Raw genomic sequence first — 70,953 nt, 5'->3', positions numbered from 1 at the left:
CGACCTTTTCTAAGGAGGTCGGTGGGCGGTGAAGGCCAATCTTTGGAATGGGCCTTTTGATGTATTTGGACCCGGGCCATAGTGTTGGGGCAGGGTATGAACAGTGCCCCTACTTGAGTCCGATCTCTTTTATTTATAAGTTAGATTCGAGTATTTGAACTCGGGTGCGTAGCCGACGTGATTTTTAAAACCGACGTGATTTAAATTACTCAACCGTCGTGTCAAATCAAACGTCACGTTCGTTGGGGTTTTCGTATTTACACGTGGAAGCAGTTACATTGATAACGATGCGTTTCTTTAATGATTGCGTCGATTTACTCTTATGCCCCTGGCATGTTATAAATACTTTTCCCTCTTTTTTCTTTGTTTTCTTTTGTCTTCCGAAGCTTCTTGCCTACAATCCGTATTCTTTCCAAAGAGAAACTCTTCTTCCTTCTTGGAGTGCTTTGTTGCTGCTGTACCTGCTCCTCTTTGCTTTTGCAACCAAAGGTTAGTCTTTTCCTTCTCCTATCGTTTACGTTGTCATTTTTCTCTGTATGTTGGAGGAGGTTTACATGCTTTTTGTGATGCTTAATTCCTTAGTGAGTTTGTTCGTTGGTATAGTGATTCTGTTTTAAGCTTTTGAGAGAGGCTGTTTTGGTCTTTTAGGAGTCCTATTTTTGATCTTTTTCATTTTTCTTTATAGGTCTCATTGCCCTTTCTCCTACTTCTTTTTACTGGAAAGATGTCTTCTCATATTCCTGAGTCCCTGTCGAAGTGGGTAGATGATACTGTCCTTGAGGAGGAACCCTTAGTAGATACCGACTACCTTTCTGAACTTCGTGTTCATCATAGGATTTGTGTCTTAGAGGAGGATGAGCCCAAATACGAATTGTTGGCCCCGGGTCCTGAAGACCGGGTTTGTTTTGGCAGGGTTACTGCCTTTGATCCTCATTTCTTCTTCATGTACGATTGCTTACCGGTCTGGAGGTTTCTTTACCTTTTTCTGATTTTGAAATGGGAGTGTTATCCCATTGCCGAGTTGCTCCCACTCAGCTCCACCCCAACTCTTGGAGTTTCATGAAAATTTACCAATTCGTTAGCCGAGAGCTAGACTTCCAGACTTTCATAAAGATATTTTTCTATCTTTTACACCTGATCAAGTCCTTTAGTAGGCAAAACAATAAGCAGCAATGGATTTCTTTCTGGGCCATTCAAGGTCAGAAAGTTTTCTCCATTTTTGACGATTTTTTCCATGACTTTAAAAACTTTTCTTCAAAGTCCGAGCCATAGAGGGTCACCATCCTTTTTTTCTTGACGAGAACTCCAACCCCCGATTTCCTTTTTACTGGTTAGAGGCTTCTACTGTAGAAAAATATGGATTGGAGGATTTGGACGAGGTTGAGGAGACTGTGGTGGGGTTCTTCCTGGAAGTTTGGAAAAGAGCCCCCAATTTGGACACAAAGAAGTTTCTTCTGGGTTCTCCTAATTTCGTACAGACCCAGCTAGGTAGTCTTTTGTTTTGTAGTCGTTTCTGCACTTTTGTAGTTGTTTCTGGAGATTCCGATTTATTATGCTTTTTCCGACTTGTTAACACAATTGTTTATTTCTTCTTTTCAGAAATGGTGAAGAGTGGGTCCAGCGTCGCTCCAGGGAGAATTGATATTCTGGACAAAACTCCCCTTAGTTCTTTGGACTCTTCCCAAAAGGTTGAGGAGTTGGAGGGGAGAATTGTCCTCTATCAAGAGGAGGAGAAGCGGCTCCAGGGAGAGGTTACTTGGTTGAAGGAGGAGAGGGCCCGGCTTCAAGAGAGGGAGAAGAAGTTGATGGGCCAGTGTGCCATGGCGGAGGGCCTCAAGGAGAAGGCGGAGCAAAATTATGTTAGGCTATTCTCTAAAAACGTTGATCTCCAACGAGAGCTGGAGAAAGGTCGGGAGGCCTATCAGGACTTGGAGGATTCCGTTGCGGAGAGCTCGGATGAGGCCTGGAGGATTTTTAAGGAGCAGGTCGGAGTTATTGCTCCTGACTTGGACCTTTCTCCCTTCCATCCTGACAAGATAGTCGTTGATGGAGCTATCGTCTATCCTCTTCATCCTGAGACGGACTCTGAGCTGAAAACTCGGGGGCAAAAGCTTATTGAATCTCCTCTTCGCGAGGAACAACCGGAGGGACCCTTGCCGAGTTCGTCAGAGGCTCCGACTTTAGCTGTCGAAGAGACTGCTCCGTCCTCCCCTGCTGCAAATCCGACCTCCCTTCCTACTGGTGATTCCAATCCTTCCTCTTAGTTGATTTCAGCTATTTGGGACCCGGCTTGTGGGCCCCTTTTGAACAATTTATCTTTTTATTGTTATTGTGGTTTGTTCTTGACTCTTCTAGCTTTCTGGCCATTAACAAAAAAATTGATCTTTAATTTGCCCTTTTTTGGACAAGGGCTTTTAAGGAATAGTTCGTGTGTGAATGCTTTATGAGTTTTCCATGAAAGCCTTTTTGATCTTCTTTGGAAAAAATCTTTTTAGGCAGGTTGTTTTTTGTCTAAGTTACTTGTAATTTTTTTGAAGACTTGGAACAGCTTGTCTTTGTTTTTGATGGATTTCCTTATCTCTTTTTGGATTCCTCTCGTATTCTATTTTCGTCTATTGAATTATTTCGTAACTTAGGTTATTTTTGCGATGCATTTCGATATTCTCGGGATTTCCGACTAGTAGGTCGAGATATTCTTGAGTTATTATGATCATCTTTTTATAACCCCTTTACACCGACTTGTACCTCCTCGTTTTATCCTGCCGACCACTTAGGTCGGGCATGGAATTTTCACGTTTTTTCGAGTTTAAGTCGGCACATTTCGTAGAATAATGATGACAATGCAACAATTTATAAAGAGATGTAAAAAGATCTTTATTTATTTGATGAAGGTACCTTTTGCGACTAGGGGAATTTTATGTTCCCTTAGCCTCCACTTTGATGCCTCGTTAAAACCCTCTTCAGGAAAACCCTTCTTTGGGAAAAACTATGAAGTTAGGAAAAAGAGTACACTAAGGAGTGGAGTTCGCTTTTAACTGTAGTATCTTTTCATATTACAAGTATGCCACGACCTCGGTAGCTCGGTACCGCTCAAGTCGGTTACTTTGTAGTATCCCTTTCCTAAGACTTCGCTTATCTTATACAGCCCTTTCCAATTAGCAGTGAGCTTTCCATCCCCTGACTTGTTAACACCGATGTCATTTCTGATAAAGACCAAGTCGTCCGGAGTGAAGCTTCTTCGAATGACTTTCTTGTTGTATCTGTTTGTCATCCTTTGCTTCAACACTGCTTCCCTTATCTAGGTTTGTTCTCGGATTTCAGGGAGTAGCTCGAGTTCTTCTTTGTACCCCTGAATGTTGCCAACCTTGTCGTAGAAGTTCACCCTTGGACTTTGCTCGTTGATTTCAACTGGTATCATGGCTTCTATGCCATAAGCAAGTCGGAAGGGTGTTTCTCCTATGGCCGACTGAGGTGTAGTCCGATATGCCCATAGTACCTGAGGAAGTTCCTCGGCCCAAGCTCCCTTTGCATCTTGCAACCTTTTCATCAACCCAGCTAGTATAACCTTGTTAGCTGCCTCAGCTTGCCCATTTGCTTGTGGGTGCTCTACTAAGGTGAACTGATACTTGATCTGCATGTTGGCTACCAGGTTTCTGTAGTAGAGTCAGTGAACTGAGTTCTATTAGCAGTGGTGATGGAGTGGGGAACTCTGTAAGGTCCCACATCAATTGGGGACGGGAATGAAGCATGCCTTATAAGGGTGTGGATACCTCTCCCTAGCATGACGCGTTTTGACGAGTGAGTATGAGGGACTTCGGCTATCATCCCTATCGTCAAAGGCAAAACCGTGAGGCCTTGTGTGCCAAAGCGAACAATATCGTGCTAGCGGATGGTCTGGGCTGTTACAGATAGTATCAGAGTCAGGGCCCGAATCGATGTGCCAGTGAGAGCGCTGGGCTCCCTTAGTGGGGGTGGATTGTAAGGTCCCACATTGGTTGGGGAAGGGAACGAAGCATACCTTATAAGGATGTGGATACCTCTCCCTAGCATGACGCGTTTTGACGAGTGAGTGTGTGGGGCTTTGGCTATCATCCCTATCGTCAAAGACAAAATCATAAGGCCTTGTGTGCCAAAGCGGATAATATCGTGCTAGCGGGTGGTCTGAGTTGTTATAGACTCCATATCTTGTGATCATGTTCTTGTAGAGGAATTTTTGACTTCTCTGGGATGTGATGGTGGCTAATGGTTCTGCTTCGATCCACTTCGTGAAGTAGTCTACTCCCACTATTAGATACTTTACTTGTCCAGGCGCTTGGGGGAAGGGTCTTAATAGGTCCAATCCCCATTTTGCAAAAGGCCATGGAGAAGTTATGCTAATGAGCTCCTCGGGGGAGCGACGTGGAAGTTTGCATGCATTTGGTATGGCTGGCACTTCTTTACGAACTCAGTGGCATCTTTCTGCAAGGTCGGCCAGTAGAACCCGGCTCGTATGACTTTTCTAGCCAAAGACCTTGCTCCGATATAATTCCCGCAGATTCCATTGTGCACCTCTTCTAGGACCTCTGTTGTCCTTGAGGTCGGGACGCACTTTAATAGTGGTGTAGATATTCCTCTTTTATAGAGGATATTTTTCACCAAGGTATAGTTCTGTGCTTTTCTCCAGATTTTCTTGGCCTCTTTTTCCTCTTTCGGTAGGATATCGAATTTCATGTATTCGATTAATGGGTTCATCCATCCGAGGTCCAATCCGGATACTTCAAAGACATCCTGTCTAGCCTCTATTTTTGTGACAGAGGGTTCTTGGAGAGTTTCTTGGATCAGGCTTCTATTATTCCCTCCTGGTTTAGTACTTGCTAACTTTGAAAGGGCATATTTTTTGCTATTGAGATCCCGAGTTATGTGTTTGACCTCGGTCTCCGAGTACTGCCTAAGATGTTTCAGAGTTACGTTTAAGTACCTCTTCATATTGGGATCTTTAGCCTGGTACTCTCCATTGATTTGAGAGGTCACCACCTAAGATTCGCTAAAGACCACTATTTTGGCTACACCAACTTCCTTTGCCAGCTTCAACCCGACGATCAAGGCTTCATATTCTGCCTGGTTGTTAGAAGCTGGGAATTCAAACTTGAGGGAAACTTCTATTTGTGTTCCCTCTTTGTTGACTAGTATTATGCTTGCACCGCTTCCGACCTTGTTAGAAAAGCCATCCACGTATACCTCTCATGCTATGGAGGCTTCCTCTTGACCTCCTGCATACTCCGCTACGAAGTTAGTGAGGCATTGGGCTTTAATTGCAGTCCGAGTTTTGTACTTAAGGTCAAACTCGGATAGTTCTATGGCCCATTGAACCATTCTGCCCACAATATCTGTTTTTTGAAGAATTTGCTTCATGGGCTGGTTCGTTTGAACTCTTATTGTGTGAGCTTGGAAATAAGGTCGTAGCCTTCGAGAGGCCACTATTAAGGCATACTCAAACTTTTCGAGTTTTTGATACCTTAACTCAGGGCCTTGTAGGACCTTGCTGGTGAAGTACACAGGATGCTACCCGATCTCATCTTCCCGTATTAGAGTTGATGCTACAGATTTGTCGGCTATAGACAGGTACAAGACGAGTTCCTCCCCGATTTTAGGTCGGGTCAGAATTGGAGGTTGGCTTAAAAACCTTTTGAACTCCTGGAACGCTTCTTCGCATTCAGGAGTCCATTTGAACTGGCATCCTTTTCTTAGTAGGGAGAAGAGTGGTAGGGATCTTAATGCTGATCCCGCCAAGAACCTAGATAGGGCTGCAAGTCGGCCATTTAATTGCTGGACCTCCTTTAAGCAAGTCAGACTTTTCATTTCTAGGATTGCTCTACACTTGTCGGGGTTGGCTTCAATCCCCTTTTGTGTTAGCATAAATCCCAAAATTTTTTCAGCCTTTACCGCGAAGGTGCACTTTGCGGGATTCAACCTCATCCCATGTATCCTAATGGTGTTGAAGACTTGCGAGAGGTCAGTCAAGAGGTCGGCCTCGTCTTTAGTTTTTACTAACATGTCGTCCACGTATACTTCCATTAGATTCCCAAGGTGAGGTGCAAACACCTTATTCATCAGCCTTTTGATATATGGCTCCTGCATTTTTTAGTCCAAAAGGCATAACCACATAGCAATAATTTTCTCTTAGCGTGATGAAAGATGTTTTTTCTTGATTCGGCTTGTACATCCAAATTTGGTTATATCCCGAGTATGCATCCATGAACGACAAGTATTGATACCCCGAGCTGGAGTCTACTAAAGTATCAATATTTGGAAGTGGATATGGGTCTTTAGGGCATGCCTTGTTCAGGTCGGTGTAGTCGACACACATCCTCCACTTGCCGTTTTGCTTCTTGACCAGCACCACATTTGCCAGTCAAGCCGGATATTTGACCTCTCTGATGAAGCCGGCTTCTAGGAGAGCTTGTACTTGTTCTTCCACTACTTGGGCCCGTTCAGGTCCGAGCTTCCGTCTTCTTTGCTGCACAGGTCGCGATCCGGGGTACATTGACAGTTTATAGGACATGAGCTCAGGATCTATTCCTGGCATGTCAGAGGCTTTTCAGGCGAAGAGGTCGGAATTCTCTTATAGGAGCCTTATAAGCTTCTGCTTCAAATCTTCTTTTAGATTGGCTCCTATGTTGGTGTTCTTTCCTTCCTCCTTTCCGACCAGCACCTCTTCGATTTTCTCCCAGGCTGTGGTCGTAGCTCTTCCTTAGCTCGAACTCCCCCAAACTCAATGGTGTGAACCTCCTTGCCCTTTCCTCTCAGGTTTAGGCTCTCATTGTAGCACTTTCTTGCCAGTTTCTGGTCTCCCCTGATGGTTGCGATCCTCTAGCGTTGGAAATTTCATGTAAAGGTAGGGGGGTGGACACTACTGCTCCGAATCGATTTTGGGTTGTTCTACCTATTAAAGTATTATAGGCCGAACCCACATCGACGACTATGAAGTCTATACTCAGAGTCTTGGATTTCATCCCCTTTCCGAAGGTTGTGTGTAGGGGTATGAATCCTAGTGACTTTATTGGTGTATCCCCCAGCCCATATAGGGTATCAGGGTAAGCTCTTAATTCCTTTTCATCCAATCCCAGCTTATCAAATGCTGGTTTGAATAGGATGTCGGCCGAGCTCCCCTGATCCACTAGGGTTCTGTGTGGATGAGCGTTGGCAAGGATCATAGTGATCACTATCGGATCATCATGTCCGAGAACGATGCCTTGCACATCTTCTTTAGTGAAAGAGATGGTTGGAAGGTCGGGGATTTCGCCCCCGACCTGGTAGACTTCCTTCAGGTGTCTCTTGCGAGATGACTTTGTGAGACCGCCTCCAGCGAAACCCCCGAGATCATATGTATATGTCTTTCCGTGGTCTGTGGTGGTGGGTCTCTTCGATCTTCCTCATCTTGCTTCCTCTTGCCATGATGGTCCGACCTTTTCATGAGATATCTGTCAAGCCGACCTTCCCTGGCCAGCTTTTCTATCACATTTTTCAGGTTGTAACAATCATTCGTTGAGTGACCATATAGTTTATGGTACTCACAGTATTCGCTATGACTTCCCCCTTTTTTGTTCTTGATGGGCCTAAGGGGAGGTAGCCTTTCAGTGTGACAAATTTCCCTGTAGACATCGACTAGAAGAACTCGTAGAGGAGTGTAGGAGTGATATCTTCTGGGCCTCTCAGGCCCAACTTCTTCTTTTCTCTTGGGCTCCCTTTCCTTTTCCTTTGAAGAGTGAGAATGCCCAGGTCGCCAGCTCAACTCTCTTAGCCTGGCGTTTTCCTCCATGTTGATGTACTTCTCCGCTCTTTCCTATACATCACTCAAAGAAGTCAGGTGCCTTTTTGAGATGGACTGGGAGAAGAGACCTTCTCGGAGTCCATTTACTAGGCCCATGATCACTGCCTCCGTAGGCAGGTCTTGAATTTCTAAGCACACTTTATTGAACCTTTCCATGTAGTCCCTCAAAGGTTCTCCGAACTCCTTTTTTACTCCCATCAAGAGACTTGGTGCGTACTTTACTTTATCCTTCTAGATCGAAAATCGCATAAGGAACTTACGCGAAAGGTCGTTGAAGCTGGTGACCAACCTGGGGGGAGGCTATCAAACCACTTCATCGCTGCTTTCGTCAGAGTTGTCGGGAAGGCTTTGCAGCGAGTAGCATCAGAGGCCTCGGCTAGGTACATCCGACTTTTAAAATTGCTCAGGTGATGCTTCGGGTCGGTAGTCCCGTCATATAGGTCCATATCGGGCCTTTTAAAGTTCCTTGGAACTTTTGCCCTCATTATGTCCTTACTGAATGGGTCTTCTCCCCCCAAGGGGGAATCTTCTCTATCGCTGCGAGAGTTCCTACCTCGGAGATTAGATTCTAATCTCAAGAGCTTTTCTTCGAGCTCTTTTCATCGCTCGATCTCTCTCCTCAAGCTTCTCTCCGCCTCTCGCTGTCGTTCTAGTTCTTGCTCTAGCTGTTCCAGCCGTCCCTGGTGGCCGTGGAACAATCCCATTAATTCAGCTACATGGGGTTGTCCTTCTTTTTCGTATTCATGACCCTCAAAGGAGTTTTCCTTTGGGTCCTTTACCCCTGAGGTGCCTTCTCTATGCTGATTAGTCTCCCCTTGGTAAGTGACTATGGCTCTATCATTGTTACCAGCGTCTTGATTGTCTTGCTCAGAATTGGACACTGTGTTTCCGTCCTCATTTAAGTCGTCTGCCATCATGGGCTGATCTCCAGGTCCCGAGCAACGGCGCCAATGTTACGTGGGTAACCTGAGCTTAATGGATTGGGCTTGTAAGGTTGGCCCAAACTTCAAGATGAGGTGGTCTCCGACTTGGTTTGCGTCTGAGAGCTGCCGTCTGACTTGTGTGTATGAAGGAATGGAGGGTGGTACCTGCAAAGACACTCCGATGCCTAAGTCAGCAAAGGGTTTAGCAGGTTTTGAGAGTATTGGAACTTAGAGATACCTGAGGGGTGTCAGTGTATTTATAGTGGTGATCCAATAACCACCGTTGGAGTAGTTCCACCTTTTAAGGTGGATAACCGTCCCTTTATCTTAGGGTAGTTGAAATATGGCTCCTGGAAGTGGGTTGAGAGATTTTAGGGGCAGTTATTTGAATAAGTGTTATCTGCCAGCTATCCTTCGAGTCTGACTTCTTTGAGTTGGATTCTGTGTTGGATCCGACCTCTTCTAACGAGGTCGGTGGGCGGTGAAGGCCAATCTTTGGACTGGGCCTTTTGATGTATTTGGACCCGAACCATAGTGTTGGGTCAGGGTATGAATAGGAGTATATTTGAAAACACCTGCAGAAGCAAGAGAGCTCATTGAGATGGTTGCAAACAACCAGTTCTTGTACACTTCTGAAAGAAACCTTGTAAACCATGGAATCTCTCAGAAGAAAGGAGTTCATGAAGTTGAGACTCTAAATGCCATCCTGGCTCAAAATAAGATCCTGACCCAACAGGTCAATATGATATCTCAACATCTGACTGGGATGCAAACTGCTGCTGGTAGTAATCAGGAAGCTTCTCTTGAAGAAGAAGAAGCTTATGATCCTGATCAACCCACCATGGAGGAGGTGAATTACATGGGAGAATCCTATGGAAACACTTACAACCCTTTATGGAGGAACCATCCTAACCTCTCATGGAAGTTTCAACAGAAACCTCAGCAAGGTTTCAATCAAGGTGGTAGGAACCAGAATAGGTTCAATAATAGACCACCATTCCCATCTTCTGAAAGATAATCGTGTTAATAGTGGTGGGACGGTGCACTTACCTCCTTTCACATAAACGTGTTAACGTGTTTAGTTTAAATGGATAATCAATCTTCCCTATTATTTAAAATTGACGGTTTATATTCCCTGTTATTTAAAATCGTCCATCTTCTCTATTACCTGAAACATTCTATTTTTAAAAGTTTGATACAAACTATATTATTAATAGGAAAAAGGACAGATAGGTCCCTGAATTTTTAAATTTTTGACAAATACATCCCTGACAAAATTTAAATACAAAAAGTCCCTGACTTTAACAAACGGAGGACAATTTAATCCTTCTGTCTATTTGTCTCTCATACACCAAATGAAACTGGCTGACGTGGTTGAAACGGTGTCCAGGTGTCCACTACGGTGCCACGCTGAAAAAGGAATAAAGTTTGAAGGACAAATAAGTCCTTGCTAATAAAAACGACGTTGTTTTGCAAATAAAGTTCGAAGGACAAATAGGTCCTTGAGAATTTAGTTCATTATGTTTCTATTATAAGAATTTAGTTTATAAAATTATGGTTGTATTTTGAAATCTAGTTAACTTGTTGTATTTTGCAATTTAAATTATTTGTATTAAAATTGCATTAGTTCAATTTTCTCACATTAGTTAGTATTAGTTAGAATTAGGGCATTTGTGTATTATATTAGAATTTGTTAAATTGCATTAGTTGAGTTTTCATCATACTAGTGGCATTAGTTAGCATCAGTTCATTTATGCATCAAGTTAGCATTCGTTAACTTGTGCATCATTCATGTATTAAGTTAGCATTGGTGCATTTCTGTATTATATTAGAATTTATTAAATTGCATTAGTTCAATTTTTTCATACCAATAGCATTAGTTCATTAATGCATCAAGAGTGCACTAGCTCACTTGTGCATTATTTATGTACTAAGTTAGCATTAGTGCACTCGTGTATTATATTAGAATTTGATAAATTGCATTAGTTCAGTTTTCTCACACCAATGGCATTAGTTAGCGTTAGTTCATTTATGCATTAAGAGTGCATTAGTTCACTTGTGCATTATTTGTGTATTAGAATTTGTTATATCAAGGACCTATTTATCCTTCGAACTTTATTTGCAAAACGACGTCGTTTTCATTGGCAAGGACTTATTTGTCCTTCGAACTTTATTCCCCTTCCAGCATGGCACCGTACAGACACCTGGACACCGTTTCAACCACGTCAGCCAGTTCTGTTTGGTGTATGAGAGGCAAATAGATGGAAGGATTAAATTGTCCTCCGTTTGTTAAAGTCATGGACTTTTTTGTATTTAAATTTTCTCAGAGATGTATTTGTCAAAAATTTAAAAAGTCAGGGATCTATCTGTCTTTTTTCCTTATTAATAATTTTTTATTATTTTTAAAAATTATATTTAATTATTTATAAATATTTATATCTCGTTTATAGTATAAACGAGATAATATACGAAAATTGAAAAAACACACCTATTTCGTTTACACGGTAAATGGTGCACGGAATTGTGATCACACTTTTCACAACTCCGGTACAATTAACCAGCAAGTGCACTTGTGTCGGAATAGGATCTCTCTATCCTTTTTGCACACTGTCATTGCGCCCAACATTCGTGAGTTTGAAGCTCGTTTGTTCTAGCCTTTACCACGAAGGTTCTGATCTCTGTGAGTTCGACTGCTCTGTTGTTAGGAGATGCAAGTCAAAGTCACGAACCAGAGGCCTAAAAGATTATACTTCAGCTGTCGTCTAATGACTACGTTGAATATCATGTAGACCGCTTGTGGTTGTCAGGCATGCAGATCTTGGCTAAGCGAGTAATGAAGATAGTGGGTGATTATCACGGGTCACCTCTTCATTCTGACTTAACTGAATTAAGAACGAGAGTATATCTTGGAGAAGAGACATGCGTGAATTGAAAGAGAAACAATAGTACTTCCATTAATTCATGAAGAACAGCAGAGCTCCGCACCTTAATCTATGAGGTGTAGAAACTCCACCGTAGAAAATACATAAGAGAAAAATGTCTTGGCATGGCCGTGTGGCCAGCCTCCCAATGTGAAAAATGACATAAGATCAGATTACAATAGTAAAAAGTGCTATTTATACTGAACTAGTTACTAAGGATTACAGAAAATAAGTAACTAAGTGCAGATAGTGCAGAAATCCACTTTCGGGACCCACTTGGTGTGTGCTTGGGCTGAGCATTGAGATTTACACGTGCATAGGCCTTTTCTAGAGTTAAACGCCAGCTTGGATGCCAGTTTGGGCATTTAACTCCAGTTCTGTTGCCAGTTCCGGCGTTTTACGCCAGAAAAGGGTCTCTGGCTAGCGTTGAATGCCAGTTTGGGCCATCGAATCTCAGGCAAAGTATGAACTATTATACATTGCTGGAAAGCCCAAGATGTTAGCTTTCCAGCCCAATTGAGAACGCGCCAATTGGACTTCTGTAGCTCTAGAAAAACGCGTTTGAGTGCAGGGAGGTCAGAATCCAACAGCATCTGCAGTCCTTTCTCAACCTCTGAATCAGATTTTTTCTCAGGTCCCTCAATTTCAGCTAGAAAATACCTGAAATTACAGAAAAACACACAAACTCATAGTAAAGTCCAGAAATATGATTTTTGCATAAAAACTAATAAAAATATAATAAAAAGTAACTAAAACATACTAAAAACTACCTAAAAACAATGCCAAAAAGTGTATAAATTATCCGCTCATCAGTAAACAAAATACGTATAAAATTATCTCGTGTAAAAAAAATAAGAGAGGAATATTTATTTTGATAAATATTTTTTAAATTATTTATTTCGATAATTATTATATTTATTTAATTTATAAAAATAAAAAATCCCTACGAGAGATGAGGAAAAAAAATAATGTTATATAAATAATATACATACAAGACATTATAAAAAAATAAAAGAAAAAGAATTGTAACATGGATTTTAGACGTTGAAAGGAATTGCTTATTCAAAAGAAAAAGATTTTTTTTTTCTGTTCTATCTTTTAAACCTATTACAAATTAAATCACCCTTCTATTCCATTATTTGGCTTATTCCCTACGCCAAATTATGCCATCTGTGCTTTTGAAAACCTACTAATCAATCACACATCCAAGGAAACAGAAATAGTCTCCTAATCAATTTATTTATTTATTTTGACAGGGGATAATAATAATAATAGTGTTTATGAGTTGGTATATAAATTATCTAATTTATTTTTTGTAGTAAGTTTTGATTTTTTAAAAATTATTTATTGTTATATTTTTTAAATTAAATATTATTTTTTAATTTTTTTTAATAAATAAACACCACTTTTATAGCATTCACCTAATAATAATAATAATAATAATAATAATAATAATAATAATAATAATAATAATAATAATAATATATTATTTTTGAAAAGTAATACTGAAATAGGGAATGGGCACTGGGCAGTCCATTTAGGCAAAGTGACCAGTCACAGCTCACAAGGAGGTCTCTTTCTGCATTTTTATTCGCATTTAAATATTAAACACAACACAACACAACTTCGTTTCTTTTGTTCGTTTCTTCGCTTCCCATCGTTGAAATATCAGAGGCAGAGGCAGAGAAGAAGCACAGAGAAGAAGAAACGACAACGCAACATCAATAACAACCACGCTCTCTATTTTCTGATTTGATCTCACCAAACAGACATGGCGATGAACAACGATAACGGAGAGGTTAGGGCGTTGGAGAAGAAGCCTAAGACCAAGATCGTCTGCACGCTGGGCCCCGCATCGAGGTCTGTTCCCATGGTCGAGAAGCTTCTTCGCGCCGGCATGAACGTCGCTCGCTTCAACTTCTCCCATGGATCCCACGAATACCATCAGGAAACCCTCGATAATCTTCATGCTGCCATGGAGAACACCGGTATTCTCTGCGCCGTCATGCTCGACACCAAGGTTCTTTTTTCTTTTTTTTTTTCGAACGAATATATTCTTCTTCTGATTTTGCTTATTTATTTATTCACTTTTGCTCCATAGCAGTGTTTTAGTTTAACGGTTGTTGATCCAATTTTTTCATGTACCCGCTATCAATTATCATAAATAATAGATATATAGATAGATAGATAGATAGATACAAGTATGGAATATGGATGCATCAAAACTCGTTCATTTTGGCATCTTAAGTGGTTTTTGCATTTTATGCTGTATAGGTTAATCCAATTCCAGCTGTGTTGTTTTTAACTATATTTACTTAAAAGTGAGTAAATCCAACATTATTGACTAGGTTCCTTATTGTAATTTGTTTTGTGTGTGTATTTGGGTACAGGGTCCTGAGATTAGAACTGGATTTCTCAAGGATGGGAAGCCTATCCAACTGAAACAAGGTAATGAGATAACTATTTCAACTGACTATAACATAAAGGGGGATGAGAAAATGATCTGTATGAGCTACAAGAAATTGGCGGTGGATATGAAACCCGGAATGGTCATACTCTGCGCCGATGGCACAATATCGTTCACTGTTTTGTCTTGCGATAGGGAAAAGGGTTTGGTCCGGTGCCGCTGCGAGAACTCTGCCATGCTTGGAGAGAGGAAGAATGTTAATCTTCCTGGGGTGATTGTGGATCTCCCGACTTTGACAGAGAAGGACAAAGAAGATATCCTGAAGTGGGGAATTCCCAACAAGATTGACATGATTGCGCTTTCTTTTGTCAGAAAAGGTTCTGATCTGGTAGAAGTTCGCAAGATTCTGGGACCGCACGCTAAGAACATCCTTCTCATGTCAAAGGTATGTTATATTGTCTTTTTTCGTTTTTCTCCTTCAACGGAGAAGATAAATGATTTTGAATCTGGTCAGTACGTTATTTAGGATGTTATTTGTTCTGAAACAGTTATGAACTCATGGTATCATATTCCTTTTAACCTTGTCTGTATGCTCTTTAAAACATCTGTTTGGAACTTGGTGATTTCCTGGAATATAGAGATTCCTGTTGCATCTATGGTTAATGTGTGATTTTGAATATTTGTTAAATAGAAATTGGGATGTTATTTAGATAATTATCTTTTAAGTGTCTCTGCTGGTGGTGCTGTTGGTGTTGCTATTATTTGCTGTCACTATACATTTTCATGTTTTATTATGTGTTTGTGGTGACTTCTTCTGTCTATTAATAAAAATGTGTTCTAGGTTGAAAACCAAGAAGGGGTTGCAAATTTTGATGAAATCCTTGCAAATTCTGATGCATTTATGGTTGCGCGTGGTGACCTTGGAATGGAAATACCAATAGAGAAGATATTTCTTGCTCAGAAAGTGATGATCTACAAGTGTAACATCCAAGGAAAACCAGTTGTTACCGCAACCCAGATGTTGGAGTCAATGATCAAATCTCCCAGGCCAACAAGGGCTGAAGCTACAGATGTTGCCAATGCAGTTCTTGATGGCACAGACTGTGTGATGCTTAGTGGTGAAACAGCTGCTGGAGCTTACCCAGAACTTGCTGTTCGAACGATGGCTAAGATATGCCTCGAAGCAGAGAGCACCCTTGACTATGGAGATGTATTTAAGAGGATCATGGAACACTCACCAGTGCCAATGAGCCCATTGGAGAGTCTGGCTTCATCTGCTGTTAGAACTGCTAACTCAGCTAGAGCAGCACTTATATTGGTCCTAACCAGAGGTGGAAGTACTGCAAAATTAGTGGCTAAATACAGGCCGGGGATGCCAATTCTTTCTGTAGTTGTCCCTGAGATCAAGACTGATACCTTCGACTGGTCATGCAGTGATGAGGCCCCAGCAAGGCATAGCCTGATATTCCGTGGGTTGGTTCCGATACTAAGTGCTGCTTCTGCCAGAGCTTCTCATGCAGAAACAACAGAAGAAGCCTTGGAGTTTGCCCTTCAGCACGCCAAGGCAAAGGGTCTCTGCAATGTTGGGGATTCTGTTGTGGCTCTACACCGTGTGGGCACTGCCTCGGTCATCAAAATTGTGACTGTTAAATGATCACTTATTTAAGGAAATTCTCTAGCTGCTTTTGGCTAAAATTTTTGGAATGGTGTGGGACAGATCTCATCATTCGTTCAAACTTATCTTTTTGGAAACCTACATTGGATGCAAAACTTCAGTTTTAACTTATAAACATCTTATTAGGGTGGGACCCGTATTCGGATATACCACTGTTTACTTGTTATTTGCCTAATTAGCTGTTTTTTTTTGTTAATCTTTTGTCATTTGATAAGATGATATAGGGGGCTTTTGCCAAACCCTAACACTGGCGTAGTTTCGGATTCTCAACTTCCTACTACGAAGTTTGTTTTGATTGAGAAGTATATGGCTACATCATTTTAGTTCTTGTATCAATTTGAAATCTGATAGTAGATTCCATATATATATATATATGTGTGTATGGAATCGACTAAAAAATTGCTTAAATATACTCCCTGTTGATTTTCTGACGTATTAATTTATAGCCGCTTTTTAGCAGCTTAATGAACACATTGTTATGCGGATACAAATTATTCCAAAACCGATGGATAAGTTATGAATTTATGATGGGTGAAATTTATCCGAACTCCGAAGAGCACCAGCTTGTGCAACAACCGCTTGAGGACCTATAGCTTTTCATTTTTGACTGCCTCTATTGTACAGCAAGAAAGCTGGAGAAAGTGCACTAGCATATTTGCAATTTTCATTCAATATTGACACTAACTTTTTTTTTGTCATAAAAATGAACACGAATCTTTGAAATTTTCAATAACCCCTATAACTATCTCCTCATGGTATAATTCCAAAAAATAAATGAAAAAGAATCCTGGTACTCACTTCACATCTATCAATTTTCACGAGGCCACCTAATTAATTCTCTAAAGAAAAGGAAAGATGAACCCTGAAACGAAGTATTACATTCCAGGAAATTTCTCCCACATGAAGCACAATGAAATCGATCTAGATGCAGCATGCAAAGCAAGCACAGCGAGCCAAACTGCTTGCCCATACGTAATCTGTAGGCAAAGTGAAAATTCTTTTGACACATGAAACCAGAATAGCCTCAGCTCAGATTTGACAAAGATATTCAGGTACTGCTCCGAGGTAACAACTTCGGTTATTATTAGTGTCATAGATGTACCAGTCATGTGCCCCTCCTTTTCAGCATCATTTACAATGGGAGAGTTGTCAGTATAATGCAAGACCCCCACTCCCATACAGATATAGAAGTGGGAAAAATGCTTTTTAAAAGCTCTATATTAAACAAGTTCCATCTTGTTTGATGCATTCTCACCCTGCAAGGATCAAAGCGGATTAGAAGTGACTAAGGATATAAAGATGATATATATACAACCACTTCTATAGAATAAATACAAAATACACATTAAAAGCATGAAATAACACATGTATTTATATACAAATACGTGATAGCATATATATATATGAGGTTCTAATAACAACTAGATAACTCTTATTTCCATGGTTTCAAAATGTGAATTGTGAAGCATCAGTAAATGAAGAGGCAAATTCAAGCATGACAAGATGCAGAGGAGAAGCAGAGGGAGACAAATGATCTAGGGATGACAAGATGCAAGATTATACTTAAGCAAGATCCAAGACAAACTCATGTTTGTAACAAAAAAATGTACACTTGAGCAATTCAACAAATAAGTATTAAAAAAGCCTGAATAAATGTTGATTTAATAGTTCAATATAAACTTGATCATTCCCTTTTATAATGTCAACAAATGGTCTAGGGATCACTAGGCTCCAAGAATAGTGCTAAAGCAGCCCTTTAGCAGCCAGGCTCAATAGAGTTGTTTTAGTTAAATGAAAATGTTCAGCGATTTAGCACACCAATCCAAATTCCAAGTAACAAAGACATGTGGACTCTCCATAAAAGCTTCATCCAAGATAAATCATGTACACAAACATTTCTACATGGAGTTAATGAAAATGCAAATGTTGGGTAGAAGATATGGTGAGAAAGTTAATGATAAAGACCCCAGATTTTGGAAATGTTTACTCTTATAGGAAGGTGAGGTTAATTGGGTCCCAGTTAGGCCCAGGAAGAGAATAAAGACAAAGTTGTTGGTTATGATGAGTAGGAGAAAGAAAGGGTGAATCCATGTTGTTGGTTAGACTAGTTATATATGAATGCAAGGGGAGAGGATCATGTAGAACCTGAATGAGGAAGTTAGAAAGGTGAAGGGCTCCTCCATTTCTTTCATTGGATTTTCTGTTTTCTTCCAAACTTGTACTTAATACCATATCATACAAGATTTTGGGACGAGGTCCACACTGAAACTTCAGTCTTTATATACATATGGTCATAAACTTTCTTGTTATTTTTATTTCTCTTTATAAGTTTTTATTTCCGGTTATTTTAATTTCCAGTTTTTATTTCACTTTATATATATATATGGAATCATAAGTGCTTTACATAGCCTTCTTATCAGTTATCACGAGAAGATATATGCTTAATCAAATTCAGCAGACCAAAAGAAAATGTTCCAATAGATAGAAGTTCAATAATATATGTTACACAGAACATGGTTGGGAAAAAATCCATAACAGAAAGTATAAGTAGTTCCACATTTTATGTATAGCAAGCTATTTTATATGCACAATAAGACTCAAGTGAAAGGTATTCTTTCTTCAAAAACTTTCCAAACACAAGTAGTATCCAAGTAGGACCCTATTCTTATATAATCACATTAATGTTATCGAAAGTGACTAAATCAAGTCTCTATAATAATCAGTATGAAAATTATTTACAGACCAATGCAAAGCAGTAAATAACTGGAGCAGACTAAAATACTTATCATTCAGGGTCTCATTGGATAATATTGCTTAAAACTTTTTAAGAAAAAAAAAAGTTATAAGTTAAAAATCACATTTTAACTTTTTGACTCTTTTGGCCATAAAGATAATTAATTCTCCAAAAGTCATTTATAATGTTTTATGGAAAATATCCAACTTCCCAGAAGTCACTTTTAAAACACCCAGTACAAAACAACAATCGTTGTTAATGTGCTTCTACAAACGGAATAACTTATTCATTAGTTATTATTCCTCTAAAGTTTCTTTCATATGAAAACTTAAATTTTCCGCACTAAATAACAAATATTTAGCAAATTGTTGTGTATCTAGTTCATTGCAAATATGAGATCAGCATGAAAGAGGTTTTGGACAAAGGGATACAGATTGACATTGCTGAAAAAAGATGAATAGAGTACAGAAAAGGCTATACAACAATCAAATACTTACATCCTCCGCCTGCAAAGATCTTTCCATAAGTGACTTTTGGGCAACTTCGGAGGCAGAAGACGATTCATTTTGGGTGCTGTCATGATTGTACATCTGCAAACACAAACCAATTGAAAATGAAACAGATAAAACCTGATGAGGTTTATACAACAGAGAATTGAACAGAAAAAAGATTATCATAAATGAAATATTAATCAAAGTCTTCCCTATAATTAACATTCATCTAAAGAAAGAGGTAAAATATCACTCTTCCACAATGCAAAAAATGAAAATGCAAGTGGGAATGCAATTAATGTACTGAGGGCCACTACTTGCCACTGTGTTACAATAGGGAAGTGAGAACAGAATTCAGAAAATGAAATCTGATTTTAATCTCTTGGATAGGTATTCATATTATTTTTATTCAAAGTTAATTCATTGGATTAATGAAATTCGCATATCGTGTATTCTTGGGAAAAATGGTCTCAGTGCTTAGTAGCATTAAGACAGACAAGAAACTTTCTTGATAGGTTTTTAAAGGAAATACAAAATGAGGTAGAATGCTAAGTAAAGGACACTGTTGCTAACCTCGTGTACCATAAAACTTAATTAACTTTCTCAGTAGAAAATATATATATAAATCAAACACATTATTAAATTACCAAAGATCTCACTCTAAACATAAAATATGTGCTGGGTTAGACAACTGGACAAGTCTGATGATGAATAATTTTGTACAAGCGATTGATTATTTCTTTTTACCATAAGAAAAAGATTTTCTTCAAAGTAAAATCCACAATGCCTCATGTGCACCAGTTCCCAGATAAGTTCGTAGCTTATTGAGAATTGGATTGTGTGCCAAGAATCAATCCAACAGCAAAAGTTCCACAAGGTTACAGTGTACATAAATTATCTATGGAGTTAGTATCAAAGCAGATAAAATTGCAAAGCAAACTATCTAACCCAGAGAATTCAGATTAATTGGAAACTAAATGTATTTACCTAACCAAATATGAACAAGCATTTGACGTTCAGTGCAGAATTTAGCCTACCTCAAATGAAAATTTGTTCTCTTGACCATCTTCAAACAGGGATGAGTAATACGCTGGATCATAGATTGAGCCTCCAAGTATCTCATTGGCACCAGAGTGCTGCCTAGCTACTGGAGGGGTCACAGGAACAGGACTCAAGAAACTATTCCTCAAGTCCGAATCTGCTGTCCGAGAAGCTGTGTCCACGTAGGAAGCCCCCAACCTATAAATCTGAATCCACAGAAACGAGGAAGACAACCTCACCACAAAACCAACCATTTGCATAGCAAGCGTAAGCTTCACCGAGAATATAAAAAATGATGTATAATCATCCTCGGAAATATTCCTGCAGACACAAACAGTGTCTTTCATCAGACGCAAACAAAAACCAAAGTCACAATCACTCGCACAAATATCTATTAATTGAATAAACTAAAAAAAATTCTTAGATAGTTCATTCTCTATAGCATGCTTATTTCCTTTTAATCTATCTAGTAACTGAGTCCCTCAGCTAGAAATGAATCAATACACAAGCACCGTAGCCTAAGGTTCTAAAATTCAACCAATTTGGACAAGCGTGTTGTACAAATTAGAAATCAAACAAAAACCTAAGAACTGCCGGAAAACGCACCAAATTTCATGGCTGAAGAGGATGAACCAAGCAATATCGAGCAACACGGAGCAGAAGAGAAGGAAGGCATAGGTACGGCCAAGTCCCTGACTGCTACTCTCAATGGCAACCAAAGCAAACAACGCGATTGCCAGATTTACAAGCAACACACCATTGTACGACGCTCCCAGCGATCCAATTATCGCGCACCCAATCTACCATTCCAATTATACACATTCAATCAATGAATTAACTAATCAATCAATTTAAACCTATGCATTTATTGAATTCATGAAAAAAAGAGCGCAGAACCTGAATGTAAAGGAGGAGAACAGCGAGTGACTGGAGGCTATCGTAATCGCGTAACCATGGCTGTATTCGATCTCTCAAACTGGAACAGAAGTAACCGCAACGCGTCATATGTTTTTGCGCACATGCATATACACGCTTTCTCGAAGAAGCTGGAATCTCAATCGACGAGCGCGGAAAGAAGATGTTGATGAACGGGAAGCAAATGCATAACGAGTGTGTCGTGTGTGTGTGAGAGTCGTGTTCGCACTCTATTTCTTTTTATTTGTTTATTATTGGTTTATTTTTTGTTTTTTGTGTGTAGTGAGTGATGTCAATGGTGACAGGTGAAGACGAATTGCCGTATTTGGAGGAAATGGAATTCACAGAGGCGGAGCGGACAGCTAAGCGTAACGAGAGTTTGATGTTGAGAGTGGCAGCGATGGCAGCTTTGGATTCGTATATTTCCCTTTCTTCCCCCCCTCACCTCACCTGTGAGTCTGTAACCAACTTTTTCTCTCTCGCCTCGCTCCCATAATTATTCAATTTTCACCTTGTTTCTGTAGTAGTTGTGTTGTACACAAAGAAAATAAATGATTGTTTAATTTGTTTTTCTACAATTTTTTTCTTTTATTTTTTATTTATTTATTTATTTATTTTTTTGGTAATAGTTATTAAAGTGATCATTATTTTCTTTCTTTTTTTAAAAATAGATAATTATTTTGACAACAGGTGTGATTTATGCTTTGTGTTGTTAAGGATCAACCTAAATGATAAAAAGAATTTTGTTAATATTACCAAAAGCTTTCGTTGTCAAAATATTCACACACATGTAAGCGACCTGGGATTTCCATTTTGTTATATTAAAAAATTACATTTAGAGTATAATTATCCCAAAAAAAAAAAAAGAATAAATTAATGAGTAAAGTTAACTATCTATTAAAAATCAGATTTATCTTTAAATACTCTGAATTAAGTAAAAGGTGATAAGTAATTAACTAACAAGATTAATTTTTTATTTATAATATTCTATATTAATAATTTAAATTTTAAAAAATAATTTATTAATTAAATTAATTAATTTTTTAAAAACACACTATACTTTTTATTTTTTATTTTTAAAACTTATTAACATTAATCTTAAAAATACAATATTATTAAATATTTTGTAAAAATAAATTTTAAATTACTTGAGAGAGAGAGAGAGAGAGAGAGAGAGAGAGAGAGAGAGAGAGAGAGAGAGAGAGAGAGAGAGAGAGAGAGAGAGAGAGAGAGAGAGAGAGAGAGGTCGTTGACCTTTTGATCCGCAGACATTTAACTCCTCGAGAACTTGAAAATATATTTAAGTCCCTGGTCCTTTTAAAATCTGGATATATCGATCCTTCATGTTTACTTAGGTATGTCAAACCCAACAAAAAAATTAAACATGACTCCCATTATACTGACCTAGTTGATACAGATACACATATAAAAGAATTTTTAAAATTAAACAAATTTGACTCTAGAATCGATGTGTCTAACTTTTAAAAAAATCATAAACTTAAATATATTTTTAAATTCTTAGAAATTTAAATATCTGCAGATCCAAAAATTTAAGGATAAATTTGTCTTTTATATATATATATATATATATATATACTAACCTAATTCTTTTCGACATGTGTATAGGTAAGATTGGCCCAATAGCACCAAATCCACTAAAATTTTGTTCCACCCAAATTGGATCAAAGTAGATACAAGTTTCTAAAACTCATATTTAAGAATGAAGTTGGGTTGGTTTATTGATTAGCTCATTAATTTGGTTAACTAAATGTTTAGAGTTCGAATTTCGCCTTATGCATGCAGTAATTCATTAGTCAATGACAAAATCCTTAAATAGAATTCAGTACCCCAACAGATTAATCTTTAGTCTCAATCTTTCTGTCTCTATCTCTCCACCAAACGCTACCTAACCTACCGGATTGAGACGGACTTAGGGAGCAAGTTAAACACTCTCTCCATTGCTTCGGTTAACTCCCCACCTTGCAAAAAAAAAAATAACCGCCCATAATTTTTATCAATCATCTGCAAAAAAGGATTTAGGGTTCGTTTGGGAAACACTAAAAAGCTACTTTTTTTAACTTTTGACTTATAGAAAGTTATATTAATGTGTTTGGTACAATTTTTTAGATAAACTTTTAACTTTTTAAAAAGTTATTTAAAAGCTTTTGAAGAAGTTAAAAAATGTGACTTCTCCCATTTTCAAAAGCTATTTTATCACTCCTATTTAATGTACAACTTTAAAATAAGAACTTTTATAATAACTTTCCAAACTCAAAATAACTTATTTAAAAGTTAATATTAATAAAAGTTCTTATATTTTAAGCTCCTTTTTCAAAAGAACTTATTTAAGAAGTTTAGCCAAATTGGCCCTTAAGACCCAATTTGGATAAACAACTTAATTATATTTCTTTTGACAAAATAGCTTAAAGAATAAATAGTTATATTAAAAGTAGTTTATAAATAAGTTATTTTGTATTTGGTTTTTAGATCTGAAAGTACTTATTATATAAAAATGTGATAAAAAGTAGTAGAGTCTGTTTGGGAAGTAGCATAAGCTACTTTTTTTTTTTACTTTTGAATTATGAAAAGTCACCGTATGTATGTTTGACACTACGTTAAAAAAAACTTTTAACTTCCCGAAAAATTAATTCATAACTTTTTGAAGAAGTAGAAATATATGACTTCTCTACTTCTCGATAAGTTATTCTACCACTTCCTTAAAAAAAATTTAACTTTAAAACAAAAAAATCTACTTTCCCTCCACCACCATTTTCACGTAAGGTCTGCTAGAAGCATTGGCCTTCCACCATCATTCTTACGCAATGTTCCATCAGCTCCAAGTAAGGGTCATCCATCACCATTTTCACGTAATGATTTATCTGCTGAAAGTATTGATCTTCTACCACCATTTTCAGACAATATTCCATCTGAATAATCTATTGCATATAATTTTTTTTGGGGGATAAGTATTGTTTTGGTCCCTCACGTTGAAGGTCGGAATCGAACCCGTCCCCGATCTAATTTTCGATTTAGAATCATCCTTAACGTTTTTTTTTCGTATTAAAATCGTCCTTTTTAATTTTTATTCTTAAACTACCCTTCCTTTTTAATAAAATTTAAAAAATTAAAAATAAAAAAAATAAAACACGGTTGGGGTGGGGGGAGGGAAGACAGGGAGGGGGAGACCGGGGGGTGGGGTGGGGGTGGCGGGAAGGGGAGACAGGGAGGGGGAGACCGGGGGTGAGGGTGGGGGTGGATGGTGGTGGGAAGGGGAGACCGGAGGGTGGTGGAGGGGGGAAGGGGAGACCGGGGTGGGGGTGGCGGGAAGGGGAGACGGGGAGGGGGAGACCAGGGGTGAGGTGGGGGTGGGGTGGGGGTGGATGGTGGGGAAGGGGAGACCGGAGGGGTGGGGGAGGGGGGAAGGTTGACCGGAGGGTGGGGGAAGGGGAGACCGGAGGGTGGGGGAGGGGGGAGGGGGGAAGGGGAGACGGGGAGGGGAGACCGGAGGGGTGGGGGAGGGGGAGGCAGGAAGGGTTTTTTTTTTTTATTTTTAAATTTTATTAAAAAGGAAGGGTAGTTTAGGAATAAAAATTAAAAAGGACGATTTTAATACGAAAAAAAAAACGTTAAGGATGATTCTAAATCGAAAATTAGATCGGGGACGGGTTCGATTCCGACCCTCAACGTAAGGGACTAAAACAATACTTATCCCTTTTTTTTGGTATTTTTTTTATCATTTTATCACTCTATTTTTATTATTAAATCTGTATTTAATTGTGGTATGAAATTTCAGTTTTAATTTTATTTTTTTTACATGTGATTTTATAGCTTGCTATTATTTTCATAGTTAATTATATCAAATTTTTGACCTCAATAAAGGAGAAGGGAGTTCTAATAGGAGTATAAAAAAATAAAAAAACAGCAACAAAATATACATTGACACACATTTTATATTTATTTTTTATTTTCACCTACCATATCATACACAATATTAGTGATTATGTTATGTAAAATCAACATTTAATATTGGAAAGTATTTTTTATCATCGTATCCCTTATGTTAATATTCATTCTCTTGTGTAAAAAAATGTATTTTTTGAGTTATTTATTCAAACGCTACAACTTTAAAATAAGTACTTTTATAACTAAAAATCCAAACACAAAATAACTTATTTTTAAACTACTATTAATAAAAGTCCTTATGCTTTAAACTCTTTTTTCAAAAGAACTTATTTAAATCATTTACCCAAACTGGTTAGTATTATTAGAGAAGTCATTTTTTTCAACTTCTCTATAAGCTTCTAAATAGCTTCTTAAAAAGCTATAATTTAATTTTAAAAATTGTACCAGACATTAATACTACTGCTTTTCATAAGTAAATTCAAAATAGTTACTTTTAAAACTTTTTAAACGGGTCTAAGTCCTACCTTCCTACTTTATAAATATCCTACTAGATAAGTATTTTTTTTCAATTTATTCTCATGTAAAATATGATAAAATTTTTGCTAATTTAAACATAGAAATTTCTTAGAAATACTCCTTATCCGGGCGAAACCCAAATCTACTTTAATATATATATATATATATATATCAAACATATCAAAAGTTTTGAAATATTGAATGAATTTTTTGTCACATAATGTGTTGAGTAAAACTACTATTTTTATGTATGAAGTATCAAAAAATTATAAATTTATTATAAATAAATAAAACTAATTTTGTATCTACAAAAAATAAATAAACTACAATTTTAACTATAAAAAATTGATTTCAATAAATCTATCTATAAATAATGTTAAAAGTTTGATTATTTTTGTCTCACATTGTGAATTGAAAATGTTAAAACTTCAGTTGAAGATATGCTAATACCAGTTTGCTCACTTTGCTGGTTTATAATTGGCGTTTAAGCTGGGACAGGGAACGAAAGCAGTGCAACCCGCAACACAACGCGGATCAGAATCCAAAAGAAAACAAGAATAAAATAGAAGAGAGTAACAATTAATGGCAGAGATAGATTCGTCGTTGCCTTCAGCTTCTCCACCCGCAGATGCTTCCCCTCAGCCCCTGCCACCGCCGTCATCGGAATCCGCACAATCATCTTTGGCCTCCCTCGCTGAGAATCTCCAGCGTTCCGCCATCGAATCTGCTCGCACCGTCCACCACAACTCTTCCAACCATATCCGCACCTTCCAGGTTCATTCACTTCTCTCCTTATCTCTCCACATGATTTTCTTACTTCAGATGTGCAGCTACGTTCATTTTTCCGATTTTGTTTATGAATTTCATTTCTAGTTCAGTAGAATTTGAAATTGGAAGGCGAATGCACAGTATTACACAATGTTAATAGGGTTTCACTTCTCACACTACTGTACTAACTTTAGCAATTTTTTCCCTTACCATATGATAAGATATGATTGTTGAGTATGTTTCACAAAATCGATGCAGAAGTGGAATTAATTTTCTTAACCAAGTTTATGGTAACAGAGTAGAATGGGTCCATGATATGACTGGTTTTGATCTTGATGTATCATTGTTCATGAGCCGGGTTGAAACCTATTTATTACTCTCTGTGTCAATCTCGACTTGGTTCTTTGTAGAGCCTTAGTTCTTCCGTTAAAATGGCTCATAAGGTCATAATACTGTGTCCTCTTATTTGAGAGGTCTAAAAGATGGGTGACTTGGATCATTTCTGCTTATACAAGCTCACATGTCAATGGGACCATGGATTCCTGGCTGTTCCCACGTTGGCATGCGATAGGCCTCAATACCGGCAAATTATGCTCGACTATCCATCGGTATCACCACCTTCATGGCTACACCACTACCACCACTGGCTTTTGCCAGCATTAGTAGTGGTATCTTCACTACCGTTACCACCCACTTCAAATAATGCCACCTCTAGCAGTTCAGGCACCAAGCCACCAACAGCACAAGAACTTCAGTTATCTCTACCATTCTTGCGTTACAGCAAATTATACTACTTTCACCATTAATATAAAAATTCAGAGACACTGCCACCTTTGCCACTGCTATATGATCAAACCTGGTTTGGTGCTGCCCTTTTGCCAGAACTGTTCTATCATTTTTCCTATCATCACATTTGCTGTGGGAAGTGGGAACCACTCTCACTGCATACTGCTACCACCTATCACTGTTATGTTATCATAACGAAATACTAGTTTAGTTATATTATATATCTGTTGAATTTTCAAATTATAGCAATGCTATTATAAACATAATTAAAATTGTTAATCCAAACAAAATAAGTAGAATTAAAACAATGCTATCCACTATGTCATATGAGATCAGGTTCAGTCCAGAAAAGCTCTAATAATAATATGATGCCATGTCGTTGAACACTTGAACCTGCTAATTAATTATGATTTTTTACTCAGACAATATGAATAATGCAGCAAGAATTAGTGATATATAAGATCAAGACAACCAAATCTGATTTTAAACGATGAAAGTGAAGCTAATTTCCTCTCATTTTGAGATGTACTTGTATATAATTGAAGTATGTTCTCTATTTTGTAAGTGGTTTGTGACGTCCTTACTTTTACTGAATATCTATTATTGTCATGGCATAGCTGATTTATGTTTCTTTTTTCTTTTTTCATAATGATTATCTATTGTTGCAGTGCCATTACTTCTTTAATGTTTATTTTTTCCTTTCTCATGTCACATTTTGTATGAATTTTGGAATAACTGATTATGCGGGGATCCTTTTTTATCCTGCAAAAAAATATGGGTGGCTCCGAAACTCATTAAGGTTTTATATGATTTTCTTTTTTGCAGGATTTTTTACCAGATGCAGTATCACAGTACAGAGATTATGAAAACACTTTTTTCAACAAAGTTAAAGGTGATTATTAATGGATAGAAAAATGAATATTGTCAATCTTTTGTTGAAACCTATTTCTCGGGTGAGTTATGAGAACAAATGTATCAATCCTCAAACAAGTCGTCAACCATAGAATTAGCTGGGTTATTTCAGTTTTGCAGTAGTCTTTTATAATATATAGAGCATTGATTTATGATCTTAACTGTTTTGAAGATGGAGTGGTGGTTGCAAGAGAGAATCCAGCCTTAGGTGCCGGTTTTGCAATTTCTGCTGCCCTTCTTCTTATGCGAGGTATTTTTTCCCCATAATTTGCAGAGACACATACAAATTTCCTTTTATGACAATATCAAACATTTTCTTATTGTTTTCTCGTGAAGATTTATGCTTTGATTAACCTTAGGAACTCTTTACGATAAGCAATTGAATTTTAGATTAATTGTGGATGTTACGTTGGATGAAAACTAGTGAAAATAGAATTTGCAACAAATGCATTAGAGAGGAAGTTGTAGCATCTGTGGGAAGATGGTATGTCTTGCCTAGAGTGGTTTGAGCATATGTAGAGAAGGACTGTTGAAGTCCTGGTTAAGAGAGTAAATCAAATGGAGAGTAGTGCAACAAAAAAGAGGTTTAAATTTTAATGGCTTGATTTTAAACATGATTCCCAACTACGAGTCTCCAATATCGTATGATTCATATAGCCAGCCTTGTTGGTGGTACAAGATTACAAGTTTTATAATTGTATTTTGAAACAGATGGAGCGTTGTTACGGTTGTTGCGTCATTAGGTAACTATTTCAGGAACATTGCTGCTTCTATTTTTATTTTGTTTTGAGAATAATGGTTTCCCTTCAATCTTCGTTAATCATTCTTGTGATTCATGCATGAAGATGCTTGACAATTTGTTTCGTGTCATATGCTTTAAAGTACAAGCATCATTTGGGAGCCTAATACATTGAAAATATGAAAGGCCACCATGATCTTGTAGGCATGGAAGGTAATCTAGAGTAAGACCTTCTCGCAGGTTAGATTTCATCAATCTATGATATCTATCCTGATGGATATAGATCCTTGAAAGGCTTGAGATTTTCCTAACTAGGTGAAGTTAAGAAATCTATGTTTATTCTATTCTATAAATGCCATCACTCAACAAATGGAAATGATTGCCTAATCAAATAATGAAGATTAGAACAATACATAAAAAGGTGGCCCATTGCAATAGTGCATGAGCTTCCCACATTAAAGAAGACTCGCACAAATTATTTGGCTGAAAATTTTGTTTATGTTAGTTTCCAGGGCATTAATAATCAGAGTAGCCGACCCCATTTATTCAGTTATATTTTGGTGGTTGCGGTGGTTGTCTTAATGCATATCTTTATTGGAGTTGTGATCATTCCGACTCTTTCAGTATTTAGTATTACCATATTTCTTCTGTTTCAAGTCAGTTACATCTAATGTTTTTCTGTATATCTAAACTGATCTTGTAACTATTAAGCTTGAATGTTAAATTTTCTTTTGCAGGCCCAAGAAGGTTTTTGTACCGTAATACACTGGGTCGATTTCAGAGTGAGGAGGTACTTTCAGATGAAAATTCTACTTGCCTCCTTGATCTACTTGCATTTTCTTTATCTTTGATATCTGCGAATTTCTATTCAATCTTACATGGTTGTGTAAAAAGTTTCAATTATCTCTAGAGCGGTAATTAGTTTTCTTTTCCCACCTTGTTACATGAATGCCTGTGAAGGCGCGGTATGCTACTGTTGAAAAGGGTGTGAGGGACTTGAACATTTCAGTAGATTTTATGAAGAAGGAGAGCAAAAAATTGCTTGAAAGGGCAGCTCTCGCTGAGAGGGATATGAAATATGGGCGTACTGAGCTAATGTATGTATTAACCCTAAAGGTAAAGAATGTCTAGTTATTTGGTTATCTGAAGTATGCCTGATTAGTTTGATTCCAATGCTGTATAGGAGTGCTGGAACCCAATATCAACAGCTGGCAAAATCATTATACAAAGTTGAAGCACGAGCGAATGGTAAGCTAGCTTTTTATTAACTACTGATAAAATATTTACTGCCAAAGAAAAATTGCATTTTCTATCATTTTGGAAATAGTTTTTGTACACTATCAATATAAAATTATTTCATACTGTCAACTAATGAAATTCATGGAAATTGTTAATATAGCGTATTTTCATATAACTAACCCATAATGACAGACATTGCATGATTTCTATCTGATGACAATGTCTGGTTAACTATCCTGATACAAAAGAGAGATACTTTTTCACTATCTCCATCTCGTATGTCTTAGACGAGTACCAAAAGCTTAGTGCATAAATTAATTCCTTTTCTTCTTCGCAAGGTTAGAGTAGTCATAATTTTATCAACATTTTTACAAAGGTAACACATTTGTTCTTTCGTTCTTCCCCCCTTTGGTTTGGTTATCCGTGATTGACTGATTGGAATTAATCGTCTTGTATGATTGTATCATACTGCAGATTTGATGGACAGGCTACGGGAGATACCCACCCGTGAAGCTCTTGCGCTTCGAGCTGAGGCAAGATACCTGAACTTGTCTTTTCCTGCTTTTCCAGAACGATGTGTAGTCAAGTTTTTTACCTAATTACTGTTCTTTTTGCTCTGTCACAAACCGGTGTTTAGGTTGCCTCTCTAGCTTCAAGTTTGAAGAAGCAGAAATTTGCTGTGGATAAACGGATCATGAAAATCTCCGAGTTAGGGGTAGCTATATGAATTCAATAAGCGTGTTTAGGACCTTACTTCGGTGCACAGCCATCCCTGTTTGTCCCAATTTTCTTGAACCAAAGCTGCTGTTGATGGGGGCAGATTGCTCTACGAATAATGCAGATACTTCTATTGGTGCAACAACTCCTTTATGGTTTGGTCAATTGAGTGAATAGGTACATACATAACCTTAATAAGGCAATTGGACACTGGTTTTTCTTAAAATAATTTACGAGTTCTGTGGGAATCAAGGACGTGGCAAAAGTTGCGTCCGATCGTTATTTGATAGCAAGCACGAGGTTAAAATTTTTTAACATGGTTGGTTAATGGGGTGAAATCCCCAAAAATGAGGATCATGTGGCATTTATGAGAATATGGGATTAAAACAGAAATGATGTTTTCTAAATGAACGAGTATAGGGAGACAACTAGTTTTGCAGCCAACTTAAGCTAACTATGCTAATTAAATTTAAAAAACAAATATTGAAAACAACTATGGTTATTAGACCTTTTTTCCACACTTACACCTTCAAAATACGTACTGGAAAAAACAACTACTACGTACCCCTTCATCTCTTTTGACATCTCCCTTTGTAGCATCACTTGTCGCACAGTTCACCCTGCCGATCGTTGCCGGCCGAATATCACCCAGCCACTCCATTCATTGTGATCCCAAAGGTGCCATCGATTGCACGACCATCCATCCCGGAACCCAGCCCATGAGGAACGCATCTCCGTTGATACGTCATACCTTTGCTTCTCACGGCGAAGTTTATGCGCATCACCACTGTCCTCTCCGTTGCTACGTCATACCTTTGCTTCTCGCGGCGAAGTTTATGCGCATCACCACTGTCCTCTCCTCAAGTCGATCGCGAAATGGATTCATCTGAAATGGAGGAGATATCACTGGATTCATCTGAAATGGAGGACATATTGAGTGATGGAAGCGTTTAACTTGTCAATCACAAAAATCATGAACTTGATGTTAACGTATGTTCAGGATCTTTTATGTTTGCATGTTCATTTTTTTAATAGATTTGTTATATTTGTTTTCATGGGTGTTTGCAAGATTCTTCTTGTTATTTTTTATATCTTTCATGTTGGTTCTGCTCGATTATTTTAGTGGAGGATGAATGTTAAAGAAAATTCCATTTGGGACGTTCTCATGATTTGAGTTTTGGTTATTTCATTCATAAAAGTAGTTTTTTTCCAATGTATATTATATGTTTTTACTAACATTAGGATGTAAATATTTAATAGGTATCTATTAATTTTTGGCCAATGAGTAATAGCTCAAATGGCATAGACTCCCCATACTCAATTAAGAGGTTGCGGGTTCGAGTCTCCTATCTTTCCAAATTTTTGGCCAATCTCCCCATACTCATCTAAGAGGTTGCGGGTTCGAGTTTTCATATCTTTGGTAAAAAAAAAAATATATTTAATAGGTATCTATTGATTTTTGGTTTTTAATTTAAATTAAGATATCTATTGTAATAAAATGCCTTTGATATATGAACAAAACACCTGAAACATTATTAAAAAAATAACTACATTGCACAAGAAGAAACAACACTATAATACCTTTGATCATAGTCTCTAGGAGTATACAAGATCTCTAGGAGTATACAAGAGTACACAAGACTACACAGGAATAAACCATATTTAAAAATGACTTGAAATGTTTGTACTTTTACATTAATTCTTTTAAGAATATGTATTCTTGAAAATTCATAGAAAAAATAAAAATGAAATTTCAAATTATTATTTGTTGTTGTGTATGACACATGCATAAAAATTGGATTCCAGGATATAAAATTAGATATCTATGTGTGATAAAATGTCTTTCTTTATTTGTTGTATTTTGGATTTTTTAGAGTAATTAGTTGTTCTATTTATAAATTTTAGATGTTCTTTTTTTAATTTGGATTTTGGATAGTTTATATTTTTGAAATTTTGATATATTTTTTTATCACTGTATGTTTTTTTTTTTAATTAGTATTATAATGTTGAAATTAATATACGATGGAGTATTGCGTGATTTTTGGAAATTAAGACGTGTATAACGTTTTTATAAGATTATTTTCGGTTGTATATTTTGATTGTTTTTTTTATATTGGAATTCGTTTTTTTTTTTAATTTGATATATTTAAAAAAAAGAGATTTATATGATTCTTTTGTTATTAGGATATGGATTATTATCATGTAAGCATTCATGGATTATTGGAATTATTCAAATTCACATATCTATTAAGTTTGATTTAATTATTTTTAATGTCTAGAGTTCAGGATTTAGAATTTAGGAATAGTTGAGGGTTCAGGATTTTAGGTTAGGAATCAAGAATTATGATTTAGTATTTAGAGTTCAAAGTTTAGTGTTTACGGTAAAAAGATTTAGGGTCCATAGTTTAGGATTCAGTGTTTAGAGTATAGGATTTAAACTAAGGTTGTAGGGTTCAATGTTTTATATTTACATTTTAGGGTTTAGGGTTGAATGTTTAGTATTTAAAATTTAGAGTTTAGTGTTTAGTATTTAGATTTTAGGATTTAGGATTCAGGATTTACGATTTAGAGTCAGTATATATGATATTGGATTTCGTACGTTGTTTTGTCATAAATAGTTGTTTTTTTGGAGTTCACAAGATGTTTTTTCTGTGTTAATATGTTTTTTTACGTGTTAGTTAGATGTATATGTTGTCTTAATTTTTTTTCTCGTTAAATTGTAGTTTTATATTTAAAGTGGTGTTTCAAATGTTTTTTGCATAACATAATGGATGGTTTTATTTATGTAATTGTGATGCTTTTTGTTATTTTTAAAATCACTGAATACAACATCTAGTGCAGGAAGTTACTGAAATTTGAGTCCGTCAACGACGATTTGGAAGAGCTTCATAAGGTTTGGCATGCAGATACATAAACAATGTTTTCCTGAGCGTTAGACTCCTACTTTTACTCGGTTGAACCAATATTTGAAGCATCTAGTACAGGGAGAATATGCTAAGGCAACAAGATTTGCTGTTGGGCAGAGAAACATCTTCATTACAAGCAATATAAAATGGCTTCGGAATTTCATCCTATTATATGTAGTCGCAAAGTTCCAATGCTGTTGCACGGTTAAATTGATTCTTTATTGTCACGTGCGTTGGATTCTTCTTGTCAAATTCTGGAAAGTCATCCCTTGCCAAATTCAACATGTTGAAAAGTGAGATGCACAAATACTCTTAAATGATATATCATTTTGGGAGCTCGAAGACAGCCCCAATTAATGCAGCATTAACTCTGATGATATCAATGTCCAATACCATTTTATTTGAGGCTAGGTCATATGATGTTACCAATGCTACCATGATTCTTTGCTTTAACGCCCATTGAGATATAAACCATAAAAACCCGAATATCATGGCATTTATCTCCAATAACTTTGACTCAGCATTGAGCTTTGTAAGTTGCTAAAAGATGCTAGCTATGTAACTTAGAGTGCATCTTGTCTTTACCAATTTTTAGTAACATATACAATTTTTGGTGGTTTCTTCCAAACCCAAAGTAATTGTAAGGATTATTTACCCTTAATTAGGTGTCATTATCTTAGCCATTCATCAACACAAACATTCAAAGGTTTATTAATTGATGAGTTTAAAATAGTCAAACTTTTTAGTAAACCCAAAACACAAACATACTATACCGTACTATATGAATTAACAGTGTATACATATTGTATAATTTAAAGAGGGATGATTTGCAATTTTAATTTGTCACCTGTAAATTGATGTAAAACAAATAACCTTCCTTCAACCTGCCTCTCTGAAAAAAGGAAAAACCCAAGCCTCCATAGACCCAACCCTCTTTGTCTTTTATTCTTCATTTCAACCCCAGGTTCATTTTGGTGTTTGGAGTTATAGAGCCATTACTGGAACTCAGTTTTCCTCGGCTAAGTTCCGGCGTCGACTAAGGCCCAGACCCAACCATCTTCAGTTTTTATTCTTCACTTCAACCACAGGTTCATTCTGTTATTTGTAGTTGCAGGAGTCATTACTGGAACTCTTTTTCCATCGGCTAGGTACTGGCATTGACTTAGGTGAGGCCAAAGGCTGACTTTTGTGTGGCTCCACTTGTGAATTTTGTGAACCTAGTAGGTTAACCTCTGCTCGTGAACAAACTGTTGCAGGTGAAAGGCGGTTGACCATCGCCATTTTTCAGCCGGCTTCGAATCATGTGAGGGTGTTTAATTAAGGTTGTCTCCCTCCAGAAGTTCATTTTTTTACTCATTGGAGCTCAAGCTTTGGTTGTTATCCAGGTATCTCTGATTCAATTTTTTTATTAATTGAGGTTAATAATAATGAAAGTCTTTGTCTTTTCAACATTTCTTTGTTTATGGTGTTTAGGTTTTTGTTCTTGAATTAGGATTTTAAGTCACATTTGCCAGTTGTCTGCTGTGGCTAGGTTTGGGGCATTGAAATTAAAACGTTATATTGGACTCTTAAACAATTGGCTTAGGTTAAGTAGCCTTGGTTCCGATGATTATAGCTGCTACTAAGTAGCTTAGGTTTGCTTCCTGTAGTTGCTGCCTTTGGTTCTGTTTATTCACATTTTTTGTCACCATACTTGATTTTGGTAGGGGTAAAATTATGTCCACACACGAGCATGATGTTAAGACTGATTCTGATAATGATTTGGGTGATGATTTCGATTATAAATCGAATGCACACGATGAGGTTGAAGATGATGATGTTGATTTGTTGGATTCTACTAGCAAAAATGAACAAGATTGTGGTGTAAAAAGAATAGCAGATTTAATGGTGGAGGATATTTGGAACCTGGAGTTTAGAATAGAGGATGAGGCTTGCCAATTTTATAACGCTTATGCTTGTTGGCATGGCTTTGTAATGAGGAAGGATGACATCGTGAAGGATAAGGAAAGTAAAATCATTTGCAGGCAACTTGTTTGCAATAAAGAGGGATGGAGGAATATGAGGTATCTTGATCTGGATAATAGATCAAGGGAGGCAAGGTCACTCATGCGAAACAAGTGTCCAGCTCGGCTTAAGGTAAAGGTTGACTACGACTGTGGTAGATGGAAGGTATCATGTTTTGTGGAATCTCACAACCATGATTTGATGCCCCCCAATTTGTGCATCTCGTTCCGGCCAATCGTGGTTTCACTGTTACTGATAAAGTCCAAGTGGAGAATCTTCATAATTTTGGTGTCAAGACGTGCCATATTATGGATATATTGCATTCTAGAAGGGTGGATATCATCATGCTGGCTTCACACGCAAAAGATTTGTACAACCACATTTATCATTATCGTAGATCAAAAGTAAAAAACGGGGATGCCAATGCAGCAATAAACTATTTGATTGGGAAGTCAAACAACGATCCGCTGTTCTTTAGGAAGTATACATTCACTAGTGACGAAAGGCTCGAGCATATATTTTGGGCAGACGGGCAATCAATTGTCGACTATCACTACTTTGGAGATATTGTTGCCTTTGATTCAAAGTACAAGAAGAATAAATATAACAAACCTTTGGTCATTTTCTCCGGATGCAATCATGGGAAGACTGTTATTTTCAGTTCCGGTCTACTATCGGACGAAACCATAGACACGTATAAGTGGTTGTTAGAAACATTTGTTGAAGCGATGGGTGGGAAGCGTCATAAAGAAGTTATAACCGATGGAGACCTTGCCATGCGAGATGCAATCAAGAATGTTCTTCTCGATGTGACCCATCGGTTATGCGGGTGGCATCTTCAGAGAAATGCATGTGAAAATATAAAGAATCCTAATTTCCTACGGGATTTTAAGGGTCTTATATATGACAACAACGACTGTAGAGATTTTGATCGAAGATGGGTAGACATTTTGGAGAAGCACAACCTTGTTGAGAATACGTGGATGGAAAAGACTTACGAAACTCGTGCGATGTGGTCCCATTGTTTCTTACGGGATAAGTTTTTCTGGTACATAAGGATGACGTCACAGTGTGAAGGTATAAACTCTCTCATCAGATTTTACATTAATCGTAAGAATACTCTCATCGACTTCATACATAACCTGGATATGGCCTTAAAGGACTATAGAAACAATGAATTAATAGCTGACTTTAAGTCTCAGTGCTCTGAGCCAGTGATGATAACTTTGTTGGAGGTATATAAAAGATCTGCATCATGTTATTTCACTCGCAACATTTTTAAGGAGATTCGGGGCAGGGGCTTTGAATATCAAGGTATTAAGCACGGTATTGGACAAGGTTGAGTTCAGTGTGACTACTCTCGGAGACCTGGCCAAAGATCGACGGTGGAAGTCGATAGAAGTAAAAATCTGTTCTCATGCTCGTGGAAGCTATTTGAATCACGCAGCATTCCCTATAGTCACATTTTCTGTGCCATGAAGTTCGAAAACCTCCTTGAGTTTCCAGAGTCTTTGATCTACAAAAGGTGGACTAAGAATATGAAGAATAATTTTATTAGCACAATAACGCCTGTGAACGACGACGTTGAAAGGGTCTTAAAGTTTCAAGTTGGTGCATTGGCATCCAATTGCAACAAACTGTGTGATATTGCTTGTAAAAACGTTGCTGACTTTGACGAAGTCCAATCTGAACTTGTGAAGCTAATTATTTACTTCCAGTCACGCAAACACAGGACGTCCACTCCAAATCCGAACGTGGGAGGCATCAATGATCCCTTTGTTGTCAAAAGTAAAGGAGCCCTTTGCAAGAGGTCTTCATGGAGGAAGAAGAGAGTATGCTCTAATTACCACAAGTACGGTCATTACTACAAGCGCTGTCCAGATCTGATGCAGCATAGTGAGAAAGGTAACCCTTCCTAGCGATCAGACGGCAATGCATCAGCCAAAGTTGATTTCAGTAATAAAGGTGTGCTAATTATTCGAAGTCGAATTCGGTTAAGTCCGAAGACCATTCACGACCTAAGAACAAGGTACGACGATTTGTTTACACTAATTGAGATGATGCTGGTGAAAACTTTTGGGTGGGTGTCCCTTTCAAAAGCATGAATTTATGTGAATGCACTCCTCTGTGTGCACAGGTTTTTAAACATGGTGGATCAAGGAAATTTTTGGCCGCGGGTTTTAGGAACTGGAAGGGTAATGACAACACCTTTTTTGAGGTAATTTTCATGAATCTCAACTTGTCTGTTTCTTCACATGAACTGGGCAAATTAATGAAGATCACGTTTTATGTTTTTTTTAAACCAGCCGAGCATCCATCAAAGCAGTGAATCCATGGATGTCACGTCCATGAATGGATTAGATAACAAAAGCTTACACTCCGTAAAACAGGTGCGTGAAACTCCTATTATCCAATATACGATGAATGGCCATTATGCTTTTATGCGAGAATATGATTTGTGTTTTTCGATAATCATGTTATTAGGAGGTGAATCTATCACACCAAGAGGGAGGACATTTATTCACAAAATATGAATGCAATAATCATGCCATTGAAGAAACATATGACAAAACACATGTGCAGCACGATGTCGTAGATCCTTTATAGTCGCCAATGCTTTGTGGAAAAAAAACAAGTATCGTACATGGCATTATTCGCGTCGATGCATAATAGAAGTTGATTATTTGAAAAATTTCAATTTCATAATTTCGTGCATCACGAATATTGGGTCAATATTCATGATTTAATGTAATTAACAGACCTCCTGAAGTACTGCCCAAGGTTCTAAAAACTGGACTGGACCGGCCGGTTCGACTGGGTTAACTGAGAACCAATCATCTGGCCGGTCCGATTGATGCTAGAAACCGACCTACAAAAAATCGGCAAAAAACCGGACGAATCGGTGGTTAACCGGTAGACCGTATGAACCGGCCGGGTTTTTAGCCTCCTGGTTTGCTACTTTATATATTTAAAAAAAAAAGAAAAAAAGAAAGAAACCAGAGAGGCTCTCTTCTCAGTTCTCTCTCCAAACACGAAACCTTATCGCAGCCACCTTCAAGCTCCAGAACGCGTGCCAGTCCCCGCCACTGTCGCCGCCGACAGTGACAGCCCTCTCGAAGGTCTGCTCGGCCCTCTCGAAGGTCAAGCCAGTTGTCATCGTCGGCCTTGAGTTGCAGATTTTTTTTGTTTTTGTTAAGTTTGGTTCATTTATGGCTCTCACCGGCGCGCTTCAACTCAGTCGTGGACTTCTCTCATCGCCGTCGCTCACGCACGTTCGCTTCTCGTCGGCGTTTCTCTGCTTTGTCTCTGTTCTCTCTCTCTTTCTCGTAGCTCAGCTACTGTTACCGTTGGTAAGTGTCCATCCCTCCACTGCTTCTTCAGTTTTATTTTTGGGAGTTAATTGCTATTTTTCTGGATTTAATTATGTTAGATTGTTGATTATTTTTTTCTGGGTTATTTAGTTGTTTTCTGAGTTAATTTTCTTTGTTGTTCATTGTTGTTAACAGGGCTGGATTGTTGTTTTCTGGTAATTTTCTGAGTTATTTTTGTGCTATTTTTTCTAATTCTGAGTTAATTTACTAGTTGGCTTGTTGTTGAGTGAAATTAGTTAAACTTAAAAACTTGGTTTGTTATATTGATTCTGATTTCTGAGTTTTGTTTTGTTATATCAATTCTGATTTCTAAGTTGTTGGTTGCTGATTTTTTTCTAATTCTTCTAATTATGAGTTGTTGATGGTACTATATTGGGAATGAATGTGTTAGTATACAATTGAAATACTTGTGCTCTTTAACTGGTTCTAGCTCTGATTTGATACTGAAAGAAGAGTTTTCAGTTGAAATCCCAGATGAGAAAACTGATAAGCTTGCTCGCCGTGTCAATGTGGCGAAATACATAGCCTCAAAATACATAGCCTCACCTAAAGCGGACTAGAAAATTGTTGAAAAGCCCTAAAACTTCACTCTATTATTCTTTTGTTGATTTATGCTCTTTTGGTTATGCTGGAAATACAAAAAGGATGTTGCTGGTTAATTTTTTTTATTTTGTTAATTATATGAATTGATGGCTTGATGCAGAGTTCTTCTGCTTTTCAATTTTTTTTATTTTGTTATATATATTAATCATTCTGTAATTCTGAATTTGATATAAGTTTAATTTTGGAACTCTGGATTTTGAATTTTGCTATATTGAATTTTTTCATATAAGTTTAATTCTGTTATATTGAATTTTACTGAATATAATTTTGGATTTTGAATGCTGTATAAATTGATATAATCTTCTGGATTCTGAATTGCTGTCTTTCTTAATCGTTGTATGTAATTTGGATTTTTAGATTTTGGATTCAGATCGCTTATTAAGCCATGGCAAATCCCTCACCCGATTCAATCAATCATGGAATTTGCGCACATGTTCCTACATTGAACTGCGTATTTTTTTTGTTAATCTCCTTATATGTTGTATTGTGTTGTGTTCTCTCTGGCTGGCATAAAGTCACTCTTGTTATATGGTGGAAATGTCTAGAATGAGCTAATTGTTAAGAATGTAGTTTAGAGGATCTTTTTTATTTTTATTGGTACCATTTACATCTAAATAATAGAGAAATTTTGTGTTAATTACTATGAATAAATTATCTTTGTTAGTGTTTTTATTGAGCATCTTAATGTATCAAGTGTTAATATTTTTAAGAAAACTACTAACCTCTAATCTTGAGGTATAACACCTTTTAGTTTCATGTTGAGGTATAACTCCAAAAATTAACTTTTTAATAATTTTATTTAATATTTAATTAAACCGGTTGAACTCCGGTCGAACTAATAAATCAATGAACCAATTGCTTCATTAGTTCATTGACCGGTCCGGTTCTCGCAACCTTAGTGCTGCCAATGTGTTTGCCAGTTATTGGTTACGAATCATGTTTTACTTTAGGCAATGTATCCCCAAATCCTAAAAACCATTAAATTTTCTATGGTGGGGAGAGCTAACCTTGGTCCTTCTATGATCAACGTTGAACATATCAAACGTGTGCAACTAATATGAATTTTAGATGTTTCAAATGAATTTGTGCTGATATAGTCCTATTAAATGTGCCCTACCAAGAATAAGAAATTGACATTTAAGATTAGCCATTATTTATTGTGAATTAGTGATGTTCAAAATATTATTATCACAAAACATCATAGGAATTAGAAAAAAAATTATAATCAGTTTAGTAAGTGGAAATGTACGGTACATATTCAAATCATCCAAATGTTGGAATTCATTTTTCATTTTGAAGTGTTATGCATTACACTTTGTTGTTCTGTTAAATAACAACAGGACATTCGCAAGATAACATTTGCAGTACTGTTTTGTGTAAAAAAATAGTTCAACAATGAAGTAACATCTTAAAAATTGTAGCATAAACAATCAAACTGTCTGAAAGAATTATTCAACGCATTAGGTTTGATCAAATCCCAGCAAATTACAACTTATATGAAGGCCGTAGCTGGAACTCAAAGTAGATTTCCTTTCACATTAACCAATCCTTCTTCTTGTTCAGATATTTCACTAAAGTATGAGTTTGAATCCTGAAGCACTTCATGGGATTTCAGGTTGAACATTTTCATGATGTGTTCATGAACCTGCCGCAACCTTGTCGTTTCATTTACCTGATATTAAAAATTAAAAAACAGTCTTCTTAGCATAAGTACATTGTTAAAAGGGTTCACAAAATCAAGACTTGAAGTTTATAATTACGTGCATTATGTAGTCATCCACCCGTTGGCACTGCCCCTCGTTGACTTAGTCACCCAAAACCCACAATCGTCTCTTGCACATTAAAAAGATGTTATAATTTATATTTAGCATATCATGCTTAGTAAGCAATGCTGGAAGCAAGAGCAGTGTATAGTGAATTAACAATATAAATACCATTCCATCATCCTTATATGTTAGCAATCGTATCCATTTAAATGTGATGCATTCATATTTCTTCTGTCAATTGTTAATAATTAGTTTAGTATTGTTCCCGACTTCATTCTTCCTCATTGTATTTTCTTAAAGAGAGACTGGAAAGGACTACCATATTCGATAGCAACGGAGGTTCCAGCCGGGGATGGATTATAGGTAAAATGGAGCAAGAAAGAAGATGACAGTGTTTGGTTGAATGCATGTCGGTACTGAGTTTTCAAGTTATTGGGATCAAAGCATGAGTATTTTGTGATTTTTAAGTATAATGGTGAATCGAAATTTAAGTTCCTGGGGATCCGTTTGAGTGCTTCAGAGATTGATTACTCAAGTTTGAGAAGTTTCCATAATGTTCACCCCGTATGAATTGGAAAATTATTTCCCACATGGTGGTGATCGTCATGGAAACTTGTCAAACTCGAATAATAAATCTCCGAGTCACTTGAACGGCTCACTAGGAACCTAAATTTCGAGCCACCGTTACACTTAAAAACCATACCCATGCTTTAACCCCAATAACTAGACAACTTTGTGCCAACCTACACGCAACCAAACACTAGCATCATCTTTCTTTCTCCGTTTTCTTGGCAACACGTACTTAACTAATTACTAACAAGCGAGAAAGAAAATTGAACAACATTGTCTGAAATACGTATGGACTATTACTGATTACATTGTTTTTTGTCTACAAACTATTAGATATAATACAAAACCCAAAAAATTATTCATTTTGATAATAACATTTTGCATAACAAAAATTATTAGGATACGAACCCATTCTTGAGAAGGAGTTGCATGCAGGGAAAAAGGATCTAACTCAAAGAAGTTGGAGCTGCTCCTTTGTGTTAAAATGTTCTTTGCGTTATTCCTTAAGAGAAGAGACTAAGTTGGACCCCTGAAGGGTACTCGCCATCTTCAACGGTCAGGAATTCTTCCACCTTATCCGAAGGTGTGTAGGGTCCGTGGGAACTCAGATCACTTAGCCATTGTCAACCAGAAATATGATGAACCAAACAATAAATCAAATACGAAACTTGCTCAGGTACAATTCAATAATGATCAAAGTCACACATCTGAATCCAACATGATAGGGCAGAGGACTTACGATGAAGACCGGAACGTATGACACGAATGAATTGTTCGACAATTCTGGTTCTGTGTGTGATGAATTCGGGTTTAGGGTTTTCATTAATTCTTACTTGTTCTGGATGCCTTCTTGCCTCACCCCTTTTGTTTTCCATTTCCTGGGCCAAGACAAAAATATTCCTACCCGAACCGAAGCCCAAGCCCAACCCCATAAGACCACACCACATCTTCCGCTCAACTTTGAAGTAGTATAAGCCCAATAAAACTAAACGTCCGAACCCTTGATGTAGGAAAACAAATACTTAAACAATGGCCCACTCCATCTCTCTAAATCCAAATGGGGATCTGCTAACAAATGTTTTTCTTGAACTTTTTAAACTTTCATGTTACCCATGTTCAAAAAAAAAATATTTATCTAACTGTATTTTTGGAATTATATTTACAATTTACACCTAGAAATGACATCAAAACAATGAAGATTATTTGTTCCCTTAAGGAATCAAGCTAATGGAGCTTAAATATTAAAAAAAGTCTACACAACTTAACAGTTGATACCAATAGTAATGACTAACGAGAGAATAACCTTGAAGCTTTAGGGTGTGCAACAGTACGAAGTCAATAGAGTATTTTATGGCTAGTGTAAGAGCCATAAATGTTTTCAAAAAAAGTCACAGAAATAAAAAAGAACAACATGCAACAAGAGGACATATTTGTTAATTTCTTCCTACTACCAAACTGAAAGTCTTAGCAACATATATGCAAACATATTTCAAATACAGGGACATAATGCCTTATGCTCCTCATCCTGTAGCATCCTATCTGCATCGAACCTGGATGATCGTCATCAGATCAACAAAGATGACCTCGAAGACACCTACACCACCCGGCTTAAAGTTGCACAATGAAGCAAATGTTTCGCACCCTCCAAAAATAACCCCGAAGCTACCATCTCTTTTTCCACTATATCTTGTGTATGTGGTTTCAACCTCTATGTGGCTGTGGGTAAGGAGGAAAAGGTGCCTCTGAGCAGTGAAGAGACTAAGATGCGGGACATTGGGCTGATGGTAGCACACGATAAATCAGCGCTTGTAATGATTATGGTGGAACATATCGTTAACAAAAGAGGTTGCAAGTAGTATATGCTTACCAACAATCGAGAAGACAGCTTGGGCCCAGTAAGTTCCATCACAAAGAAGGGCCACTTGGAGGATACACTTGCGGCAACGTCTTTAGCCTTCACTGAAGAAGGCTTGTTGATACATTTTGCGGTTTCGAATTTACCTTTCCTTTCATATAGCTGTTCTTTCGGAGGTCGGGGTTGGTATGAATTCTCAATGCCACCGAAATCAAAGATTTGGACCTGGAAATCAGAGTTTCCTTTGTGTTTGAAATAGAGCATAGAGTCCAGCTTGATTTGGTACCTCCTATAGAAATCTGGCCAGCCACGCGTCAATGCGACTTTGCCATTTTGATTTGGTGTCCAGAAGCACCGAAAATGGGCGTTCCTTCCATCAGGGACTACAAGGTTCAGGTATAGAGTACAGTTTGGGAGCTCATCCAGAGTTATCGGGAGCGATTGTTACATGTTTACAACATTGATAGCATCAGATAATTTATAAACCCCAAAGTTCATATCATAGGGATGCGATTTACTAGTTTGAACATTGCTGGCCTAATTACTGGCTTAAGAAACCTTAGTTTGTAGTTCTGATGGTTATTCTGATCGCTAGTTGCCGGTCTCTTACCCTTGTCCCTCAACGAAGTCATATGCCGCAAGTGCAAAATAATGTTCATCTTCGAAACAAGTTTCAACTCAAATAACATGATAAACAACACATACGAGATCCATTCTACCAAACGGTTTAGGATAATCATAAAAATACCCAAAAATATCAACTAGGGTTTCTTCAAACCACTGAAAAAATTGATTTAAATTTTACAGGCATGCAGCTGATCGGAATAAACAATAGTAGTACATTTCATGACAAACATTGCAACTTCCGTTTCAAGTACCAGTTGTTTGAAACCTATCATTCAATGGTTTAAAGAACGTTTTAATCAAACCTACATATGAAATACAGTTGAACAACACCAAAGCTGAAACAAACCCTGTCGTTTGGTTTTTCATGAATTAAGATTTTATTAGTTGTACATTAGGTCAAGAGGAATAGAACGATTGATGTTCTTGAAGTGAAAGGAACCAGTAGGGTTTACCTTCATCGTCGTGTTGGCAGGACTGATGATCTTCGACACAGTTTGAGATCAGCCAGGCGTGTTGGTTGGAGGAACCAAAAAGAAGAAGAGTTTGCCTTGAATGGTTGATGGATAGTGATGTAGTCGGCTAGTGAGTAGTAACCCTTTTGATTTTAAAAATACAAACTCCTAATTAAAAACTAATTTTAGAAAATAAAAAATCCAAATGTGACCTTATCACTTGTAGTCTTCCACAGGCAATTTTTTCAATCCCCAGTCCTCTCTCTTCGTAAATCTGGCTTCATTAATGCCTATGTTTTTAAATTACGTTGAGAAAATAAAAAATTTAGTTTCCTTGGAAAATTAAACAATAAATGATTCGTAAACTAAAAATTGTAACAAACAAAAATCAAATATTAAAGGAGTTTGTGACAATATACAGTATAGTTTAACAATTAAATATTTAATTTTGCGATTTAAAATATTTATAAAATTTATTAAAATATTTAATTTAATTTAAAGCATCAAACACGTTTAAATACATTAGTTAATTGCACGGTTTAGGGTTTAAGTTTTCACATAATGTGAGACTCATTAATATAATATAATTTGATTAATTTCAATGGTTTAGGGGTTTATGGTTTAGGGTTTATGGTTTAGGGGTTTTACGATTTAGGGTTTAGGGTTTAGGCATAAGGGTTACTGTTGATGGTTTACAGCTCAGAGGGTCAGGGGTCAGGGCTCAGGGATCATGGTTCAGTGCTTAAGGATTTATGGTTTAGGGTTTAGGGTTTAGGGTTTAGGGCTTATGGTTTATGGTTTAGGATTCAGTGTATATGGTTTGTGGCTCAGGGGTCATGGCTAGCGGCTCATGGCTCAGGCGTTTAGGGGTTTATGGTTTATGTTTAACGGTTATGGTTCACAGTTTAGGGTTTAGGGTTTATGATTTATGATTTAGTGTTTATGGATTACGACTCAGGGATTAGGGCACATGGCTCAAGGCTCATGGTTCAGTGCTTAGGGTTTACAGTTTAGGGTTTATAGTTTAGGGTTTAGGGGATTATGGTTTAAGGTTTAGAATTTATTGTTTATGGTTTAGGGTTTAAGGGTTATGGTTTACGGTTTAGGGTCTAGGGTTTATGGATTATGATTTAGTGTTTATGGTTTACGACTCAGGGGTCAGGGATCAGGGCTCATGGTTCAGTGCCAAGGGGTTTAGGGGTTTACAGTTTATGGTTTAGGATTTAAGGTTAACAGTTTACGGTTTATGATTTAGTGTTTATGGTTTAGGGCTCAGGGGTCAGGGCTCAGGGCTCATGTTTCAGTGCCGAGGGGTTTAGGGCTTTAGGGTTTAGGGTTTCTGGTTTGGGGTAGGGGGTTTGGGGTTTATGGTATATGGTTTGGAGTATAGGATTTAGGGTTTATGCATTAGGGTTTGGGCATTGGGGATTAGGGTGTAGGATTTAGGGTTTAGGCATTAAGGTTTGGGGTTTGGGGTTTCTAGTTTATGATTTAGGGTTTAGGGTTATTGGTTTAGGCATTAGGGTTTAAGGTTAATGGTTTAGGGTTTAGTATTTATGGTTTATGGGTCATGGGTCAGGGCTCAGGGCTCAAGCTCATGGTTCAGTGCCGAGGGGTTTAGGGTTTAAGAGTTTGCAGTTTAGGATTTAGGGTTTACCATTTATGATTTAGTGTTTATGGTTTTGGGATCAGGGGTCAGGGCTCATGGTTCAGTGCTGAGGGGTTTAGGGCATTAGAGTTTGGGGTTTAGGGTTTCTAGTTTGGGGTTTGAGGTTTAGGGTTTGGGGTATAGGATTTAAGGTTTATGCATTAGGGTTTGGGCATTGGGGATTGGGGTATAGGATTTAGGGTTTAGGCATTATGGTTTGGGATTTGGAGTTTCTGGTTTACAGTTTAGTATTTAGGGTTATTGGTTTAGGCATTAGGGTTTATGGTTTAGAGTTAATGGTTTAGGATTTAGTGTTTATGGTTTATGGGTCAAGGCTCAAGGCTCATGGTATAGTGCCGAGGGGTTTAGGGTTTAGGATTTAGGGGTTATGGTTTATGATTTAGTGTTTATAGTTTAGGGCTCAGGGGTCAGGGGTCAGGGCTCAAGGCTCATGTTTCAGTGCCGAGGGGTTTAGGGGTTTAGAGTTTTGGGTTTAGGGTGTCTGGTTTGGGGTAGGGGGTTTGGAGTTTATGGTATATGGTTTGGAGTATAGAGTTTATGGTTTATGCATTAGGGTTTGGGCATTGGGGATTCGGGTATAGGATTTAGGGTTTAGGCATTAGGCTTTGGGGTTTGGGGTTTCTGGTTTACGATTTAGGATTTAGGGTTATTGGTTTAGGCATTAGGGTTTAGGGTTTAGGGTTTAAGGTTTAGTGTTTATAGTTTATGGGTCATGGGTCAGGGCTCAAGGCTCAGGCTCATGGTTCAGTGCCGAGGGGTTTAGGGTTTAAGAGTTTGCAATTTAGGGTTTACCGTTTATGATTTAGTGTTTATGGTTTAGGGCTCAGGGGTCAGGGCTCATGCGTCAGGGCTCATGGTTCAGTGCTGAGGGGTTTAGGGCTTTAGGGTTTGGGGTTTATGGTATATAGTTTGGGGTATAGGATTTAGGGTATATGCATTCACTACAAGAAAATGGAACATTTGTAAACAAAAATTTGTATCAAATTTAAAATTGTTACAAATAAATAGTATTTTGTAATAATAATATGTGATTGTTACAAAAGAATAATGTTTTGTAACAACATTACAAGTTGTTGCAAAACATGATAATATTTTGTAACAACCTGTTTTATTTTGTTACAAATTATGTTAGTTTTTGTAACGAGATAGTGTTTTGTTACAAAATATTGTAATATTTTGTAACAAAAAAATACAAGTTACAAAAATTCAAAATGTTTTGTAACAAATTTTGTTTTTTGTTTCAAAAACTCCAATTGTTTTGTAACAAAATAAATTTTTATTTCAAAAACTCCAATTATTTTGTAACAAAAAATTAATTTGTCACAAAATTCAATATTGTTTGTAACAAGTTAATTATTTGTCACAAAACATAAATATATTTTATAACAATTTTTTTTCAAAATCTTTAACACTTTAAGAGTAAAAAAAATTGTGTATATATTTTTTTCAAAATAATTTTATTTTGTAACCTCCTACATTTTTGAAAATCTAAATATAAATAAATTGTGATTTTATCTTATTAAGTTTAAACTTTATAATTTTAGAAATTATTTTATTAGAAATAATTAAATAGATTTGGAGATAATTTCATTGTAAATCAATTAAGATTGTTAAGTAATTTTACTATAATTGAATATTTTGCGTAATTTTAGTAATTAAAAAATAAGAAAGAATTGTATAGCTTAATTTAAGTAACTTTTATCATGAAAAAGTTATGACTTATTATTAACTTAAACTTCTTATTTTATAAACTAATCTATTAAGAGTAATTAAATTAGTTTTATTAATATTTGGAGTTAAATTAATTAATATTCTTGTGCAAAGTTTATAATTAGTTATTTGAAATTAAAATTCAATAATAGAAGTATTATACAATTTAATTTAAGAAATTTGTATTATGATTGAATTACGGTTTGTTTTATTAAATTGAGCTCTTAGAGATTAATTTGTTAGAAATGATTAGATTGATTTTTCTAAATACTTTAAATTTAAGATAATTAATAGTTATGCACAATTTCTATTTTAATTAGTTATTTTATATAAATTAAAATTAAAGTTGTGATAAAAAAATAATAAAAAGTCATATAATTAAATTTAAAAATAATTGATATTTCGAGTTTTAACCATATTTAATAAAATGTGATTAGTATGTTCATTTTATAATTTAAATTAAAAATAATGATTTGACCTCATCAATAAATTGATATATAAAGTCTTATGCGTTTTAAAAGTAATCTTCATAGTATTATATTTGAATCTCAAATTATTATTTTATCTCAAATATTTTATAAAATTATTATATTATTCATATAAATTTTACCCTAACTCTAAATTACCAAATAAAAACCTAATTCTAACCTAATTTCACAAATCAACATCGTTCATACACTCAGTCACTCAGAAAAGGGGAAAAAGGGAAGGGTAGGGAAGGGGGGGGGAGGAAACGAGGAGAGGGGAGAAGGAAAAAGGGGGGGGGGACGAGGAAGAGGAGAAATCGAGAGGGGAAGATGGAGAGCTCTAGAGTCAGGGAGTAAGGGAAGGGGAGGAAGACGCCGCGATGATTAAGGAGGCTTTGACTTCTTTACCCTCATGCATTCGTCGCTGCCACCATCATCAACCGAAGCTGCTGCGCTTGGAGAGAAGGGGAGACCGCGCCCAGTCGTCACCACCGCACCGTGTCCTGCTGCTGCCACCATCGCACCTGGGTGTTTGATGAGCGGATAATTTATACGCTTTTTGGCATTGTTTTTAGTATGTTTTTAGTAGGATCTAGTTACTTTTAGGGATGTTTTTATTAGTTTTTATGTTAAATTCACATTTCTGTACTTTACTATGAGTTTGTGTATTTTTCTGTGATTTCAGGTATTTTCTGGCTGAAATTGAGGGACTTGAGCAAAAATCAGATTCAGAGGTTGAAGAAGGACTGCTGATGCTGTTGGATTCTGACCTCCCTGCACTCAAAGTGGATTTTTTGGAGCTACATAACTCCAAATGGCGCGCTCTCAACGGCGTTGGAAAGTAGACATCCAGGGCTTTCCATCAATATATAATAGTTCATACTTTGCCCGAGTTTAAACGATACAAAAGGGCGTTGAACGCCAGTTCTACGCTGCAGTCTGGAGTTAAACGCCAGAAACACGTCACGAACTAGAGTTGAACGCCAAAAACACGTTACAACTTGGAGTTCAACTCCAAAAGAAGCCTCTGCACGTGTAAACTTCAAGTTCAGCCCAAGCACACACCAAGTGGGCCCCGGAAGTGGATTTATGCATCAATTACTTACTTCTGTAAACCCTAGTAACTAGTTTAGTATAAATAGGACTTTTTACTATTGTATTTTCATCTTCGGATCATTTTTAGTCTTGGTTACTCCGGTTCCCCTCTGGGGCCGAGACCAATGAACTCCATTATCACTTATGTATTTTCAACGGTAGAGTTTCTGCACTCCATAGATTAAGGTGTGGAGCTCTGCTGTTCCTCATGATTTAATGCAAAGTACTACTGTTTTCTATTCAATTCAACTTATTCCGCTTCTAAGATATCCATTCGCACCCAAGAACATGATGAATGTGATGATTATGTGACACTTATCATCATTCTCACTTATGAACGCGTGCCTGACAAACACTTCCGTTCTACATGCAAACAAGCTAGAATGAGTATCTCTTAGATATCTAATACAAGGACCGAGTCCGAGATATTAGAATCTTCGTGGTATAAGTTAGAACCCATGGATGGCCATTCCTGAGATCCGGAAAGTCTAAACCTTGTCTGTGGTATTTCGAGTAGGATCTGGGAAGGGATGGCTGTGACGAACTTCAAACTCGCGAGTGTTGGGCGTAGTGACAGATGCAAAAGGAGGGTGAATCCTATTCCAGTATGATCGAGAACCTCCAGATGATTAGCCGTGCCGTGACAGAGCATTTGGACCTTTTTCACAGAGATAATAGGATGTAGCCATTGACAACGGTGATGCCTTACAGCAATCTTGCCATGGAAAGGAGTAGGAATGATTGGATGAAGACAGCAGGAAAGCAGAGGTTCAGAGGAACGAAAGCATCTCTATACGCTTATCTGAAATTCTCACCAATGAATTACATAAGTATTTCTATCTTTATTTTCTGTTTATTTATTATTTTTATTCGAAAACTCCATAACCATTTGATATCCGCCTGACTGAGATTTACAAGGTGACCATAGCTTGCTTCATACCAACAATCTCCGTGGGATCGACCCTTACTCACGTAAGGTTTTATTACTTGGACGACCCAGTGCACTTGCTGGTTAGTTGTATCGAAGTTGTGACAAATTATGAATTAAGATTAGAGCACCAAGTTTTTGGAGCCATTACCAGGGATCACAATTTCGTGCACCAAGTTTTTGGCGCCGTTGTCGAGGATTGTTTGAGTTTGGACAACTGACGGTTCATCTTGTTGCTCAGATTAGGTAACTTTCTTTTCGTTTTCTTTTCAAAAAAAAAAAAATTTTTTTTCAAAAATCTTTCAAAAAATTTTCCCTTTGTTTTCAAAAATTATTTTAAAATTTTTAAGAATGAATTCTAAAGTTTCAAAATGGTATGCTGAAGTTTGGCTGGCCATCAAGCTTTAGACTAACCTGGTATGATTCCTGGAATCTTGATTGAGGACTATGAATTCATTGCTTTATTTTCCCTATATGTTTTCAAAAAAATAAAAATATACAAAAATCCAAAAAAAAAAAATTAATAAAATCATAAAATAAAAAAATATTTTGTGTTTCTTGATTGAGTCTTGAGTCAATTTTTAAGTTTGGTGTCAATTGCATTTTTTTTTAAAAATTTATGCATTTTTCGAAAATTCATGCATTCATAGTGTTCTTCATGATCTTCAAGTTGTTCTTGGTAAGTCTTCTTGTTTGATCTTGATGTTTTCTTATTTTGTGTCTTTTGTTGTTTTTCATGTGCATCTTTGCATTCATAGTGTCTAAGCATTAAAGATTTCTAAGTTTGGTGTCTTGCGTGTTTTCTTTGCATTAAAAATTTTCAAAAATAAGTTCTTGGTGTTCATCTTGACATTCAAAGTGTTCTTGGTGTTCATCTTGACATTCATAGTGTTCTTGCATGCATCACATGTTTTGATCCAAAATTTTCATGCATTGAGTCAATTTTGTGTTTTTCTCTTTCATCATTAAAAATTCAAAAATAAAAAAATATCTTTCCCTTTTTCACTCATAAATTTTTGAAAATTTGAGTTGACTTTTTCAAAACTTTTTAAAATTTAGTTGTTTCTTATAAGTCAAATCAAATTTTCAATTTGAAAATCCTATCTTTTTCAAAATCTTTTTCAAAAATAAAATCTTTTTCATTTTTCTTATTTAATTGCGAAAATTTTAAAAATATTTTTCAAAAATCTTTTTCTTAATTTTATATCATATTTTCGAAAATATCATCAACAATTAATGTTTTGATTCAAAAATTTCAAGTTTGTTACTTACTTGTTAAGAAAGATTCAAACTTTAAGTTCTAGAATCATATCTTGTGATTACTTGTGAGTCAAGTCATTAATTTTGATTTTAAAAATCAAATCTTTTTCAAAACTAATTTCAATCATATCTTTTCAAAAATATCTTTTTATCTTATCTTTTTCAAAATCATATCTTTTTAATCATACCTTTTCATATCTATCTTTTTCAAATATCTTTTCTAACTTCTTATCTTCTTATCTTTTAAAAATTGATTTTCAAAATTTGTTTCAACTAACTAATTAACTTTTTGTTTGTTTCTTATCTCTTTCAAAACTACCTAACTAACTATCCCTCTCTAATTTTTGAAAATACCTCCCTCTTTTTCAAAAATTCTTTTTAATTAATTAATTGTTTCAATTTTTAATTTTAATTTTAATTTTATCTTAATTTTCGAAAATCATTAACTCTTTTTCAAAATTTATTTTTCAAAATTCCCTCTCTCCCATCTCCTTCTATTTATTTATTCATTTACTAACACTTCTCTTCATCTCAAATCACTGCTCCTATCCTCACCTTTGTGTTTGGATTATCCATTCTTCTTCACTCTTATTCCCTTTCTTCTTCTACTAACAACAAAGGAACCTCTATACTATGGTAAAAAGGATCCTATTATTATTTCCTGTTCCCTTCTTTTTCATATGAGCAGGAGCAAGGACAAGGACATTCTTGTTGAAGCAGACCCTGAACCTGAAAGGACTCTGAAGAGGAAACTAAGAGAAGCTAAATTACAATAATCCAGAGACAACCTTACAGAAATTTTCGAAAAGGAAGAGGAGATGGCAGCCAAAAATAATAATAATGCAAGGAGGATGCTTGGTGACTTTGCTGCACCTAATTCCAATTTACATGGAAGAAGCATCTCCATCCCTACCATTGGAGCAAACAGTTTTGAGCTTAAACCTCAATTAGTTTCTCTGATGCAACAAAACTGCAAGTTTCATGGACTTCCATCTGAAGATCCCTTTCAGTTCTTAACTGAATTCTTGCAGATCTGTGATACTGTTAAGACTAATGGAGTAGATCCTGAAGTCTACAGGCTCATGCTTTTCCCTTTTGCTGTAAGAGACAGAGCTAGAATATGGTTGGACTCTCAACCTAAGGATAGCCTGAACTCTTGGGATAAGCTGGTCAAGGCTTTCTTAGCCAAGTTCTTTCCTCCTCAAAAGCTGAGTAAGCTTAGAGTGGATGTTCAAACCTTCAGACAAAAAGAAGGTGAATCTCTCTATGAAGCTTGGGAGAGATACAAGGAACTGACCAAAAAGTGTCCTTCTGACATGCTTTCAGAATGGACCATCCTGGATATATTCTATGATGGTCTGTCTGAATTAGCTAAGATGTTATTGGATACTTCTACAGGTGGATCCATTTACCTAAAGAAAATGCCTGCAGAAGCTCAAGAACTCATTGACATGGTTACTAATAACCAGTTCATGTACACTTCTAAGAGGAATCCTGTGAGTACTGGGACGCCTCAGAAGAAGGGAGTTCTTGAAATTGATACTCTGAATGCCATATTGGCTCAGAATAAAATATTGACTCAGCAATTCAATATGATTTCTCAGAGTTTGAATGGAATGCAAGCTGCATCCAACAGTACTCAAGAGGCATCTTCTGAAGAAGAAGCTTATGATCCTGAGAACCCTGCAATAGCAGAGGTAAATTATATGGGTGAACCCTATGGAAACACCTATAATCCCTCATGGAGAAATCACCCAAATCTCTCATGGAAGGATCAACAAAAGCCTCAACAAGGCTTTAATAATGGTGGAAGAAACAGGTTTAGCAATAGCAAGCCTTTTCCATCATCCACTCAGCAACAGACAGAGAATTCTGAGCAGAATCCATCTAGCTTAGCAAATTTAGTCTCTGATCTATCTAAGGCCACTCTGAGTTTCATGAATGAAACAAGGTCATCCATTAGAAATTTGTAGGCACAAGTGGGCCAGCTGAGTAAGAAGATCACTGAAACCCCTCCTAGTACTCTCCCAAACAATACAGAAGAGAATCCAAAGAGAGATTGTAAGGCGATTGATATAACCATCATGGCCGAATCCAAGGAGGAAGGGGAGGACATGAATCCCAAGGAGGAAGACCTCCTGAGACGTCCAGTGATCAATAAAGAGTTTCCCCTTGAGGAACCAAAGGAATCTGAGGCTCATTTAGAGACCATAGAGATTCTATTGAACCTCCTTATGCCCTTCATGAGCTCTGATGAGTATTCTTCTTCTGAAGAGAATGAGGATGTTACTGAAGAGCAAGTTACCAAGTACCTTGGTGCAATCATGAAGCTGAATGCCAAATTATTTGGTAATGAGACTTGGGAAGATGAACCTCCCTTGCTCATCAATGAACTAAGTGATCTGGATCAACTGATATTACCTCAGAAGAAACAGGATCCTGGAAAGTTCCTAATACTTTGTACCATAGGCACCATGACCTTTGAGAAGGCTCTATGTGACCTTGGGTCAGGGATAAACCTCATGCCCCTCTCTGTAATGGAGAAACTGGGAATCTTTGAGGTGCAAGCTGCCAGAATCTCATTAGAGATGACAGACAACTCAAGAAAAGAGGCTTATGGACAGGTAGAGGACATGTTAGTAAAGGTTGAAGGCCTTTACATCCCTGCTGATTTCATAATCCTAGATACTGGGAAGGATGAGGATGAATCCATCATCCTTGGAAGACCCTTCCTAGCCACAGTAAGAGTTGTAATTGATGTGGACAGAGGAGAATTGATCCTTCAACTAAATGAGGACAACCTTGTGTTTAAAACTCAAGGATCTCTCTCTGTAACCATGGAGAGGAAGCATAAAAAGCTTCTCTCAGTACAGAGTCAACTAAAGCCCCCACAGTCAAAATCTAAGTTTGGTGTTGAACTCCCATATCCAAACTCTAAGTTTGGTGTTGGGAGTCTATAAAATTGACCTGATCACCTGTGTGGCTCCATGAGAGCCCACTATCAAGCTATTGACATTAAAGAAGCACTTGTTGGGAGACAATCCAATTTTTATTTATTTAATTTTATTTTCATTCTTATTGTTCTTTCATGTTTTATTAGGTTCATGATCATGTGGAGTCACAAAATAAATAGAAAAATTAAAAACAGAATCAAAAACAGCAGAAGAAAAATCACACCCTGGAGGAAGGGCTTACTGGCGTTTAAACGCCAGTAAGGAGCATCTGGCTGGCGTTCAACGCCAGAACAGAGCATGGATCTGGCGTTGAACGCCAGAAACAAGCAGCATTCTGGCGTTCAGACGCCAGAAATGCATACTGAGGAAAGCTGGCACTGAACGCCAGAAACAAGCATAGAACTGGCGTTCAACGCCAGAAACATGCTGCATTTGGGCGTTGAACGCCCAGAACAAGCATCAATTCGGCGTTTAAACGCCAGAATTGCATGCAAAGGCATTTTACATGCCTCAATGGTGCAGGGATGTAAATCCTTGACACCTCAGGATCTGTGGATCCCACAGGATCATCTCAGCATCTGTGGACCCCACAGGATCCCCACTTACCTCCACTCATATTCTTCCCTCTTCTCAATATTCATCCTCTCTTGCCAATAAACACCCTTACCCAAAACCCTTCACCACTCACATCCATCCACTCTTTTCCATACACCCCACCTACCTTCAAAAATTCAATATCTCTTTCCCACCTAATCCCACCTATATAGCCAAATACACACATCCCTCCATCTCCTCCATATCTTCTTCTCCTTCTTCTTCTATTCTTTCTTCTTTTGCTCGAGGGCGAGCAACATTCTAAGTTTGGTGTGGTAAAAGCATAGCTTTTTTGTTTTTCCATAACCATTGATGGCACCTAAGGCCAGAGAAACCTCTAGAAAGAGGAAAGGGAAGACAAAAGCTTCCACCTCCGAGTCATAGGAGATGGAGTGATTCATTTCAAGGGTCTATAGCTCAGTGGTAGAACATTTGACTGCAAATCAAGAGATCCCTGAGATACCTCAGGGGATACATTTTCCTCCACACAATTATTAGGGACAACTAAGGATGGAGTACCAAGAGCACTCCATCACCCTCCATGAAATTAGAGAAGATCAAAGAGCAATGAGGAAGGAGCAACAAAGACAAGGAAGAGACATAGAAGAGCTCAAAGACATCATCGGTTCCTCAAGAAGGAAACGCCACCATCACTAAGGTGGATTCATTCCTTGTTCTTAAATTTTCTGTTTTTCGTTTTTTTATGTTAAATGTTTTTCTATGTTTGTGTCTTTATTACATGATCATTAGTGTCTAAGTGTCTATGCCTTAAAGTGGTGAATATGAATCCATCACCTCTCTTAAATGAAAAATGTTTTAAAAAAAAAAGAACAAGAAGTACATGGTTTCGAATTCATCCTTGAAACTAGTTTAATTATTTTGATGTGGTGGCAACACTTTTTGTTTTCTGAATGTATGCTTGAACAGTGCATATGTCTTTTGAAGTTGTTGTTTAAGAATGTTAAATATGTTGGCTCTTGAAAGAATGATGATAAGGAGAAATGTTATTTGATAATCTGAAAAATCATAAAATTGATTCTTGAAGCAAGAAAAATCAGTGAATACCAAAGCTTGCAGAAAAAAAAAAGAGAAAAAATATATATAGCGAAAAAAAAAGAAGCAAGCAGAAAAAGCCAAAAGCTCTTAAAACCAAAAGGCAAGAGCAAAAAAGCCAATAACCCTTAAAACCAAAAGGCAAGGATAATAAAAAGGATCCAAGGCTTTGAGCATCAGTGAATAGTGCTAAACCAAGCTGTCCCTAACCATGCTTGTGGCGTGAAGGTGCCAAGTGAAAACTTGAGACTGAGCGGTTAAAGTCAAGGTCCAAAGCAAAAGAAGAGTGTGCTTAAGAACCCTGGACACCTCTAATTATTTTGTAACAAAATAACTTTTTGTTTCAAAAACTCCAATTATTTTGTAACAAAAAATTAATTTGTCACAAAATTCAATATTGTTTGTAACAAGTTAATTATTTGTTACAAAACATAAATATATTTTATAACAATTTTTTTTCAAAATAATTTTATTTTGTAACCTCCTACATTTTTGAAAATCTAAATATAAATAAATTATGATTTTATCTTATTAAGTTTAAACTTTATAATTTTAGAAATTATTTTATTAGAAATAATTAAATAGATTCGAAGATAATTTCATTGTAAATCAATTAAGATTGTTAAGTAATTTTACTATAATTGAATATTTTGCATAATTTTAGTAATTAAAAAATAAGAAAGAATTGTATAGCTTAATTTAAGTAACTTTTATCATGAAAAAGTTATGACTTATTATTAATTTAAACTTCTTATTTTATAAACTAATCTATTAAGAGTAATTAAATTAGTTTTATTAATATTTGGAGTTAAATTAATTAATATTCTTGTGCAAAGTTTATAATTAGTTATTTGAAATTAAAATTCAATAATAGAAGTATTATACAATTTAATTTAAGAAATTTGTATTATAATTGAATTACAGTTTGTTTTATTAAATTGAGCTCTTAGAGATTAATTTGTTAGAAATGATTAGATTGATTTTTCTAAATACTTTAAATTTAAGATAATTAATAGTTATGCACAATTTCTATTTTAATTAGTTATTTTATATAAATTAAAATTAAAGTTGTGATAAAAAAATAATAAAAAGTCATATAATTAAATTTAAAAATAATTGATATTTCGAGTTTTAACCATATTTTATAAAATGTGATTAGTATGTTCATTTTATAATTTAAATTAAAAATAATGATTTGACCTCATCAATAAATTGATATATAAAATCTTATGCGTTTTAAAAGTAATCTTCATAGTATTATATTTGAATCTCAAATTATTATTTTATCTCAAATAATTTATAAAATTATTATATTATTCATATAAATTTTATCCTAACTATAAATTACCAAATAAAAACCTAATTCTAACCTAATTTCACAAATCAACATCGTTCCTACGCTCAGTCACTCAGAAAAGGGGAAAAAGGGAAGGGAAGGGAAAGGGGGGAGGGGAGGGAACGAGGAGAGGGGAGAAGGAAAAAGGGGGGGGGGCGAGGAAGAGGAGAAATCGAGAGGGGAAGATGGAGAGCTCTAGAGTCAGGGAGTAAGGGAAGGGGAGGAAGACGCCGCGATGATTAAGGAGGCTTTGACTTCTTTACCCTCATGCATTCGTCGCTGCCACCATCATCAACCGAAGCTGCTGCGCTTGGAGAGAAGGGGAGACCGCGCCCAGTCGTCACCACTGCACCGTGTCCTGCTGCTGCCACCATCGCGCCTGGTTGTTTGATGAGCGGATAATTTATATGCTTTTTGGCATTGTTTTTAGTATGTTTTTAGTAGGATCTAGTTACTTTTAGGGATGTTTTTATTAGTTTTTATGTTAAATTCACATTTCTGGACTTTACTATGAGTTTGTGTATTTTTCTGTGATTTCAGGTATTTTCTGGCTGAAATTGGGGACTTGAGCAAAAATCAGATTCAGAGGTTGAAGAAGGACTGCTGATGCTGTTGGATTCTGACCTTCCTGCACTCAAAGTAGATTTTTTGGAGCTACAGAACTCCAAATGGTGCGCTCTCAATGGCGTTGGAAAGTAGACATCCAGAGCTTTCCAGCAATATATAATAGTCCATACTTTGCCCGAGTTTAGATGACGCAAAAGGGCGTTGAACGCCTGTTCTACGCTGCAGTCTGGAGTTAAACGCCAGAAATACATCACGAACCAGAGTTGAACGTCAAAAATATGTTACAACTTGGCGTTCAACTCTAAAAGAAGCCTCTGCACGTGTAAACTTCAAACTCAGCCCAAGCACACACCAAGTGGGCCCCGGAAGTGGATTTATGCATCAATTACTTACTTCTGTAAACCCAAGTAACTAGTTTAGTATAAATAGGACTTTTTACTATTGTATTTTCATCTTCGGATCATTTTTAGTCTTGGTTACTCCGGTTCCCCTCTGGGGCCGAGACCAATGAACTCCATTATCACTTATGTATTTTCAACGGTAGAGTTTCTGCACTCCATAGATTAAGGTGTGGAGCTCTGCTGTTCCTCATGATTTAATGCAAAGTACTACTGTTTTCTATTCAATTCAACTTATTCCGCTTCTAAGATATCCATTCGCATCCAAGAACATGATGAATGTGATGATTATGTGATGCTCATCATCATTCTCACTTATGAACGCGTGCCTGACAAACACTTCCGTTCTACATGCAAACTAGCTAGAATGAGTATCTCTTAGATATCTAATACAGAGGACCGAGTCTGAGATATTAGAATCTTCGTGGTATAAGTTAGAACCCATGGATGGCCATTCCTGAGATTCGAAAAGTCTAAACCTTGTCTGTGGTATTCCAAGTAGGATCTGGGAAGGGATGGCTGTGACGAACTTCAAACTCGCGAGTGCTGGGCGTAGTGACAGACGCAAAAGGAGGGTGAATCCTATTCCAGTATGATCGAGAACCTCCAGATGATTAGCCGTGCCGTGACAGAGCATTTGGACCTTTTTCACAGAGAGGATGGGATGTAGCCATTGACAACGGTGATGCCTTACAGAAAGCTTGCCATGGAAAAGAGTAGGAATGATTGGATGAAGACAGCAGGAAAGCAGAGGTTCAGAGGAATGAAAGCATCTCTATACGCTTATCTGAAATTCTCACCAATGAATTACATAAGTATTTCTATCTTTATTTTCTGTTTATTTATTATTTTCATTCAAAAACTCCATAACCATTTGATATCCGCCTGACTGAGATTTTCAAGGTGACCATAGCTTGCTTCATACCAACAATCTTCGTGGGATCGACCCTTACTCACGTAAGGTTTTATTACTTGGACGACCCAGTGCACTTGCTGGTTAGTTGTATCGAAGTTGTGATAAATTATGAATTAAGATTAGAGCACCAAGTTTTTGGAGCCATTACCAAGGATCACAATTTCGTGCACCAGTGTTGCCGTCAACCTCGCAGCTATCGTCACCATGGAGACTGCCAGCATCATCTCTGAAGTCGCGTCGTCGGTTAGGGCAGGCAGAGGGGGAAATACGAACAACCAGGAAGAGGAGAGAACACTGGTGGGTGTTTTCTTAGCCATTGCCGCCGAAGGAAGCTCTGCCATGGTTGTCTCCTCCGTCACTACCACCATCGCCGTTCCGATACCCATTCTCAAAAACACCCCTTTCACCCTTGTTCTGTTTTAGACTTTGTTTCTCTACTATGTTCCTATTTTACTCATGGTAGCATATACCTCTAATTTGGTTCGGCCCCTTTGCTTCACCTGTTTTTCTACTGCAGTTATCTGGAATACTGGCGTTGATGCTATTACGAATCTATTAGAGTTGCTGTCGGTGAGTTCGATGCTATTTCTTTAATTTTGGATTGATCTTTTCCTTATTACGGTCTATTTACACATTTTACTATCACTGCTATGCTTGTTCTGAGTTGATTATGGTATATACCTTGTTTTTAAATCCCCAGGACAGTAATTGCTTCTTACAAGTACTGTTCAAACTTCAAAGAGAGAAGCTTCAAGCTTGCTCAACCATTATCAAATTTTCTTGATCCTGATCAAGTTCTACATATTCTAAGAGAAAACGCTTGTTGTAAGGTTCTGAATGTGTAAGAAGTTTATTTGATTTATAAACTAGAATTATGAAGGAATTGAGAAGCAATAAGTAGGATTGAGATTCGTAAGGATGAATGAACTGTATATTGATAAAATTGAGAAACTCCAGATAAAGTTCCACTAATATTTTGGATGATTCTCTCTAGTTCCATAATTGCTTTTATGACATTTTGTCACTCTAACAAACTAGACACCTCAGCTCACAGTTATAATTAAGACCAATCTAGGAATAATTACAAAATGAAGAAAATTCTAATATTTAATGTTACCAAGAGCTCTTTTCAATTTAATTAACTTCCTCTCATAATTCTATTTTGATGATTCAGCATTTCTAAAGGCAGACTCTGAAGCTTTGAGTTTGCTATCAACCTCTTCACTTTCTTTCACCCAAGTGGCAGCTTTTGTATTGATGCTGAGAGTTTCAACCTCACAAAGTTTCACAGTGGATTCTAACTTGTCCTTCTTCTCATACAGGGTTTTCAGTTTCAGCTCCAAGTCATTGATTTCATTTGACATTCCATTGAACCTTTCTTTTCCCTTGGAAATTGAAGAATAAAATTGGGCCTGCCAGGATTTAGCTGTTTCTAACTTCTTTTGAAGCTGATTCTTGGATTCAATTAACCTTCGATGATTGCCAAAGACTTCTTTTGGTTAATTTTCCTTTTGTAATAATTTTTATGGATAAATTTTTTTGTGAAAGAAATACCCTATATGCTAAAAGAGTATCACTGGGATCTGCTACAGGTTACATCTTTGCTGTCCTAAATTTAGGGATAAGTTAGTATAATGTCTTTTCTACCATAGTACTATAACAATTGTTTCTTAATGCCAATTCTAGAGCCGTTACAACACATGGCAATAGCAACATATATGATCCATGTCAATTAAAGGTAAGAGGCCAATGATTGCAAGCTAAATTAAAATGCTTGAAGGCTTCATCAAGCTCACATTGAAGATAATAAAAATAATTCTACATTGAAGGCTTCATCAAGCTTTCCTTTTTAAATTCATGCCTCAAAATGAGACTTTTGGTTTTCCTTCAGAAATTTAAGGGTGCTTTATTTTATCTTTTTTTTTTGTTAATCTGCTACTTATTTCAGGCTCTTGTCCAAATGCAAGATGTTGCTTCAGCCATTAATGCTTTACAATTTTATGCAAATGTTCAGCCAACCATAAGGTATGCACAGACTTAGCTTGTTTATTCCTCCTGTCTTTAATTTGTTGTTGCCTTAACTATTGTTTTGATAATTTGGTATCATGGTATGTTATGTACTTTTCTTTTCTATTGATTGTGTGAGTTCCTAAACAATCTAGTTCTTTTGTTTTACTCTAGGGGGAGGAATGTTTATGTCCAGTTTTCCTCACATCAAGAACTAACATCAATGGATCAAAATCAAGGGCGTGGAGATGAGGTTGGCATTTTAGAGTTTTCATGTTTGAGTTAAAAGTTATTACTGAAAGTTCATGGTGTCAATTGATAATTGATAAATTTGGTTGTGTATTGGCTGAGAAATAAGTTGTGAATTGGTTATTTTTGTTGGAACCGTAGACGGTAGAAATATTCAAGTTTTAGAGGAAGTTCTGCCAAAATTTTTCTAAACATTTTGGATAAAACTTAATGGAAAAAATTATAATTAGTGTTATATATTGTTTCTAATTTTTTGTTTCGGTTTTTCTTATTTACAGGAGTGCTGAAATGGTGACCACATGCTACCTTGAGAGCGCAAGAATATTTTGATTCATAGAGACACTAATCTATGTTAGAACTTTTAATTTTTGGTTGAACTTATGCTAGACATATAACTTGTAGAACTAATCAATGTACTCACTAAGGTTATTTTGTTTTAAAACAATTTTAGCTAAATGAGGCATGTTTGAATTATGTATGTTTTTTGCATATTATATAAATGTAGAATTGCTTATTAAAATAGTTAATATATTAGTTAATTTAAAAAATAATTTAGTAAATTATGCATGCAATTTGTATTAAAAAAATGGTTACAAAATAATTATTTTGCTTTTGTAACTAAAGAAAAAAAACGTTATAAAATCAAGTTACATTTTGTAACAAAATTTTATGATAGGAAAAAATAGATTGTCATTAAAAATACCTTGAAGATAAAAATTTGTTACCACTTTTGTAACGACTTCTGGTTTTTTGTATCGGAAAAATTTGTTACAAAATATCACTTTGAATTGTAACAGTTCCATTTTTTGTTACAAAAACTTTTTGTAACGGGACATACTGCAACGGTCCCTTTTTTTGTTACAAAATTTTTTTGTTTCAAAATTTTGATTTTTTGTAACAATTTTTTTGGTTACAAATATTGCTTTTTCTTGTAGTGATTAGGGTTTGGGCATTGGGGATTGGGGTATAGGATTTAGGGTTTAGGCATTATGGTTTGGGGTTTCTGGTTTACGATTTAGTGTTTAGGGTTATTGGTTTAGGCATTTGAGTTTAGGGTTTAGGGTTAATGGTTTAGGGTTTAATGTTTATGGTTTATGGGTCAGGGCTCAGGGCTCATGGTATAGTGCCGAGGGATTTAAGGTTTAGGGTTTAGGGGTTATGGTTTATGATTTAGTGTTTGTGGTTTAGGGCTCAGGGGTCAGGGGTCAGGGCTCCGAGCTCATGGTTCAGTGCCGAGGGTTTAGGGGTTTGCAGTTTAGGGTTTAGGGTTTACGTTTTATGATTTAGTGTTTATGGTTTAGGGCTCAGGGGTCAGGGCCCAGGCTTCAGGGCTCATGGTTCAGTGCTGAGGGGTTTAGATCTTTAGGGTTTGTGGTTTTAGGGTTTGGGGTTTGGGGTTTAGGGTTTATGGTATATAATTTGGGGTATACGATTTAGGGTTTATGCATTAAGGTTTGGGCATTGGGGATTGGGGTATCTCTCAAACGTTGGTAGATGAGACATTTTTTCGTCAACAACAGGTTATTCCAACTGCTAACAATAACACCAGTAACACAATCTTCTGCCAACCTAATTTTGATTGGATGCAACATCTCGCACAATTAATCTCTTAGACAAATTTAAGTTCATTTCGTATAAAATAACCACGGACTTCCAGCAAATAAAATGCATCATACATTCACCTAACGAAAAGCAAGACTACCAACCGTGCCTAGAAAAAAATGAGTGATATCCCACTAAATTATCTTCCGTTACCAGTTATTCCGGATGAACTGCTGCAAGAAATCTTCTTGCGAAGCAGTGCCAAAGTTGTAGGGAGATGTATGTACTTGAATAAATTCTGACTCTGACGCCTAAGCAAATCAGACACATGCTTAGAGCACATGTGAAGACAAGTTGTGTTAAATCAACATGTCTTGTTTCATGTTGGATATTCTATACTCTTAATGGGTTCAGATTCACTAGTCATAGTGGATGCCGTTTTGGGAGAACATGTTAATGTTTAGAAAGCATTCGGAGTTGGCTCTTTTGGGTGGTTTCGTATCGTCGGAGCGTCAAATGGGAACATATGTTTCAAGTTCTCTCGGGACCAAAATGACACAAGACTTCTAGTATGGAATCCAATGACAAGACGTTCGAGAGAAATTTTTGACTCCCACATGGAGCACGGTAGATCATATTTCTGTATTTACGGTTTCGGTTATGTCCCAAATTCAGATGCTTACAACATCATACATATGTGCAAAAGAGATATTTCTGATCCTTATATTTTTTTTCTCTAGATATTGTTCAACGCGATTTTTATGGTTTTACTGTGTTAATTGTCTGCCTGGTGTTGAAAAAATTGATCCTAACTTTGTTTTTCAAAATTGTCATTCATACTTGATAACTGATACAGGAGATAGTTATGCTACTCCAAAGTCTATTTTATGTTACAGTCTCGAACATGAATCTTTTAGCGAGGTCTCTATTCCAGTAGGAACATTATATAGCAATCACAGCTTACTAGCCCACAAGGACAAACTTTCACTTCTCACTCATACACAAAATGAATTTGGTTATGTCGCATCAATTTGGCACTTGAATGAGGACGCCGGTGAAAACAAAATATTCGAGCAATACTACAGGTTTGGAAGTCGAAGCATAAGAGAAAATCCAATACTATTCGTGGATAATAATCTAATTCTGTTGGTTAACAATTCAAAGAAAAGGGAATTACTCCTGAATTCCAGATACAGAGAGCTTATGTTGACAGAATATGACATTGAACATGGCACTAGGAATTTATTAGTTAGGAGAGAATGGCCTACCTCAGAAACACCGCACCCTATAACAATTAGGTCTACGCTCAAGTATTTTGAAGGCATGTCTCTGGTGTATAAATTAGACACAATAAAATCATTCCGACTTAATCGATTATAGAACCTTCATGTAAACATCTATATTTGGTCTTCTGATTGGACGTTTATGTGGTTGTTTTTTTGGATAGCTTATTGCTTTGTTGTAATAATTTACAATTTCGGTTATATATATTTTTTAAGCTTTAATTCAATTTGTTGAATTGAGTTTATCTTATTCCAGTTGGTATTTATGTTTTCCGTTGGTTTAACCTACTTTTAACTAAAATTTAAGTTTACATATCAAATTATTTTTATCTGATTCTATGAATCCTTTAGTGTTCTTCAACTAAAAGTGATTTATAATAGTGTTATCCTAACCACCTTACTATATAGATCATGAAACTTGTATCTACTTAACACAGACATATTTGTTATCAAACACAACTTTTCCACAAACTACTTACGAAACTAATCTACTAAAAACTGTTAATCAATTAGAATCAATCAGAAATTTAACAAAATAAATTGCTGCAATTATCAGACATATCTATGAATGGATATGTAAAAATTATCTGAATCAAAGGTGTCATTGCCTCCGAGGGTCAGGGGAGTGATAAACCCCAATTTTGTAATTTTATCTTGTGTTTAATTTAGGAGATTTTATCAACTTTTCCCACATTTATTCACTAAAATAGCATAGTTTTGTAAATTCTCCTTAAATTATGCTTAAGACTGAAAATATACTTTTTAGACCCAAAAATTGATAATTTTAATTCACTTTAATTCCATTTGATACCTTGATATATTTGTTAAGTGATTTCAGGATTAGAAGGCAAAGATTGGATTGAAAAAATGAAGAAAAAGCATGTAAAAATGAAGAACTCATGAAGAAATGTAGGAATTGCTAAGCTGTCAATCCTGACCTCTTCGTACTAAAACGATGATAACTTGGGCTACAGAGGTCCAAATGAGGCGATTTTAGTTGTGTTAGAAAGTTAACATCGGGGCTTCAAAATGATATTCATTTTGCCATAGTTTCCTTGCATTGAGGCGACGTGCACGCGTCGCCCATGCGTGCGCGTCGCAGGATCAGCGTGGGCCATTTTAAGCAACTCGTGGCCAGTGATTTCTAGCTCATTTTGGGCCCAATCCAACTCATTTATGATGCTATTGAACCCAAGGATTGAAGGGTGAGGAACCAAGTAGTCATAATTGGAGTTTCAATCATGTTTTAGGTTAGAATTCTAGAGAGAGAAGCTTTCTCTTCTCTCTAGAATTAGGTTAGGGATCTTAGGTTAATTTCTCTTAGATCTAGCTTTTAATTCTTGCTTTGATTTAGTTTTCTTTACCATTTCTTGTTCCTACATCTTTGCTCTCTTAGCTTTATTTGTTTTTTTCTTTATTTTGTTATTCTCATGTTCATGCACTTTTGTTCCCTTTGATTTCAATTAATGCAAATTATGTTTGATGTTCTTATTGTTTAATTGCTTTGCTATTGTTGTTTTCTTACTTTGGTAGTTGTAGATTTTACATTTCTTACAATTTTTTACCTTTCTTTCCTTTTGTGCCTTCCAAGTGTTTGATAAAATACTTGGTTGGATTTTAGAATAGATTTTCTATTCTTGGCTTGGGATGGTAACTTGGGTGACCTTGAGTTGCTAATGTCCAAGTGATTGATAATTGGTGTCCATTGACACTAGCTTTTACTAAGTCAATTAGTGAGTGGCTAGGACTTATGGATTGGGATTGATAAAGCTCATTTGACTTTCCTTCACTAGTTAGAGGATGACTTAATGGGATTGATCCTTGCAATTATCATATTGTGGTTAGTAACAAGGATACAGATCCTTAACCATCAACCCCTGCCAAGACCTTTTTATCATTTGAGTTTCATTTACTTTGTTGTCATTTATTTTTCTTGTCTTTTATTCCCAAACCCCAAAAATATACTTTCCATAACCAATAACATGAACACTTCCCTGTAATTCCTTGAGAGACGACCCGAGGTTTAAATACTTCGGTTATTTTTATTGGGGTTTGTACTTGTGACAAATGAATTAAATTTTGATTGAGGATTGTTTGTTGGTTTAGAACTATACTTGTAACGAGATTTCATTGAGAAATTCTTTAACGACCAATTTCCCTTCATCAAATGGCACCGTTGCCAGGGAATTGTAAATGTGTGCCTTGTTATTGGTTATTGTACATATGTTAATATTGTGAATAGCTTGATTCTTAGATTGTTTGTTAGTTTTTGCTAGTTTTAGGACTTTGTTCGTTATTTCTTATTAGATTTTGATTTTATTTTGTCTTTTTACTATGAATTCTCATCATCATATTGGCTGAGTTTAGTTCAAATTATGTTGTACGAAATGGGAATTTAAATGAGAATATGCATCAAGGATGAAACAATCAAAGGTGGGAGGAGCCTCAAGCTTATGGACAACCTTTTTGGCAACAACCTCCTCCGATTTCTTATAGGTATAATTCAATGCCTAATGTATATTAATCCAATGGATGTGGTGACCCTCATTGTGGTTGTCAACAACCACCACCATATGCCTATGAGCTTCATCCTCAACATAGCCCTCAACCATACTCACAAGTCCCTTTTTACCGAATACCTTCCTATGACCCTCATCCATCATGTAACCAATCACCCTTACCTCATCCTTGTGACCATTATGAGAGAAAACCCATAGAGCCAACCACATTCTAATACAATTACTCCCAAGGAACACAAATTCCATACACACCACCTCCATACCCTTACCAAGAAGAACCACTTTTCTATCATGAACCCTTCCTCCAAAACAATGAATCCTCCTATCCACCCCAATCTCCAATAGATAAAACCCTTGGTCTCATTCTTCAAGGGCAAAGTGAAATGCAAAGGGAGGTACTAGAATTCACAGCCACCTTAACCAAGGTAGTAAACACTTCGGCCTCCCGATACTCATGCACGCAAAGTACTTCCATGACCACATGTGAAGAATCAAATGAAGAGCATAGCATGAAGGAAAGATTAGAAAATCCGGTGGAAAATGAGGAGTCAGATTTTGTATTGGAACAATTGGAGGAAGCTATGATTGTTGAAGAAGAGGAAGAAGTGGTTGAAGATTTAGGAGATGTTGAAAGTCCATGGGAATGTAGAATCATTGAGCCCTCTTCCAAGAAGCTTGAAATTGATGTTGAGGAGGGTGCGCAACCTCCAAAACATATCATGGTTGAAGATTTTGAAGAGGTTGTTCAAGAGATAGATTCAATCATTGATGAATTCTTATCTACAATTGAATCCTCTCCTATTGGACTTGACATGGAGATTAAATAAGGAGAGGCACAACCTCCCATGCCCTTGGTAAGCAATGAAGAAGAGATTGAATTGGAAGAAAGCTACTAAGAGGAGAAGGTATAAATTGAAGAAGCTTGCAAGGAGGTGGAAGTTGTCAAGGAAGAACACAAGGGAGTGGAGTTTGCAAGGACATCGGAGATACCTCTCTCTAAGCCATCACCATCTGTTCTTTCATTCAAGTGGGTAAATCTCTCATCCCTAAGCTTTATGATTCCACTTGAATATGGTTTGCTTGAGACGGATGGGCAACTTAGAGCTCTTTGTGGCTTTAAGAGCAAAAGGGAGATGGTTAGTAGTTGGCATTGTAAATCAAAGTTCATGATGGTTGCATGTTCAAGGTTTAATAGCAAGAGTTGGTGTAGAACCAAATTGCATGGGTTTAGGAAGTTGTTTGGGTGCTCAAATGAGAATTCGGTTTGCCTACCACCCAATGGGAATCATGATGATCAATTAGAAGATGGGTGTGAAAACAAGGTTTGGGATCCCGGATCGCACAATGAGGATCAACTTTGGGAGTTCCAAGCTTGTGAATGACTCCATCAAGACTTGGTGTAACTCATTAGAAACCTTGGAGCACAATGGAGAACCAAGCATTAGTGGGAGTTCTAAGAAGAATTCAAGCACAAGCCACCTTGATAAGGAGCCTCCCAAATGTCCAACTTAAGGACTTAAACTAAAAGTGCTAGGTGGGAGACACCCCACCATGGTAAACTCTTTTAATTCTCTTGTATATATAATCAATGAATGGATTGAGTTGCCATTGTAGGTAGTTTTTCTTATTTTCTATACTCTTATACATTTTGCTTTTATTGATAGGTTGTTTGTTAAATTCATGTTTTGATTAGAATAGTTGTTGTTAGATTGTATTTTGCTCGAAGTGTAAGTTTTGTTTATTTTGTATTTGAAAATTTTTCAAAAACCAAAAGATTTGTTGTTAAATTTGAATTTTGGGTGATTTAGAATGCTTATAGGTTAGGAAAGTGCTAAATTCTGTTTTAGGCTTCTTTAAAAAAAAAGGGGGTCAACCCCACACTTAAGCGTTGGCGACGCTTATGCGTCGTATGCCATATGGGGACTCCTAGTACAAAAACCAAAGAGTTGTGCGGGAATTGTGCTGCCTTTGTGCGAATAGCACAATCTGGACCCACGCATACGCGTGGGCGACGCTTACGCGTCGCTTGTCCTTGATGCACCCCACGCTTAAGCGTCTGCGCCCTGTTTTTCTCCTTTCTTCTTCTTTCTTCTTCTTCTCTCTTTCTTCTTTCCTTTTTCTTTCTTTCTACCTTTCTTCTTCTCTCTTCTTCCTTTCTTACTTCATTTTTTCCTTCTCTTCAAAAAATAATAATAATAATAAATAAATAAATAAATAAATAAAATAAAAAGAGAGAAAAAGAAAAAAAATTTCTTTTTATTTTTCTCATCTTTCATTTTCTTTTGTTTATTGAATTTGCATACTTTTATTCATTGCATTTTAATTTTGTTCTTATAGCTTGTTCTTCTTTTCCTTTCTAAGTTTCTTATTTTAATAATGGTGTTGAATTCTCTTACTCAATTGTTGAGAATTTCTTAGTTATATTGGTGCTTCTTGACTTGTTTGATATTGTTGGGTGATGAAACTTTTAAACCAATGCTTAATTTTTTATGACTCTTACATCTTTTGTGCATTGATATGTACTCATATTGTTTTTCATGACCCACTCATTCCTATTTGAACTTGATGCTTCTGAATGTTCTCTCCATGTCATTTACTTATGCCTTGATTTTACTCTTGCATCAAGTGTAGTGATATACCTTAGCTTGTATTATTTTCTCACTCACATGTTGTAGCTACCATGTAGTTGAGAACCATACTCTTACTTGGCATTAGCCCTCGCCTATGTTCTATTTGCTTTGATGTCTTTGTTGTGGGCTTAATTTTCTTTCTTTTTCTCTCCTTTTAGGATGGTCACCAAGAGGGGAAAAGGAAAAGTTTCTACATGGGGAAACAAACAATTTATCCGCACAATCTTTTGAAGAAACTCGTCACTTGTAGCAACCCATCCACCTTGCTCATCTTTGGATGTACCGAGGACGGTGCAATCTTTAAGTGTGGGGAGGTCGAGGACCAACCTCCGTGGGTAATAATTTTCTTCTTCAACACCAATTTTCAATTTTATTTGTTAGTTAGTTGTTGCATTTGCATGCTAGGTTGCATAATAGTTAGAAATTGTACATATTCTACCATTTTTTGCTTGCTAGGACTACTTGGTTAGAGTAATGAGTTCCTTTCCAAGAAAATATTTTAGGGCATTTCACTAATTTGAAAATTATTGAACTTGCTTGAAGGATGTATTAAGGTCTTTGAGCTAAGAACACACAACCTTGTGAGTTTTGAGCCTAATTGCGTGGTTACATCATATAACCACTACTTTCCTTCTTGTGTTCATCATTCTCTTTCTATGATTATAATCTTTGATTTGTTTGATTCTTTATGTCCATTAATTTGTGTATGAATGCATATATATGATTGAGGCCATCATTTCATTTATCTCACTTACGCAAATAGCCTACCTTTTATCTTCCATGGTTAGCCAACTTTGAGCCTACGATTAACCCACTTTATTCTTTAATTTAGCACATTACAAGCCTTAAAGACAAAAACAATAAATGTCCCTTATTTGAATCTTTGATTAGCTTAGGCTAGTGAATGTGTGTATCATTTAAGTGTGGGAAACTTGGGACATTGGTTGAGGTAAAAGTGTACTTTGTCTTTTTATTAAAAATATTGGGAATTGGGTACATACTCATACATTAAATATGTAAAACCATATGCATTGATATGTTTGTATATACTTTATTGTGAAAAAAATGTAGAAAGAAAAATAAAAAGAAAAAAATAGAAAAATAAAAAAATATATAGAAAAAAAT

The 70,953-nt window shown here is 36.5% G+C and overlaps 4 protein-coding genes, 3 long non-coding RNA genes and 1 other non-coding gene across 10 annotated transcripts; 4 read left to right on the top strand and 4 right to left on the bottom strand.

Annotated features, from left to right (window-relative positions):
• Positions 1-13,166: 13,166 nt before the first annotated feature.
• LOC112741923 (pyruvate kinase, cytosolic isozyme) lies at positions 13,167-16,072 on the top strand. Its single transcript, XM_025791107.3, has 3 exons — positions 13,167-13,674; positions 14,045-14,506; positions 14,903-16,072. Exons 1-3 carry the CDS (start codon positions 13,426-13,428, stop codon positions 15,713-15,715), a joined length of 1,524 nt encoding a protein of 507 aa, XP_025646892.1. The 5' UTR covers positions 13,167-13,425; the 3' UTR covers positions 15,716-16,072.
• Positions 16,073-16,369: 297 nt separating this feature from the next.
• Positions 16,370-21,457, bottom strand: LOC112741924 (uncharacterized). The gene is made up of 5 exons (XM_025791108.2): positions 20,900-21,457; positions 20,609-20,802; positions 19,999-20,323; positions 18,968-19,060; positions 16,370-16,992 (listed from the first exon to the last, which is right to left on the bottom strand). The coding sequence occupies exons 1-5, from the start codon at positions 21,005-21,007 to the stop codon at positions 16,957-16,959; spliced, it is 756 nt and encodes a 251-aa protein (XP_025646893.1). The 5' UTR covers positions 21,008-21,457; the 3' UTR covers positions 16,370-16,956.
• Positions 21,458-25,737: 4,280 nt separating this feature from the next.
• On the top strand, positions 25,738-31,550 carry LOC112741922 (RGS1-HXK1-interacting protein 1). Of its 2 annotated transcripts, XR_011870859.1 has the most exons (9): positions 25,738-26,110; positions 27,716-27,782; positions 27,975-28,052; positions 29,279-29,331; positions 29,502-29,638; positions 29,725-29,789; positions 30,255-30,313; positions 30,418-30,674; positions 31,095-31,550. XR_011870859.1 is itself a non-coding variant. In XM_025791104.3 (8 exons), the coding sequence occupies exons 1-8, from the start codon at positions 25,919-25,921 to the stop codon at positions 30,505-30,507; spliced, it is 741 nt and encodes a 246-aa protein (XP_025646889.1). In that variant the 5' UTR covers positions 25,738-25,918; the 3' UTR covers positions 30,508-30,745. The 2 variants fall into 2 exon arrangements, 1 of the variants encoding a protein (XP_025646889.1); XM_025791104.3 differs by lacking the exon at positions 31,095-31,550 and having other exon boundaries at positions 30,418-30,745.
• Positions 31,551-35,119: 3,569 nt separating this feature from the next.
• Positions 35,120-36,750, top strand: LOC112742482 (protein FAR1-RELATED SEQUENCE 5-like). The gene is made up of 2 exons (XM_025791721.1): positions 35,120-35,655; positions 35,805-36,750. The coding sequence occupies exons 1-2, from the start codon at positions 35,120-35,122 to the stop codon at positions 36,748-36,750; spliced, it is 1,482 nt and encodes a 493-aa protein (XP_025647506.1).
• A 1,645-nt stretch (positions 36,751-38,395) lies between these two features.
• LOC112742481 (uncharacterized) lies at positions 38,396-40,053 on the top strand. The gene is made up of 3 exons (XR_011870858.1): positions 38,396-38,757; positions 38,914-38,933; positions 39,739-40,053. It is a non-coding gene; the product is annotated as an uncharacterized lncRNA (long non-coding RNA).
• A 583-nt stretch (positions 40,054-40,636) lies between these two features.
• Positions 40,637-42,592, bottom strand: LOC112741920 (uncharacterized). 2 transcript variants are annotated; one of them, XR_003813457.2, is made up of 4 exons: positions 42,457-42,592; positions 42,126-42,329; positions 41,142-41,213; positions 40,637-41,053 (listed from the first exon to the last, which is right to left on the bottom strand). It is a non-coding gene; the product is annotated as an uncharacterized lncRNA (long non-coding RNA). The 2 variants fall into 2 exon arrangements; XR_011870856.1 differs by having other exon boundaries at positions 41,146-41,213.
• A 413-nt stretch (positions 42,593-43,005) lies between these two features.
• Positions 43,006-44,772, bottom strand: LOC140178284 (uncharacterized). The gene is made up of 2 exons (XR_011870857.1): positions 43,585-44,772; positions 43,006-43,495 (listed from the first exon to the last, which is right to left on the bottom strand). It is a non-coding gene; the product is annotated as an uncharacterized lncRNA (long non-coding RNA).
• Positions 44,773-52,994: 8,222 nt separating this feature from the next.
• LOC112745185 (small nucleolar RNA R71) lies at positions 52,995-53,102 on the bottom strand. Its single transcript, XR_003173127.1, has one exon. It is a non-coding gene; the product is annotated as a small nucleolar RNA R71 (small nucleolar RNA).
• Positions 53,103-70,953: the final 17,851 nt, after the last annotated feature.

The sequence above is a fragment of the Arachis hypogaea genome, chromosome 14 (assembly GCF_003086295.3).
Source record: "Arachis hypogaea cultivar Tifrunner chromosome 14, arahy.Tifrunner.gnm2.J5K5, whole genome shotgun sequence".
Taxonomy (NCBI): Eukaryota; Viridiplantae; Streptophyta; class Magnoliopsida; order Fabales; family Fabaceae; genus Arachis; species Arachis hypogaea.
The sequence above is the reverse complement of the archived record's forward strand: the minus strand, read 5'-3'. Positions and strand labels throughout refer to the sequence as shown.

Excerpts from the sequence above, each read along its gene's own strand:
- LOC112741923 (XM_025791107.3), top strand. The coding sequence starts at position 13,426 with ATGGCGATGAACAACGATAACGGAGAGGTTAGGGCGTTGGAGAAGAAG. Across the intron at positions 13,675-14,044 it reads CCGTCATGCTCGACACCAAG|GGTCCTGAGATTAGAACTGG; the intron begins GTTCTTTTTTCT and ends ATTTGGGTACAG. Across the intron at positions 14,507-14,902 it reads ACATCCTTCTCATGTCAAAG|GTTGAAAACCAAGAAGGGGT; the intron begins GTATGTTATATT and ends AATGTGTTCTAG.
- LOC112741924 (XM_025791108.2), bottom strand. The coding sequence starts at position 21,007 with ATGACGCGTTGCGGTTACTTCTGTTCCAGTTTGAGAGATCGAATACAG. Across the intron at positions 20,803-20,899 it reads TTCTCCTCCTTTACATTCAG|ATTGGGTGCGCGATAATTGG; the intron begins GTTCTGCGCTCT and ends TTGGAATGGTAG. Across the intron at positions 19,061-19,998 it reads AGAACAAATTTTCATTTGAG|ATGTACAATCATGACAGCAC; the intron begins GTAGGCTAAATT and ends TTGTGTTTGCAG.
- LOC112741922 (XM_025791104.3), top strand. The coding sequence starts at position 25,919 with ATGGCAGAGATAGATTCGTCGTTGCCTTCAGCTTCTCCACCCGCAGAT. Across the intron at positions 28,053-29,278 it reads TGCCCTTCTTCTTATGCGAG|GCCCAAGAAGGTTTTTGTAC; the intron begins GTATTTTTTCCC and ends TTTCTTTTGCAG. Across the intron at positions 29,639-29,724 it reads TATGGGCGTACTGAGCTAAT|GAGTGCTGGAACCCAATATC; the intron begins GTATGTATTAAC and ends AATGCTGTATAG.
- LOC112742482 (XM_025791721.1), top strand. The coding sequence starts at position 35,120 with ATGTCCACACACGAGCATGATGTTAAGACTGATTCTGATAATGATTTG. Across the intron at positions 35,656-35,804 it reads CGGCCAATCGTGGTTTCACT|ATCAAAAGTAAAAAACGGGG; the intron begins GTTACTGATAAA and ends TCATTATCGTAG.